Raw genomic sequence first — 72,089 nt, 5'->3', positions numbered from 1 at the left:
GAGATTCTCAATGATTACTTTACATCAGTGTTCACTGAGGAGAGGGACATGATGAATGTTGAGATTAGAGATAGAAGTTTGTTTACTCTGGATCATGTTGACATAAGGAGGGAGGAGGTGTTGGGTAGGCTAGAGGTTATTAAGGTGGACAAATTCCCAGGACCGGATGGGATCTATCCCAGGTAGCTGAGAGAGGTGAGAGAGGAAATAGCTGGGACCTTGACAGATATCTTTGTGGCATCCTTAAATACAGGTGAACTGCCGGAGGACTGGAGAATTGCTAATGTTGTCCCCCAGTTTAAGAAGGGTAGTAGGGATATTCTGGGTAACAACAGACCAGTGAGCCTGACGTCGGTGGTGGGAAAGTTGCTGGAGAAGGTACTGATGGATAAAATCTATTTATGTTTAGAAAAGAATGAGCTTATCATTGATAGGCAACATGGTTTTGTGTGGGGGAGATCATGCCTTACCAACTTAATAGTGTTCTTTGAGGAAGTGACCAAGTTAATAGATGAAGGAAGGGCTGTAGATGTCATATCCATGGACTTTAGTAAGGCGTTTGATAAGGTTCCCCATGGTAGACTAATGGAGAAAGTGAAGTCGCATGGTGTGCAGGGTGTTCCAGCTGGGTGGATAAAGAACTGGTTGAGCAACAGGAGACAGAGAGTAGTAGTTGAAGGGAGTTTCTCAAAATGGAGAAAGGTGACCAGTGGTGTTCCACAGGGAGCAGTGCTGGTGCCACTGTTGTTTGTAATATATATAAATGATCTGGAAGGGGGCACTGTTGATATGATCAGCAAGTTTGCAGATGACACAAAGATTAGTGGAGTAGCAGAAAGCATAAGGGACTGTCAGAGAATACAGGAGGATATAAATAGACTGGAGAGTTGGGTGGAGAAGTGGCTGATGGAGTTCAATCCAGGCAAATGTGAGGTGATGCATTTTGGAAGGTCTAATTCTCGAGCGAACTATACTGTAAGTGAAAGAGCCTTGGGAAAAGTTGATGAGTAGAGAAATCTGTGAGTTCAGGAAATTGTACCCTAAAGGTGGCTGCAGAGGTGGAAAAAAGTGGTCAAGGAGGCATATGGGAGATCCAAGATGGCGGCGACTCAGCAAGTCTGAGTTTACAGTGCTCTTCCCAAAACCTGGGTAAAGTGAGTTACTCACCCCCACCACACTTACCAAACCACCCAAAAACATTTTCTAACCTTAATTAGCTGCTTACTATTATATTTAAGCAGTTTAATATTAAGTGGATAATGAGTAAACCAAAGGGATCCCGCAGCTCTCAGAAAACAAAGACCCCTCCCCCACCCTCCTCTCCTCCTCCGGCTGCAGCTGATGTAAAAACAGGCCTTGAAGAGATGATTGCCAGGCTGGAAACGACACTCGTCAATTTCATCGCAGAATCCAGACAGAGATGGAACTCATTCGAAGAAAAGTTACAAAAGTACAGCCAGGCTCTCGAGGAATTACAGGGCCGAGTGAAGGGGGCGGAGCTAAAGGCCATGACCTCCGAGGCTGCAGCACAAACAGCTGCAGAACAGGTGCGAGCTCTGGAGCAGAGAGTCCGGGCCTTTGAAATCTACATGGATGACCTGGATAATAGAAATCGGAGAAAGAATATCCGTCTTCTGGGCCTCCCTGAACAAGAAGAGAAGGGACAGTTAGCAGTATTTCTGGAGCGATGGCTGCCCCAGCTTTTAAACCTGGGGGCTGAAACTGACCGGGTAAGGGTGGAGTGGGCCTACCGGGTCGCAGTACGCGGATCTGGCCCAAACCAGCGCCCACGCCCGGTCCTGTTCCAGCTGCAGAGTTATAGGGAGAGGCAGATACTCCTGGATGCCTCCAGAAATCTTGGAAAGGATCCTAAAGCTATGATTTATGAAGGATCCAAGATTATGTTATTTCAGGACTTCTCCCCGGCTTTGGCACGAAGGAGGAAGGCGTTTGATGAGGTGAAGAAATGTTTAAGGGACTTAAATATTCAATACACCTTACGCTACCCAGCGACGTTATGCTTTACCCACGAAGGATCCGAGTATAATTTTAGATCACCAGAAGAGGCTAAGGAACTTTTAGACTCGTTTAAATAAATCGTAAGAGACAATTTATGTTGGCTTGCCTCTTCCACACTCTGTGGGGAGAAGTGGATACTTTACTCTACTTTACTTTTGCTTCTGGGAGCAGGGTTGTCTTCCCTTGCTATTTTATGTTATTATACTTAACTGTAATTTGTTGGAGTTGTAATTTTATAGTTATGTGTGTTTGTACGTGGCATTGATGCTATCAGATATACTCAGGTATGGGTGGGGAGGGGTGGGGGTGGGGCGCTCACTGTTAACTCTAGCTCGGTATTATATCTAAATCCTATTAAGGAGCGCCCGGGTCAAGGGTGGGACACTGTTTGGGAGAGGATATGGTGGACCTTTAGAAAGGAAGTAAGGCCCCCTGAGAACAAGGGGGAGGATCTCCATTCAAACATGTTTTATGTTTTTTGTTCTTATTGTTTGGAAATAGTTTCCTTTTTATTATACTGTTATGAGTGTATTAGAGAACATTTTCTCTTGTTTGAAGGATGTAAGTGACTCAACTATACACTCTGGATAATTGTGGATTAGATTAGTAGTTAACTGAGTTTCATTGTTTTTCTTTCTTCTTTAGTATCATTCCTTTGAATTTTGATGATTATATATTTAAGATCTATTTTTATATTAATGTTTGTGCTTGAAAGTTCTGTTTATTTTTGTAAATCTGTCAAAATATTAAATTTCTAATAAAAATATCTTTTAAAAAAAAAGAAGGCATATGGTATGCTTGCCTTCATTGGACGGGGTATTGAGTACAAGAGTATAATAAATTTTACAAGCCTCATTTAGAATACTGTGTACAGTTCTGGGTGCAACATTACCAAAAGGATGTGGATGCTTCAGTGAGGATGCAGAGAAGGTTTACGAGGTTGTTGCCTGGTGTGGAAGGTGCTAGCTATGAAGACAGGCTGAGTAGGTTAGGATTGTTTTCATTAGAAAAAAGGAGATTGAGGGGGGACCTGATTGAGGTCAAAATCATGAAGAGTATAGGATAGTGTGGATAGAGATAAGCTTTTACCCAGGGTAAGGGATTCAATAACGAGAGGTCACGCGTTCGTTTAAGGGGGATACACACAGAAAGTACTTTACACGGAGGGTGGTAGATGCCTGGAATGCGTTGCCAGCAGAGGTAGTGGAGGCAGGCACAGTAGACTCATTTAAGGTGTGTCTGGACAGATGCATGAGGAGGTAGGGAGCAGAGGGATACAGGTGCTTAGGAATTGGGTGATAGGTTTAGACAGTGGATTTGGATCGGCTCAGGCTTGGAGTGCCGAAAGGCTGTTCCTGGGCTGTAAATTTTCTTTGTTCTTTGTTCTTCTTTGTAAGTGCCTTCTTCACAATCCTATCCACCTGCGACTCCACTTTCAAGGAACAATGAGCCTCCACTTCAAGATTTCTTTGTTCAGCAACACTCCCTAGGACCTTACCATTAAGTGTATAAGTCCTGCTAAGAATTGCCTTTCCAAAATGCAGCACCTCACATTTATCTAATTTAAACTCCATCTGCCACTCAGCACATTGGCCCATTTGATCAAGATGCCGTTGTACTCTGAGGTAACTAACCTTCTTCCCTATCTACTCCACGATCAATTTTGGTGTCATCTGCAAACTTACTAACTATACCTCCTGTCACAAAGCTGGTCCTTTTTTCTAAAAGCTGTTTTTTTTCTCAAGGATCCTGTTTCCTTGATTTCTTTTCTGAGGGATAGTAAAGCACTCCGGGCTCTGAAATGGCTGGATTGGTACAAAGATAAAAGAGCTGAAAATGTGTTGCTGGTTAAAGCGCAGCAAGTCAGGCAGCATCCAAGGAACAGGAAATTCGACGTTTCGGGCAAAAGCCCTTCATCAAAAGCCTTTCCTGATCTCCAGCATCTGCAGACCTCTCTTTTTACACACAGATAAAAAAGTCTGGATCAGTGGTGCTGGAAGAGCACAGCAGTTCAGGCAGCATCCAAAGTGCAGCGAAATCGACGTTTCAGGCAAAAGCCCTTCATCAGGCATCTGCAGTCATTGTCTTTACCCCAAAAATAAAAGAGTGTTGAGAGGCCTTTTTGTTTATATGTAAACAGATAAGACTAAATAAGTCAAGGGGGTGAGGCCAGCTTTCTTGCTGAGCAGTTTAGTTCAGAACTTGAGTTAAGTGTTATAGAGTCATAGAGTCATAGAGATGTACAGCATGGAAACAGACCCTTCGGTCCAACCTGTCCATGCTGACCAAATATCCCAACCCAATCTAGTCCCACCTGCCAGCACTCAGCCCATATCCCTCCAAACCCTTCCTATTCATATACCTGTCCATATGCCTCAATGTTGCAATTGTTCAGCAATGGAGCTGTGTGGAAACAGGCTGCTAAACTCTCTCTCCTTCTGACTTTGATCTGTCAGCCCTTGTTTCATTTTTACTCTGTTTAAGGGGTTTGTTTATTGGGACTGTTGTGTATATACAGAACAGTATTAAGTCTAGTTGGGATGGACGGTTCTGTCAGGGTTCTTTATTCTGTTCTTTGTGTTTCATTCCGTAATTTTGTGAATACATTTTTGTCTGTTTTAAATCGTGGTAGTCAACCTAGCTAACTTACTTTACACTTAACAAAACAAATTGCAAAGTTACGGTTACCCCCTCAAAACATACAACAGAATTTAGGGTGTAGGTTTGCTCGCTGAGCTGTAGGTTTGATATCCAGACATTTCATTACCTGGCTAGGGAACATCGTCAGTGGCCACCTCAAGTGAAGCGAAATTGTTGTCTCTTGCTTTCTATTTATATCTTTCTCCTGGATGGGGTTCCCGGGGTTTGTGGTGATATCATTTCCTGTTCATTTTCTGAGGGGTTGATAGATGGCATCTAGGCCTATGTGTTTGTTTATGGCGTTGTGGTTGGAGTGCCAGGCCTCTAGGAATTCTCTGGCATGTCTTTGCTTAGCCTGTCCCAGTCAAAATGGTGGTTTTTTCCATTCGTGTGTAGGGCTACGAGGGAGAGAGAGTTGTGACTTTTTGTGGCTAGCTGGTGTTCGTGTATCCTGGTGGCTAACTTTCTTCCTGTTTGTCCTACATAGTGTTTGTGGCAGTCCTTGCATGGAATTTTGTAGATGAGGTTGGTTTTGTCCATGGGTTGGACTGGATGTTTTAAGTTTGTTAGTTTTTGTTTGAGAGTGTTGGTGGGTTTGTGTGCTACTAGGATTCCAAGGAGTCTTAGTAGTCTGGCTGTCATTTCTGAAACTTCTTTGATGTATGGTAAGGTGGTTAGGGTTTCTGGCTGTGTCAGGTCTGCTTGTCGTGGTTTGTTCTTGAGGAATCTGCGGACTGTATTTTTTGAGTATCCGTTCATCTTGAATACGTTGTATAGGTGGTTCTCCTCTGTTTACCGAAGTTCGCCTGTGCTGCAGTGTGTGGTGGCTCGTTGGAATAGTGTTCTGATACAGCTTCGTTTGTGTGTTGGGATGGTTGCTGGTGTAGTTGAGTATTTGGTCAGTGTTTGTCGGTTTTCTGTATACGCAGGTTTGTAGTTCTCCGTTGTCCTTTCTTTCGACTGTGACGTCCAGGAATGCGAGTTTGTTGTCGGATTCTTCCTCCTTGGTGAACTTTATGCCTGTGAGGGTGTTGTTGATGATGTTAAATGTCTCTTCTGTCTTGTTTTGTGTTGTAATGACAAAGATGTCATCTACGTAGCAGACCCAGATTTTTGGTTTGATGGTTGGTAGGGCTGTTTGTTCTAGTCTTTGCATTACCGCTTCTGCTATGAATCCTGATAGTGGAGATCCCATGGGTGTGCCGTTGGTTTGTTTGTAGACTATGTTGTTGAAGGTGAAGTGGGTGGTGAGGCACAGGTCCACTAGCTTCATGATGTTTTCGTTGGTAATGTGATTGATGGTGGTTGGGGTGTGTGTGATGGTCTCTTCTAAAAGTGTGGCAAGTGTTTCCTTTGCCAGGTCGATGTTGATGGAGGTGAACAGTGCTTTACGACGAATGAGATCATTGTTTCGTCTTCCTCTATTTTGGTGTTTTTGATGATTTTTAGGAATTCCTGGGTGGAGTGGATGGAGTGCTGTGACTCTTCTACTAGGTATTTCAGTCTTGTGTGGAGTTCTTTGACCAGTCTGTAAGTTGGTGTTCCGGGTAATGAGACTATGGGTCTGAGGAGGGCTCCTGGTTTATGGATTTTTGGTAGTAGAATCGTGGGGTGTTGGTCCCATCGGGTTTCATTTTATGGAATTCCATCTTGTTTAATTGTCTGGAATTGTGTAATTTTCTAAGGAAATATGTAATTTTGTTTCCTAGTTGTGGGGTTGGGTCTAGCCCCACCTGTTGGTAGGTGTTGGTGTCAGCGAGTAGTGCATTGGCTTTCTTGATGTAGTCCCTTCTGTTCAGGATGGAATTCTGTGAGCCGACCTTTGTCTGCAGGTAATATAACAATGCTTTTGTCTTTTTTGAGGTTTTCTAGGGCTTTCTTTTCTTGTGTGTTCAGTTTGTTTCCTTCCCTCTTTCGGCTCAGAGTAGGTGCAACTGTCTGTCTGATAGTTTGTTGTGTTTCTTCCGTGAGATTGTTGTCTTTCAATGTGGTTTCTAATGCCGCTAGGAAATCCTTCTGGTTAGCGTCTCGGTAATTGAAATTTATTTCTTTTACTAGTACCGCTTTTTCTGTGTCTGATAGGGTCCAGTCTGATAAGTTCTTTATCCATGCCCCTGTGTTATCGGTTTTGTCTTTTTTTGTGAGTTTATCAAGTTGTTTCTTCAGGTCCCAATTTTTCTTTATCTGTGTTTGTCGTTGTTTGGTGTTTACGGCTCGTTCTGCAACGTCTGTCCATTACTGATTCGTTACTTGTTTGAATAACGGGTTTTGGTGTGCAGTTTCCCGGTTGTATTTTCGGAGTCTGTGGTGGGCATCATTGATTAATTCTCAGAGCATTCTGCGGCCGTTTTGTTCTGTTAAACTTCTGGCTTGAGGTGTTTTTATCAGCGGTTTGTATTGGAGACATTTTGGCAGTACCTGTTTTCTCAAACATTCATGCAGGAAGTACATGAACGTTCGCGGGTGGGACTCTCTCAGATGGCATTCCTTTCCCATCTTCGGGCCAGTTGTAGCGTGTCGCGCCCATAGGTTTTTTGCAAGGTTTGTGAAGGTTTGTAGCTCAGGTTGAGGTTTAGGGTGTAAGTTTGCTCGCTGAGCTGTAGGTTTGATATCCTGGGTCTGCTACGTAGATGACACCTTTGTCATCACAAAACGAAACAAGATAGAAGAGACATTTAACATCATCAACAACACCCTCACAGGCATAAAGTTTACCAAGGAGAAAGAATCCGACAACAAACTCACATTCCTGAACGTCACAGTCGAAAGAAAGGACAACAGAGAACTACAAACCTGTGTATACAGAAAACCGACAAACACTGACCTAATACTTAACTACACCAGCAACCATCCCAACACACACAAACGAAGCTGTATCAGAACACTATTCCAACGAGCCACCACACACTGCAGCACAGGCGAACTTTGGAAAACAGAGGAGAACCACCTATACAACGTATTCAAGAAGAACGGATACTCAAAAAATACAGTCCACAGATTCCTCAAGAACAAACCACGACAAGCAGACCAAACACAGCCAGAAACCCTAACCACCTTACCATACATCAAAGAAGTTTCAGAAATGACAGCCAGTCTACTGAGACTCTTCGGAATCCTAGTAGCACACAAACCCACCAACACTCTCAAACAAAAACTAACAAACTTAAAAGACCCAGTCCAACCCATGGACAAAACCAACATCATCTACAAAATTCCATGCAAGGACTGCCACAAACATTATGTAGGACAAGCATGAAGAAAGTTAGCCACCAGGATACACGAACACCAGCTAGTCACAAAAAGACACGACCCTCTCTCCCTCGTAGCCCTACACACAGATGAAAAAAACCACCATTTCGACTGGGACAACACATCTATCCTGGAGTAAAAAATTAGGTCTGCAGATGCTGGAGATCACAGCTGCAAATGTGTTGCTGGTTAAAGCACAGCAGGCCAGGCAGCATCTATCCTGGGACAGGCTAAGCAAAGACATTCCAGAGAATTCCTAGGTGCCTGGCACTCTAACCACAACGTTATAAACAAACACATAGATCTAGATGCCATCTATCAACCCCTCAGAAAACGAACAGAAAATGACATCACCACAAACCCCAGGAACCCCATTCAGGACAAACATATAAATAGAAAGCAGGAGACAACAGCTTCGCTTCATTTGGAGGTGGTCACTGATGATGTTCCCTAGCCAGGTCATGAAACGTCTGGATATTAAACCTACAGCTCAGCGAGCAAACCTACACCCTAAACCTCACCCTGAGCTACGAACCTTCACAAACCTTGCATACAACAGAATGTTTTGGGTAGTCTGGCCTAGTCCATAACGCTCCTATGCTCACATCCAAACCATTTATATAAATGACAAAAATCAGTGGACCGATCCTTGTGGCACACCACTTGTGGTCTCCGGTCTGAAAGGCAACCCACCACCACCACCCTCTGTCTCCTCCCTCTGAGCTAGTTCTGTATCCAAATGGCTAGTTCTTCCTGTATTTTTACCATGTCAGCCCAAACCTGGCAGGATCAATGAGTTAAAGTGCAAGAACAGCCATGATCATACTGAACAGCCGAGCAGGCATCACAACCCTATTGTCTACCCATCCTCTTACACCTTGTGTCTTGGTCTCACAAAAGAATGATTAGGAAATATTTTATATAGTTTACAACTTAGCTGGTAACTGAGCAGTGAGAGTGCAGAGGAGGATATTTGAATGAAAAACCTCCAAGTTCCATCCCTTGAAGTACCACCCTGTCACCACCAATTTCCAAGAGCCCAGCTACGAAGCAAGGCTCATATCTGATGTTAACTGTCTGTTTATATCTCATGGGGGAGTGCTTAGAGGTGGGTGTGGGTGTGTTATGCTCTGTTTTACTGAGCCTTGCTGTGATCTAACTGGAATGGTTGTACAATTGCATTCCCTTTTAGGCACTAGGAGGTTTCCAGTGGGTTCGATCTGGGTGTAAGAGATCTCACAGTAAAAGAGGTTAAAGGTCAGGTGAGGAACAGGATGTAAGGCTGTCACCCTGACTCATTATCTGACTCAGTTAGCTGCTACAAGTGCAGGATCAGGGAATTCACTCCTTTCAGGTGGGGATAGGTTTTAACACCACAGTGAAAAGAAGGGGTTCCTGTTCATTGTGCAATTCTGTTTAAAATGTATCTATGTTTCTGTGCATTATTGAATCGAATGCCACTGTTACCATTTGTTTGGTTAAGTGGAGGCTATGAGTTGACCTTGATGTAAGAATGTCATGTTCTCACTGATAACTGGGGCACATCTGCATACTGGAAACAGACAATTTATTTAAACTCCTCATTGTGTGCGTGGCTTTGATCACACAGAGTGCTGGAAGTGGTTGGGAACAGCCAATGTCAGTCAATCAGCAGCAAGTGAAGGTCCGTCAGCATTGCCGAGTCTTTGCTTCAGGACATGGTAAGTACACTATGTTTTAATTGCCTGTCCCTAGTTGTCCTTTAAAACTGGGGAACTCCGAGTGGAATTGTCTGAGATCAGACTGGGCAGGAGACAATGAAAGATCTAGTTGAGTTTTTACGACATTAATAGCTTTTGTTAAGCATATTCACAAACTCGCAGATGTGTTAAATGACCATGGTGATGGGATTTGTAGTCAAGAAAGTAGATTACTCTCCCAATAATGGCTGGCTACTGAACACTGATGTGCAACATCAGCCTGAATAAAGGTATGCTGCATGCTGATAAAGGTAAGACCCTACTATCTGCTTACTCAAACCCAATCAGAGCGATTGGAAATCAGTTCAAAAGTGAACAAATTAGCTGATTGCAATATTGTCAAAATAAGGTTTGATTTTGGAAGGAGTAACAGGAATGCAGAGTACTGGGTGAATGGTAAGATTCTTGGTAGTGTAGATTAGCAGAGAGATCTTGGTGTCCATGTGCATAAGTCCCTCAAAGGGCTTTCAAGAAAGCATACAGTGAGTTAGCTTTTATTAGTAGAGGAATTGAGTTTCGGAACCACAGGTCATGCTGCAGCTGTACAAAACTCTGGTGAGGCTGCACTTGGAGTATTGCAATCAGTTCTGGTCACTGCATTACAGGAAGGATGAGGAAGGTTTGGAAAGGATTCAGAGGAGATTTACTAGGATGTTCCCTGGTATGGAGGGAAGGTCTTACGAGGAAAGGCTGAGGGACTTGAGGCTGTTTTCATTAGAGAGAAGAAGGTTGAGAAGTAACTTAATTGAGACATATAAGATAATCAGAGGGTTAGATAGGGTGGACAGGGAGAGCCTTTTTCCTCGGATGGTGACGGATAGCACGAGGAGCCATAGCTTCAAATGGAGGGCTGATAGATATAGGACAGATATCAGAGGTAGTTTCTTTACTCAGAGAGTAGTAGGGGTGTGGAACGCACTGCCTGCACCAGTTGTAGACTCGCCAACTTTAAGGGCATTTAAATGGTCATTGGATAGGTATATGGGCGAGAATGGAATAGCATAGATTATGGGCTTCAGATTGGTTTCACAGGGTGGCGAAACTTCGAGGTCTGAAGGGTCTGTACTGCGCCGTAATGTTCTATGTTCTATTGGTAGAAAACAGGGTGGTGGTGGAGGGTTGCTTTTCAGACCGGAGGCCTGTGACCAGTGGTATGCCATAAGGATCGGTGCTGGGTCCACTACTTTTCCTCATTTATCTAAATGATTCGGATATGAACATAGGAGGTTTCATTAGTAAGTTTGCAGATGACACCAAAATTGGGGGTGTAGTGGACAGCAAAGAAGGTTACCTCAGAGTTCAACGGGATCTTGACCAGATGGGCCAATGGGCTGAGGAATGGCAGATGGAGTTTAATTTAGATAAATGCGAGGTGCTGCATTTTGAGAAAGCAAATTAGGGCAGGACTTATACACTTAATGATAAGGTCCTGGGGAGTATTGTTGAACAAAGAGACCTTGGAGTGCAGGTTCATAGATCCTCGAAAGTGGAGTCACAGCTAGATAGGATAGTGAAGAAGGTGTTTGGTATGCTTTCCTTTATCGGTCAGAGTACTGAGTACAGGAGTTGGGAGGTCATGTTGCAGCTGTACAGGACACTGTTGGAATATTGTGTGCAATTCTGCTCTCCTTCCTATGTTGTAGAAAGGATGTTGCGAAACTTGGAAGGATTCAGAAAAGATTTACAAGGATGTTGGCAGGGTTGGAGGAGGGGCTGGTGTGAAGGAGTGGGGGAGAGTGTGAAAGGGTGGGGATGGGGAATGTGAGGGAGTGGGGTGAGGGGTTGGGGGCAATGTGAGGGGGTGGGTATAGCGTGAGGGGGTCGGGAGAGTGGGGGACTGGGGAAGAGTGTGGGGGAGTGTGGATAGTGTGATGGGTTGGGGATGGTGTGAGGGGATGGGGGAGAGTGTGGGACAGTGGGGATGGCGTGAGGAGGTGGGGTGGTGTGGGAGAGGTAGGGATGGTGTGAGGGAGTGGGGATGGTGTGGGAGGGGTTAGGGATGGTGTGAGGAGGTGGGGATGGTGTGGGAGGGGGAGGGATGGTGTGAGGGGGTGGGGATGGTGTGGGAGGGGTTAGGGATGGTGTGAGGAGGTGGGGATGGTGTGGGAGGGGGAGGGATGGTGTGAGGGGGTGGGGATGGTGTGGGAGGGGTTAGGGATGGTGTGAGGAGGTGGGGATGGTGTGGGAGGGGGTGGGGATGGTGTGAGGGGATGGGGGAGAGTGTGGGACAGTGGGGATGGCGTGAGGAGGTGGTATGGTATGGGAGGGGTGAGGATGGTGTGAGGAGGTGGGAATGGTGTGGGAGGGGTGGGGATGGTGTGGGAGAGGTGGGGAAGGTGTGCGAGGGGGTGGGGAAGGTGTGGGAGGGGTAGAGATGGTGTGGGAGGGGGTGGGGATGGTGTGAGGGGTGGGGATGGTGTGGGAGGGGTGGGGATGGTGTGAGGAGGTGGGGATGGTGTGGGAAGGGTAGAGATGGTGTGGGAGGGGGTGGGGATGGTGTGAGGGGATGGGGGAGAGTGTGGGACAGTGGGGATGGCGTGAGGAGGTGGTATGGTATGGGAGAGGTAGGGATGGTGTGAGGGAGTGGGGATGGTGTGGGAGGGGGAGGGATGGTGTGAGGAGGTGGGGATGGTGTGGGAGGGGTGGGGAAGGTATGAGAGGTGTGGGGATGGTGTGAGGAGGTGGGGATGGTGTGGGAAGGGTAGAGATGGTGTGGGAGGGGGTGGGGGAGAGTGTGGGACAGTGGGGATGGCGTGAGGAGGTGGTATGGTATGGGAGAGGTAGGGATGGTGTGAGGGAGTGGGGATGGTGTGGGAGGGGGAGGGATGGTGTGAGGAGGTGGGGATGGTGTGGGAGGGGTGGGGAAGGTATGAGAGGTGTGGGGATGGTGTGAGGAGGTGAGGATGGTGTGAGGAGGTGGGAATGGTGTGGGAGGGGTGGGGACGGTGTGCGAGGGGGTGGGGAAGGTGTGGGAGGGGTAGAGATGGTGTGGGAGGGGGTGGGGATGGTGTGAGGGGTGGGGATGGTCTGGGAGGGGTGGGGATGGTGTGAGGAGGTGGGGATGGTGTGGGAAGGGTAGAGATGGTGTGGGAGGGGGTGGGGGAGAGTGTGGGACAGTGGGATGGCGTGAGGAGGTGGTGTGGTGTGGGAGAGGTAGGGATGGTGTGAGGGAGTGGGGATGGTGTGGGAGGGGGAGGGATGGTGTGAGGAGGTGGGGATGATGTGGGAGGGGGTGGGAATGGTGTGGGAGGGGGTGGGGATGGTGTGAGGAGGTGGGGATGGTGTGGGAGGGGTGGGGAAGGTATGAGAGGTGTGGGGATGGTGTGAGGAGGTGAGGATGGTGTGAGGGGGTGGGGATGGTGTGGGAGGGGTGGGGACGGTGTGTGAGGGGGTGGGGAAGGTGTGGGAGGGGTGAGGATGGTGTGAGGAGGTGGGAATGGTGTGGGAGGGGTAGAGATGGTTTGGGAGGGGGTGGGGATGGTGTGAGGGGTGGGGATGGTGTGGGAGGGGTGGGGATGGTGTGAGGAGGTGGGGATGGTGTGGGAAGGGTAGAGATGGTGTGGGAGGGGGTGGGGATGGTGTGAGGGAGTAGGGATGGTGTGGGAAGGGTAGAGATGGTGTGGGAGGGGGAGGGATGGTGTGAGGGGTGGGGATGGTGTGGGAGGGGTGGGGAAGGTATGAGAGGTGTGGGGATGGTGTGAGGAGGTGAGGATGGTGTGAGGGGGTGAGGATGGTGTGAGAGGGTGGGGACGGTGTGTGAGGGGGTGGGGAAGGTGTGGGAGGGGGAGGGGATGGTGTGAGGGGTGGGGATGGTGTGGGAGGGGTGGGGAAGGTATGAGAGGTGTGGGGATGGTGTGAGGAGGTGAGGATGGTGTGAGAGGGTGGGGACGGTGTGTGAGGGGGTGGGGAAGGTGTGGGAGGGGTGAGGATGGTGTGAGGAGGTGGGAATGGTGTGGGAGGGGTGGGGATGGTGTGTGAGGGGTGGGGATGGTGTGAGGGGATGGGGATGGTGTGTGAGGGGTTAGGGATGGTGTGAGGAGGTGGGGATGGTGTGGGAAGGGTAGAGATGGTGTGGGAGGGGGTGGGGATGGTGTGGGAGGGGGTGGTGATGGTGTGAGGGGTGGGGATGGTGTGGGAGGATGGGGAAGGTATGGGAGGTGTGGGGATGGTGTGAGGAGGTGGGGATGGTGTGGGAGGGGTGGGGACGGTGTGTGAGGGAGTGGGGAAGGTGTGGGAGGGGTGGGGATGGTGTGGGAGAGGTGGGGACGGTGTGCGAGGGGGTGGGGAAGGTGTGGGAGGGGTGAGGATGGTGTGAGGGGGTGGGGATGGTGTGAGGGGGTGGGGATGGTGTGTGAGGGGGTGGGGAAGGTGTGGGAGGGGTGAGGATGGTGTGAGGATTTGGGAACGGTGTGGGAGGGGTGGGGATGGTGTGTGAGGGGTGGGGATGTTGTGAGGGGGTGGGGACGGTCTGTGAGGAGGTGGGCGATGGTGTGAGGAGGTGGGGGTGGTGTGGGAGGGGTAGGGATGGTGTGTGAGGGGGTGGGGATGATGTGAGGGGGTGGGGACGGTCTGTGAGGGGGTGGGCGATGGTGTGAGGAGATGGGGATGGTGTGTGATGGGGTGGGGATGGTGTGAGGGGGTGGGCTTGGTGTGAGGAGGTGGGGATGGTGTGGGAGGGGGTGGGGATGGTGTGAGGAGGTGGGGATGGTGTGAGGAGGTGGGGATTGTGTGGGAGGGGTGGGGATGGTGTGAGGGGGTGGGGAAGGTGTGGGAGGGGTGGGGATGTTGTGAGGAGGTGGGGATGGTGTGAGGGGGTGGGGATGGGGTGTGAGGGGGTGGGGATGGGGTGTGAGGGGGTGGGGATGGGGTGTGAGGGGGTGGGGATGGTGTGAGGGGTTGGGGATGGTGTGGGAGGGGTGGGTATGGTGTGAGGGAGTGGGGATGGTGTGGGAGGTGTGGGGATGTTGTGAGGGGGTGGGGACGGTCTGTGAGGGGGTGGGCGATGGTGTGAGGAGGGGGGAACGGTGTGTGAGGGTGTGGACGGTGTGTGAGGAGGTGTGGATGGTGTGAGGAGGGGTGGCGAAGGTGTGGGAGGGGTGGCGAAGGTGTGAGGAGGTGGGGACGGTGTGGGAGGTGTGGGGATGGTGTGAGGAGGTGGGGATGGTGTGAGGGGGTTGGGATGGGGTGGGAGGGGTGGGGATGATGTGAGGGGATGGGGATGGTGTGGGAGGGGTGGGGACGGTGTGAGGAGGGGTGGGGACAGTGTATGAGGGTGCAGACGGTGTGTGAGGAGGTGGGCTTCGTGTGAGGAGGTGGGGATGGCGTGGGAGGGGTGGCAAAGTTGTGAGGAGGTGGGGATGGTGTGGGAGGGGTGGGGATGGTGTGTGAGGGGGTGGGGATGGTGTGTGAGGGGGTGGGGATGTGTGGGAGGGGTGGGGACAGTGTGTGAGGGTGCAGACGGTGTGTGAGGAGGTGGGGATGGTGTGAGGTGGTGGGGATGGTGTGGGAGGGGTGGCAAAGGTGTGAGGAGGTGGGGATAGTGTGGGAGGGGTGGGGATGGTGTGTGAGGGGGTGGGGATGGTGTGTGAGGGGGTGGGGATGGTGTGGGAGGGGTGGGGAAGGTGTGAGGAGGTGGGGATTTTGTGAGGGGGTGGGGAAGGTGTGGGAGGGGTGGGGATGGTGTGAGGAGGTGGGGATAGTGTGAGGGGGTGGGGATGGTGTGAGGGGGTGGGGATGGCATGAGGAGGTGGGGGCAGTGCGAGGGGATGGAGGCACTGTTGGTTGGGGCAGTGTGCAATGATGGGGATGGTGAGAGGAGGTGAGGATGGTGTGGAGGCAATGTGAAGAAGTGAGGAGTGAGGGAGAGTGTGAGGGAGTGAGGGAGAGTGTAAGCGGGTAGAGACAGTATGAGGGAATGGGGACGGTGAGAGGAAGTGAGAATGGTGAGGGGGTGGGGGTGTGTGAGGGGTAGGAGCAGTGTGAGGGGATAGGGGAAGCGAGTGATGGTGTGGAGGACAGTGTGATGCGGTGGAGGAATGTGAGAGTGTGTGGGGAGTGTGAGGGTGGGGCATTGTGAGGGAATGGGGGACAGTGTGAGGGGATGGGGGAGTGTGAGGGGGTGGGGGATGGGAGTGATAGTGTGGAAGACAATGTGAGAGTGTGTGGGGAGTGTGAGGGGATGGGGACATTGTGAGGGGGTGGTGTGGCATGAGGGGGTGAGGGATGGGAGTGATGGTGTGGAGGACAATGTGAGAGTGTGTGGGGCATGTGAGACGGTGGGGGCATTGTGAGGGGGTATTGGGAGTCCGAGAGTGTGGGGAGGTTGAGATGGTGGGGGAGTGTGACTTCGTGGGGTGAGTGAGAGGGGTTGGGGCAGTGTGAGGGGATGGGTGAGTGTGAGGGGGCGGAGGTGTGTGAGGGGGCAGAAGAGTGTGAGAGCGTGGGAGTCAGTGTGAGAGGGTGGGGGCAATGTGAGGGAGTGCGGGAGTGTGAGGGTGTGGGGGTAACGTGAGTGAGTGGGGGAGAGTGTGTGGGGGTGGGGAGAGTGTGAGGGGGTGTGGCAATGTGAGGGAGTGGGGGTGTGTGAGGGAGTGGGGGCAATGTGAGGGGGTGGGCACAGTGTGAGGAGGTGGGGACAATGTGAGGGAGTGGGGGAGTGTGAGGGAGTGAGAGAAGAGTGTGGGGGGGGGGTTGGGGCAATGTGAGGGAGTGAAGGAGTGTGAGGGAGTGGGGGTTGTGAGGGTTGGAGAGTGTGAAGGGTGGGGGCAGGGTGAGGGGGTGGGGGAGTGTGAGAGGGTGGAGGCAGTATGAGGGGGTGGGGGCAGTGTGAGGGAGTTGGGACAGTGTGAGGGGGTGTGGGAGAGTGTGAAGGGATCGCGGAGAGTGTGAGGTGGTTGGGGGCAGTGGGAGGGGGTTGGGGGAGAGTGTGACGGGGTGGGGAGAGTGTGAGAGAGTGGGGGAGAGTGTGAGCGGCGTGGGGAAAGTGTGAGGGGTGAGGGGGTGGGGGCAGTGTGAGGGGGGTGGGAGCAGTGATGGGGGTGCGAACAGTGTGTGGGTGTGGGGAAGAGTGTGAAGGGGGTGGGGGCAGTGTGAGGGGGAGAGTGTAAGGGGGGTGGGGGCAGTGTGAGGGGGGTGGGGGAGAGTGTGAGGGGGTGGGGAGAGTGTGAGAGGGTGGGGTAGAGTGTGAGCGGCGTGCGGACAATGTGAGGGGTGAGGGAGAGTGTGAGGGAGTGGGGGAGAGTGTGAGGAGGTGGGGGCAGTATGAGAGGGTGGGGGAGAGTGAGAGGGTGGGGGAGTGTGTGAGGGGAGTGTGAGAGGGTGGGGGGAAAGTGTGCACGGGTGAGGGAGAGCTTGAGGGGTTGGGGGAGTGTGAGAGGGTGGGGGAGAGTGTGAGAGGGTGGAGAGAATGTGAGAGGGGGGAGAGAGTGTGAGGGGCTGGGGGAGTGTGAGGGGGTGGTGGGGTGTGAGGGGGTGGGTGCAGTGTGAGGGGGTGGGGAGAGTGTAAGGGTGCTCAGGGGAGTGTGAGAGGGTGGGGGCAGCTTTGATGGGGTGGGGGACAGTGTGAGGGGTGGGGCAATGTGAGGGGGTAGAGGAGTGTGAGGGGTGGGGGAGAGTGTGAGGGGGTGGGGAGAGTGTAAGGGTGCTCAGGGGAGTGTGAGAGGGTGGGGGCAGCGTTGATGGGGTGGGGGACAGTGTGAGGGGGTAGAGGAGTGTGAGGGATGGGGGAGAGTGTGAGAGGGTGGGGAGAGTGTGAGGGGGTGGGGGAGTAATGGAGGGGTGGGGAAGTGTGATGGGTGGGGGGGAGTGTTGGGGTGTGGGGGGTGGGGGAGTGTGATGGGTGGTGGGAGTGTGGGGGGTGGGGGAGTGTGATGGGTGGTGGGAGTGTGAGAGGGTGGGGGAGAGTGTGAGGTGGGTGGGTCAGTGTGAGGGGGTGGGGGCAGTGTGAGGGGGTGGGGGAGTGTGAGGGAGTGGGGGGAGTCTGAAGAGGTGGGGGGAGTTTTTGGGTGGTGGGGAATGTGCGGGAGTGAAGGACTTTTACAAGGTAAGGTTTTAGTTACAGGCATTTGGAGGTGTTTGGGTAAATTATCGGTACCTAGTGTACTTTTGCAAAGGAAAGATTTTCTTGACTCGTGGAATGGAATAAAAATGGTGTGAAAAATGGCCTGAGGGTGTTTTGAAGCTGGGGTGCTGACTAACCAAGCAGCAGGATTAATTTGATCTCCCAATCCCTGTGTTCCCAGCCCCATGACTGTCAAAGATAATGCTTGGTTTCCCTGTTGTGACTTGGCCTGAGCCACACACTTACTTTAACATTTAATTTGGAGCCTTGTTGTCAATGCTTATTGATTCTTTGTTGAGACTGTGCTAATATCAGCCATGATCAAGTTAAATGGTGATGAGGGGCTGAATGGCCTCCTCCTCCTTCTCGTTCTTATGGTCGTAAAGCTGCACAATGTGGATGATGGAAATGTGGAATAAAATATGAATTTGCAGTGACCCTGTTTTCTTTGCCCTTTACAACTTTAGACTCATCTCTTTATTTATTTGTTTCATGCTACAAACTCTTTTATCATTTAATCTCTTGTGCTTTATAACCTATCCCAAACTTTACCCTTTTGTTCTTTTCTCTCTCCCTCTGTCCAAAATCTGCTATGTCTTTGATTTGATTTGATTTAATTGATGTAAGCCTTACTGAAGTGTAGAGGTACAGGAGTGCAGTGAAACGTTTCTAATGTCACTACACATGGTGTAACCTTAGGTACAAGGCTTTCAGCGGCAGTGGGAGCAGTGACTGCACAGACCAGGCGGCTGCTGGGAAGGTAAATGGTTTTCTCTTAAAGACTTACCTCGTGAATAGGTGGAACGAAGGCTCAACGTGAATACGGGGATTGCTGGGCAACTGAACTGATATATTCAGGCTGTGGCTAAACCCACAACACTACGCGTGTAGTGTCTCCCTCCCATCCTCTTCCTCTAGCCAAAAGAAATACTATGTGTGGACGGTTGGTAAGGTAAGTTTTTTACTTATTTATTCAATCTCTCTCGGCAATTTAGAGCAGAGGGGATGGGGGTTAGGGCAGTTACATATTCCTCCTACAGGATGTAGGTGGGTAAGGGTCACCAATGGTGTCCCTGCTGACTTCACCTGGGGAGAAGTGCACCCAACTCCAGCTCCTCACAGACCGCATTAGGGACCTGGAGCTGGAGCTGGATGAACTCTGGATCATTCGGGAGGCTGAGAGGGTGATAGAGTGGAGTTACAGGGAGGCAGTCACACCTAAGTTACAGGCTAAAGGTAGCTGGGTGATGGTCAGGAGAGGGAAAGGGAATAGGTGGACAGTGCAAGGATCCTCTGTGACCATGTCCCTCAACAATAAGTATACTGTTTTGGAAACTGTTGGGGGAGGTGGTGGGGACCTACCAGGGGAAAGCCACAGCGGCTAGTTCTCTGGCACTGAGCCTGGCTCTGTGGCTCAGAAGGCACAGGGGAAGAATAGGAGAGTGATAGTGATAGGAGATCAAAACGCGAGAGGAACAGACAGAAGATTCTGTGGTCGCAAATAAGACTCCCGGATGGTGTGTTGCCTCCCGGGTGCCAGGGTCAGGGATGTCTCAGATTGTGTCTACAGGATTCTTAAGGAGGAAGGAGAGCAGCCAGAAGTCATGGTCCACATCAGTACCAATGACATAGCTAGGAAAAGAGATGTGGACTGAAACGTGAATATAGGGAATTAGGTTGGAAGCTAAAAGGCAGGACGAGCAGAGTAGTAATCTCAGGATTGCTACCGATGCCATGGGCTAGTGAGGCTAGGGACAGAGATCACGTGCAGATGAACACATGGCTGCAGGGCTGGTGTAGGAGGCAGGGCTGGTGTAGGAGGCAGGGCTGGTGTAGGAGGCAGGGCTGGTGTAGGAGGCAGGGCTGGTGGAGGAGGCAGGGCTGGTGTAGGAGGCAGGGCTGGTGTAGGAGGCAGGGCTGGTGTAGGAGGCAGGGCTGGTGGAGGAGGCAGGGCTGGTGGAGGAGGCAGGGCTGGTGTAGGAGGCAGGGCTGGTGTAGGAGGCAGGGCTTCAGGTATGTGGACTATTGGGATACCTTCTGGGGAAGGTAGGACCTGTACATGAAGGACAGGTTGCATCTGAACTGCAGGGACACCAATATCCTGGGTGGGAGGTTTGCTAAAACCCTTCGGGTGGGTTTAAACTAGATTGGCGGGGTGGGTTGGGGAGCTGAGCTTTGGATCAGATGATGGAGAAGGTAGTGATCAGCCAGATACAGTGTGTAGAGTCTGTGAGGAGGGACAGGCACTTGATAGGGCAAAGATGCAGTAAGTGTGTCTATTTTCATGCAAGAAGTATCAGGAATAAGGGAGATGAACTTAAGAGCATTGATCAGTACTTGGAACTATGCTGTTGTGGCCATTACGGAGACTTGGGTATCACAGGGGCAGGAATGGTTGGTGGATGTTCCAGGGTTTAGATGTTTCAAAGGAATGGGATGGGGGGCGGGGGGGAGGGTAAAAGAGGTAGGGGAGGAGTGGCATTGCTAATCAGGGATAGTATCACAGCTGCAGAAAGGGAGATCATCGAGGAGGGTTTGTGTTCAGAAACAATCAGAAACAGGAAAGGAGCAGTCACTCTATTGGGAGTTTCCTACAGGTCCCCCAGTAGCAACAGAGACATGGAGGAGCAGAATGGGAGGCAGATTTTGGAAAGATGCAGAAGTAACAGGATTGTTGTCATGGGTGACTTGAACTTCCCTAATATTGATTGGAACCTACTCAGTTCAAATAATTTGGATGGAGCAGATTTTGTCAGGTGTGTCCAGGAAGGGTTCCCAGAACGTACAACAGTATGGCACAAGACAGGCCCTTCGGCCCTCGATGTTATGCCGACCTGTGGAACCAATCTGAAGCCCATCTAACCTACATTATACCATTATCATCCAAATGTTTATCCAATACTATTTAATTGCTCAAACCATTGACAAGTCTACCACTGTTGCAGGCAGGGTGTTCCATGCCCTTACCACTCTCTGAGTAAAGAAGCTACCTCTGACATCTGTCCTATAACTATCACCCCTCAATTTAAAGCTATGTCCCCTCGTGCAAGCCATCACCAACCGAGTAAAAAAACTCTCACTGTCCACCCCGTCTAATCCTCTGATCATCTTTCTCTCTAACAAAAACAGCCTCAAGGCCCTCAGCCTTTCCTCATAAGACCTTCCCTCCATACCAGGCAACATCCTGGTATATCTCCTCTACACCCTTTCCAATACTTCCACATCCTTCCTATAATGCAGTGGCTGGAACTATACACAATACTCCAGGTGCGGCTGCACAATAGCTTTGTACAGCTGCAGTATGACCTCATGGTTCCAAAACTCAATCCCTCTACTAATAAAAGCTAACACACTGTATGCCTTCTTACAACCCTATCAACCTGTTTGGCAACTTTCAGGGATCTATGCACATGGACACCGAGATCTCTCTGCTCATCTATACTACCAAGAATCTTACCATTAGCCCATACTCTGTATTCCTGTTGCTCCTTCCATAGTGAATCATCTCACACTTTTCCTCATTAAACTCCACTTGCCACCTCTCAGCCCAGCTCTGCAGCTTATCTGTGTCCCTCTGTAACCTGTAACATCCTTCAGCACTGCCCATAATTCCACCGACCTTAGTGTCAATTGCAAGTTTACTAACCCACCCTTCTACATCCTCGTCCAGAACATTTATAAGGGCAGGTCATACCTCACAAACCTTACAGAATACTTTGAGGATGTGACAAAATACATTGATGAAGGTAGAGCAGTGGATGTGGTGTACATGGATTTTAGCAAGGCATTTGATAAGGGTCCCCATGGTAAGCTCATTCAGAAAGTAAGGGGGCATGGGATACAGGAAAGTCTGTCTGTCTGGGTACAGAGGTTGATAGTTGATGGAAAGTATTCAGCCTGGATCTCAATGACCAATGGTGTTGAGATAAAAGCTCAACAGTCTTTCTCAACTCTTTCCTCTCTTTTTCTGATTCAAGAACATTGACTTGAAATATTAAATTCTGTTTCTCTCTCCACAGATGTTGACAGACCTGTAAACCTCTCCAGAATTTTCTGTGTATTGAAGTGATTTTACTATGTTTGTGAAAACTTGTGTGTTCTACATTTCAGTTTTTTATAGTTGGCTGTTCGTTCTGAGGAGAATTGCACCGGAGACAAAACTCCCAGATACATATTCCAAAGCCCAACTATTCTCTTAGAACATCCAACCTATTTTTATTTTTGCTTGACATACAATAATGACCACTGGTTCTCCCCATGACTTAGCTGCAAGGCTGAAATAATTCACCCACACAGCCAGTCCCTGAATAGTTTTATAAACTCTGATTTTAAAAAAATCTGACTGTATACTTAACCAAATTTCAAAGGGAGCAGCCATTTATCCTGAATGAGCAAACAAAACTAATAGATGGACAAGAGGATTTTGATTTGTCAGGGTATTACCATGAAGAATGCACTAGAAATCAGCCCCGCCACCTATTCTCATCTGTCTCTGGCTAGCAAAGACAAAATGGTGAGCTGTGGCATAGGACGTAATCGTTCCTGCAGTATGGAAATAGGCCATTTGGACCTACGAGTTCTCACCAACCCTCCAAAGAGTAACCCACCCAGACCCATTCCCCTAACCTCCACATCCCCAGATACTATGAGCAATTTAGCATGGCCAATTTGCCTAACTGCACATTGTTGGAAGAAACCAGAGCACCCACTGCACTGACACAGGGAGAATGCGTTAACCCCACACAGTCAGTCACCTGAAGCTGGAATTGAACCTGGGTCTCTGATGCTGTGAGGCAGCAGGTGCTAACCACTGAGCCATGGTGCTGCCCTGATATAAAGTCAACTTCATCTTTGTTTTTATTGCTTTAACAGTGAAAATGTCACAGGGACAGGCTTGGTGTCAGGATGGATGCTCCTCCCAGTTTACGGCTACAATTGAACCACTGAAGAGTGATGCAGAAGGTAACCTGGTAACTAGTGATCTTAAATAAAAATGTTCTGGCTTTTCCAACATACTTCATTTTATTTCCAACAGCTGTTTCAGCTCCAGCTGCTGGGGTATCGGGAATTGTCACCAGCTCTTGCAGCCACATACATAGAGGATGCAATCATGTGGGGACTGAGGGGCCTGGTTAGAGTCGAATAGAGGGGCCTTTCTTCCTTAATCAGAGATGACTATGCAGAGAACTAAAATCAACATTAGAATGGTACTGGATAAGCCCATCAGGAAGGGCTTTTGCCCGAAACATTGATTTTCCTGCTCTTCAGATGCTGCCTAATCTGCTGTGCTTTTCTAGTACCACACTAATCTTGACTCTAGTCTCCAGCATCTGCAGTACCCACCTCTGCCTAGAGAACTAAAGAGGAGTAAAGGGGCTTGAGAGGAGGTGAGGAAAACATCCATCCCAAGAGTATCATAGAGTCATACAGTATGGGCAGATGCCCCTTTAGCCCAGCTCATCCATGCTGACCAGGACTGAACTAGTCCCATTTGCCTTCATTTGGCCAATATCCTCTGCATCTTCACTATTCATGTGCTTACCCAAACGTCCTTTACATGTTATAATTGTACTCACCTTTACCACTTTCTGTGGCAACTCATTTCATACACGCACCACCCTCTGTGTAGAAAATGTTGCCCCTCAGGTCCCTTTTGCATCTTTCCCCTCCCACCTTAAGTCTATGCTCTCTAATTTTGGACTCCCCTATCTTGGAGAAAAGAACTTAGCTATTCACCTTATTTGTGCCCGTCATGGTTTTATAAACCTCTATAAAGTCACCTCTCAGCCTCTGATGTTCCAGGGAAAGAAGTCCCAGATTATTCAACCTCTCATAGATAAAGTCATTGAGTCATAGAAACAGACCTTTGGTCCAACTCATCCATGCCAACCAGATATCCTAACCTAATCTAATCCCATTTGTCAGCACTTGGCCCAAATCCCTCTAAACCCTTCCTGTTCATATACCCATCCAAATGCCTTTTAAATGTTGCAATTGTACCAGCCACCATCATTTCCTCTGGCAGCGTATTCCATACACGTACTACCTTCTGTGTGAAAAAGTTGCCCCTTCGGTCCCTTTTAAATCTTTCCCCAATCACCCTAAACCTATGCCCTCTAGTTCTGGACTCCCTGAGCCCAGGGAAAAGACCTTGTCAATTCACTCTATCCATGCCTCTCATGGTTTTATAAACCTCTATAAGGTCACCCCTCAGCCTCCGATGCTCCAGGGAAAACAGCCCCAACCCATTCAGCCTCTCCCTATAACTCAAATCCTCCAACCCTGGCAACATCCTTGCAAATCTTTTCTAAACCCTTTCAAGTTTGGCAACATCCTTCCAAGACGACGGAGACCAGAATTGCACACAATATTCCAACAGTGGCCGAACCAATGTCCTGTACAGCTGCAACATGACCTCCCAAATCCTATACTCAATGCTCTGACCAATAAAGGAAAGCTTACCAAACGCCTTCTTCACTATCCTATCTACCTGGAAGTCCACGTTCAAGGAACTACGAATTTGCACCCCAAGGTTTTGTTTTCAGCAACACTCCCTAGGACCTTACCAATAAGTGTATAAGTCCTGCCCTGATTTGCCTTTCCAAAATCAGGCACCTCACATTTATCTAAATTAAACTCCATCTGCCACTCTTAGGTCCATTGGCACATCTGATCAAGATCCCGTTGTACCCTGAGGTAACCTTATTCTCTGTCCACTATACCTCCAATTTCAGTGTCATTTGCAAACTTACTAACTATACCTCTTATGCTCACATCCAAATCATTTGTATAAATGACAAAAAACAGTGGACCCAGCACCGATCCTTGTGGCACTCCACTGGTCCCAGGCCTCCAGTTTGAAAAACTACCCTCCACCACCACCCTCTGTCTTCTACCTTCAAGTCAGTTCTGTATCCAAATGGTTAATTATATAGAGTCATAGAGATGTACAGCATGGAAACAGGCCCTTCAGTCCAACCCAATCTTGCTAACTAGTCTACCATGAGAAACCTTGTTGAACGCCTTACTGAAGTCCATATAGATCACGTTCACTGCTCTACTCTCATCAATCTTCTTTTTTACTTCTTCAAAATACTCGATAAAGTTTGTGAGACATGATTTCCCACGCATAAAGCTGTGCTGACTATCCTTAAACAGTCCTTGCCTTTTCAGATACATGTAAATCCAATCCCTCAGGAATTCCTCCAACAACTTGCTCACCACCGACGTCAGGGTCACTGGTCTATAGTTCCCTGGCTTGTCCTTACCACCTTTGTTAAATAGTGGCACCACATAAGCCAACCTCCAGTCTTCTCACCTGTGACTATCGATGATACAAATATCTCAGCAAGAGGCCCAGTAATGACTTCCCTAGTTTCCCACAGAGTTCTAGGGTACACCTGATTAGGTCATGGGGATTTATCCAACTTTATGTGTCTCAAGAAATCCAACACTTCCTCCTCTGTAATATGGGAATTTTTCAAGACATCACCATCTATTTCCGCACATTCTATGTCTTCCATGTCCTTCTCCACAGTAAATACTGATGCAAAATACTTGTTTGGTATCTCCCCCCATCTCCTGCAGCTCCACACAAAGGCCATTTTGTTGATCTTTGAGGGGCCATATTCTCTCCCTAGTTAGTCTTTTGTCGTTAATGTATTTATAAAATCCCTTTGGATTCTTCTTAACCCTATTTGCCAAAGCTATCTCATGTCCCCTATTGCCCTTCTGACTTCCCTTTTAAGTATACTCCTACTGCCTTTATACTCTTCTAAGGATTCACTTCATCCCTACTGTCTATATCTGAATATATACTTCCTTTTTCTAGACTAAAACCTCAATTTTTCTAGTCATCCAGAATTCCCTACACCTATCAGCCTTTCCTTTCACCCTAACAGGAATAAACCATCTTTGAACTCTCGATATTTCATATTTGAAGGCTTCCCATTCCAACCTGATCTCACACAGGAACACTAAATTTCTATCCATCTGTCCCACAAATTACCATTCTCTGGCATGAAGAAAGAGTGCAAATACATTAATCTCTTACTATTAGAGACCGGTTAGATCCCGTATCTCTTAAAATTATAACTTCTTGTCCTTCTTCCCCCTGTTCTTTCTGAGTAACCTTTACCACAGAGGTGAATTCTTTATTGAGATCAGGTACAAACTCCATCCCCAGTCCCTGTCTAGGCTGTGCACTCTCCTACAGCTCCTCGGCTCTTCTTGCGGTCTCCTTTACTACCTTCACTAATGCCACTGGCTTAGCTTCTTTTGCCACATCTTTTCCCACAGTGCCTTTCTTTAACGACCAGCACTGTGACTTTACCTGGCCCACTTTACCACAGTGGAAACACCTGAGACCTTTCATCTCCTTTCCACCCTCTTGGGCTTCTTTTGTAACCTGTGATAAACAATTACCAGTGTTCTCTACTCTTGGTTTTGTGGTGTAGGATCTCCCCTTCTCCCAGTTCCTATCCTCACTGGATGAAATTCTTGCCAGAAGCTAAACTTTGTCTTATGCACCAAAGTATATTCATCTGCCATCTCTGCTGCTCTTCTCACTTCCTGAACTTTCTGTTCCTCCATGTGATCATCTCTGGAAGTGAGTTTTTCAACTCCTCCAACAGAACAATCTCTCTTAGAGTCTTATAGGTCTTATCAATTTTTAAGGCCTGCACCCATCTATCAAAATGACTATGTTTATTTCTCTTGAACTCAACATAAGCCTGACCTGGTTCCTTCCTTAAGTTTCTGAACCGCTGTCTATATGTTTCTGGTAACAATTTTAAGCACTCAAAATAGCCTGTCTGACCTCTTGACCCCTCATCTGACAGCGCGGCAAATACCCCACAAGCTCTGCCTTCCAGTTTAGTCTGAACAAGCATTACCCATAAGTCCTCTGAACACTCCATCGACCTAGCCAATATTTCTAATGGAATAAAGAAGGCTTCAACATCTTTCTCATCAAAATGTGGCAGTGTTTTAACATATTTATGTACAGTATATCACTGCCTTCTCTTTTAATCTCCATCCTGTTAACTTCACTTTGTTGACTAAGTCACAACTTCTCAAGTTCAAATTCTCTCTCTTTTTCTCTCTCTGTTTCTTCTCTCTCTCTTTCTCTTTCTTCTCTCTCTCTCTGAGAGAGATATCAGCTGAACACATAGCTGCAGGAATGGTGCAGGAGGGAGGGTTTCAGTTTTATGGATAATTGAGGCTCATTCTGGGGAAGGTGGGACTTGTATAAACAGGATGGTCTTCACTTCAATCAGAGGGGTACTAATATCCTGGTGGGAAATTTGCTAGTGCTATTCGGGTGGGTTTAAACTAGCTCAGCAGGGGTTAGGAACCGGAGGTGTAGTTCCAGTGCACAGGAGGATGTGAGTAGACAGGACAGGGTCAGGATTTCATGGTTACAGGAACGTGCTGGCAGACAGCAAGCTGGTTTGTAATGTATCTACTTCAACACCAGGAGTATCCGGAATAAGGTAGGTGAGCTTGCAGCATGAATAGGTACCTGGGACTTCGATATTGTGGCCATTTCAGAGACATGGATAGACCAAGGTCATGAATGGATGTTGCAGGTTCCAGGGTTTAGATCTTTCATTAAGATCAGGGAAGGTGGTAAAAAAGGTGGAGGTGTGGCCTTGTTAGTCAAGGATGGTATAAAGGTGGCTGAAAGAACCTTTGACGAGGACCTGCCTACTGAGGTGGTGTGGACTGAGGTTAGAAACAGGAGAGGAGAGGTCATGTTGCTGGGAGTTTTTATAGACCTCCACAAAGTTCCAGGGATGTGGAGGAGAGGATTGGCAAATTGATTCTGGGCAGGAGTGAAAGGAACAGGATGGTCATTATGGGGGACTTTAACTTCCCCAACATTAACTGGAAGTGCTATAACTTAGTATGTCGGATGGATCAGTTTTTGTCCAATGTGTGCAGGAGGGTTTCCTGATACAGTATATCAAAGGGCCAACAAGAGGGGAGGCCACACTGAATCTGGTGCTTGGAAATGAACCAGGCCAGATGTTTGATTTAATGATAGGTGAGCACTTTGGAGAGAGATACCATAATTCGGTTACATTTAGTTTAGCGATGGAAAGGGATAGGTACAAGCCACAAGGCAAGAGTTATAGATAGGAGAAGGGCAATTATAATGTGAATAGGCAGGCATTAGGAGGCATAGAGTGGGGGAGCAAAATGCAGGGGATGGGGACAATCGAAATATAGAGCTGGTTTAAGGAACAGATATTGAGTGTCTTTGATAGGTATGTCCCTGTCAGGCAGGGAGGAAGTGATAAGGTAAAGGAGCCGTGGTTTATTAAAGAAATTGTATCTCTTGTTAAGCGGAAGAGGGAGGCTTATATGACATCGAGGCGAAATGGTTCGGATGAGGCGATGGAGAGTTACAGAGTAGCTGGGAAGGATCTAAAGAGAGAGTTAAGAAGACCAAAGAGAGGACATGAGCAGTCTTTAGCAAGTAGAATAATACTGTTTTCTATACATATGTGAGGAATAAAGGATGACTAGGAATAGGGCCTGTCAAAGATAGAAGTGGGAAGTTGTGTGTGGACCCTGTGGCAATCGGAAAGGTGCTAAACAAATACTTCTCATCTGTTTTCACTCAGGACAAGGAGAATATTGTAGAGGAGCAGACTGAGATACAGGCTATTAGACGAGAAAGGATTGAGGTTAGTAAGGAGAAGGTGTTATCAATTCTAGAAGGTGTGAAAGTAGATAGGTCCCCTGGGCCGGATGGGATATTTCCAAGAATTCTCTGGGAAGCTAGGGAGGAGATGGCTGAGCGTTTGGCCTTGATCTTTGAGTCATCATTGTCTACAGGTTTAATACCAGATGACTGGAGGTTTGCAAATGTTGTGCCCTTGTTCAAGAAGGGAGGTAGAGATGACCCAGGTAATTATAGACCAGTGAGCCTCGTGTCTGTTGTATGAAAGGTTTTGGAAAGGATTATAAGAGATAGGATTTATAATCATCTAGCAAACAACAATTTAATTGGAAATAGTCAATATGGATTTGTCAAGGGCAGGTCGTGTCTCACAAACCTCATTGAGCTTTTTGAGAAGGTGACTGATCATGTAGATGAGGGTAGGGCAGTTGATGTGGTGTACATGGACTTCAGTAAAGCCTTTGATAAGGTTCCATATGGTAGGCTGTTTGAGAAAATGCAGATGTATAGGATTGAAGGTAATTTAGCAGTTTGGATTAGGAACTGGCTTTCTGAAAGAAGGCAGCGAGTGGTGGTTGATGGAAAATATTCAGCCTGGAGTCCGGTTACTAGTGGTGTGCCACAAGGATCTGTTTTGGGACCACTGCTGTTTGTCATTTTTATAAATGACTTGGACATAGGCATAGGTGGGTGGGTTAGTAAGTTTGCAGATGACACTAAAGTCGATGGAGTAGTGGACAGTGTGGGAGAATGTTACAGGTTGCAGGGAGACTCGGATAAACTGAAGAATTGGGCTGAAAATGGCAAATAGAGTTCAATGCAGATAAATGTGGGGGGATTCGCTTTGGGAAGAATAACAGGAAGGCAGAATACTGGGTCAATGGAAAGATTCTTGGTAGTGTGGATGTGTAGAGGGATCTTGGAGTCCATGTACATAGATCCCTGAAAGTTGCCACCCAGGTTGATAGTGCTGTTAAGAAGGCATACGTTAGGTTTGGTTTCATTTGGAGAGGGATTGAGTTCTGGAGCCGTGATGTCATACTGCTACTGTACAAAATGCTAGTGCGGCTGCACTTGGAATATTGTGTACAGTTCTGGTTGCCATATTTCGGGAAGGATGTGGAAGCATTGGAAAAGGTGCAGAGGAGATTTACCAGGATGTTGCCTGATCTGGAGCAAAGATCTTATGAGGAAAAGCTGAGGGACTTGGGTCTGTTCTCATTGGAAAGAAGAAGGCTAAGAGGGGATTTAATAGAGACATACAAGATGATCAGAGGATTAGATAGGGTAGACAGTGAGAGTCTTTTTCCTAGGATGATAACATCTGCTTGTACGACGGGGCATAGCTGCAAATTGAGGGATGATAGATTTAAGACAGATGTCAGAGGCAGGTTCTTTACTCTAGAGAGTTGTAAGGGCATGGAATGCCCTGCCTGTCAATGTAGTTAACTCAGGCATGTTAGGGAGATTTAAACAATCCTTGCATAAGGAAATGGATGATCATGGGATAGTGTAGGGAGATGGGCTTAGATTAGTTCACAGATCGGCGCAACATCGAGGGCCGAGGGGCCTGTTCTGTGCTGCATTGTTCATGTTCTGTGTTCTGCTCAGCTAAGAACCTTCTCTCTCTTTCCTCTCTCTTTCTTAGCTCTGTTTCTCTTTCTGACTCTCTTTCTTTCTTCTCTCGCTCTCTTTGTTTATTTTCTAATTCCATTTTCCTCAACTGTAATTTAAATTTTTCTCACTCTAATGCACTGGTCCGTTTCTCTGACACACTTCAGTGTTTGAGAAATTCCCTTACAATTTCAGCTTTATGTTTGTTCTAGATTAAACCCAATTCTAACCTCTTTGCTAATTTTACAAGTAAGGTCTTTTTTCTTTCCTTCTAAACTTTCTTGGCAAATTTGGGAATCATCTTCAAATCCTAGAACCTCTCTAGCAATTTTAAGAGCAATTTCTCTCACTTTTAATTTAACCAACCACACGTAACCAAAATTAAACAAATTGTCACACCTATGTTTTATTTAAAGACCGAGGACTTTAATCAGCTAATCCTGTTAATTAGCAAGTGTTTAAATCTGCTGGGGTCTCTTCAGGTTTGTCCAAATCTCAGACTGGATCTGTCTAAGCCTGTCCAAATCCCGGACCCGAGCCCCCAATCTGTTGTGACATGAGGTAAAGCCTTCTGCTAATTAAAGCAAAACCACAGAACAGCTCACTTTGCCTCATAATCTGTTAAAGTATGAGTGACAGAGAACTCCCATATTCCACTATTTAAAGAAAAAGTCACAATTTTATTCTATAACTCCAAAAGAGAACATTAAACAATTATCTACAACTGTAAGCCTCCTTTCTCTTAAAGTTTGTTTTCTACCTCCCACTCTATAACAATATATTGATCTGTTAAAGACCCTATTAAGTTTACAGCAAATCACTTTTCAAAATCAGTTGTCATCTTTGAGTGTTGAAGTTCCTCTACTTGTAGATTCCCCTGGGTCATCTTTGGTCTTCTGCTGCAAAGGTGTTTCATATGATAAAAATACCTTTCAGAGAGAAGGTCTGCAGGTAGTCTGCCGACGACAGTAGGTACTCTTTGTCTCCTGCTAACTGTTCAAAATCCCTGCTTTCTATACTCCAAATCATCTGATCATCTCATTGGTTTGATGTTGTCAAAACAATAAAATTCAAATTCGATTGGGTTTTAATATCTTGGGGCATAATTTAAACTGGTTGAATTTGAATTGTTGTGAAGACTACTCAGTATTAAGTTACAGCTCAAATGTTATCTCTTTGAATTGTCCAGTACAATTTGTGCCTGCAGCCAGTCACATGACAGGTGCCTACATTCACTCTCTCTTAAAGGTACAGTACACACCTTCAACTTCATAATATACCTAACACCGTCAAAATTGGCCTTCCTCCAATTTAAAACTTTAACTTTTAGATCCAGTCTATCCTTTTTTATCACTGTTTTAAAACTAATAGAATTATGGTTACTGACTCCAAAGTGTTCCTCCACCTTTGAACTCAAATCCTTATGTCTCAGTAACATCCTTGTAAATATTCTTTGCACCCTTTTCAGTTTAATTACACCCTTCCTTTAGCAGGGCAACCAGAGTTCTATGCAGTACTCCAAATGTAACCTTACCTATGTCTTGTAATTTCTAATTCAATGCTCTGACTATGAAGATCAGTATAACAAATGGCTTCTTCACCACGTTGTCTACCAGTGACACCACTATGTACCTGCTCATCTAGATCTCTCTGTTCAACAACACTCCCCAGGACCCAACCAATAACTGTATAAATCCTGCCCTGGTGTGTCTTACCAAAATGCAACACCTCGCATTTATTTAAATTAAGCTTGATCTGCCATTTCTCAGCCCACTGGCCCAGTTGATCAAGGTCTTGTTGTAATCTTAGATAACTGTCTTCTCTGTAGTCAATCCATGTTATATTTTATAAATTCCTACTTTGGAAATAGAACCAGTCTGAATCAAGATTGGAATACATCCAGTTTTTAGCCTCACACCTTTAATGCATTGTCTGACTGAGATGTCACTTTTTTTCACAAAATCTTAAGTTATCTTGAGAATGTCACTTAAAAGATGTTCTGGGATTTATATATTAATGAATCAAAACCTGCAACCCATTCTAGAAGTGAAAGACTTAACAGCAACCTAGGTTTGTTCAATACATCATTTCAGTTGCATGACACTGTAATCTTTTGCTATAAATTCTGTGTCTTATGAATCTGTTCTACACCCACCTGATGAAGGAGCAGTCCTCCGAAAGCTAGAGCTTCCAAATAAACCTGTTGGACTATTACCTGGTGTTGTGTGATTTTTAACTTCTTTAATATGGACTTTTTTGAAGACATCACTATTTATTTCTCCACAGTAAATACTGACATGAAATATTCATTTAGGATCGCATGTCTTGTGGTTCCACAAATAGAGAGCCTCATTGATCTTTAAAGGTCCCTATTTTGTCACTAGTAACTGTTTTGTCCTTAATATACATGCAGAAACTCTTTGGGTTCTCCTTAACCCTATTTGCCAAATAAGTCATATCCCTTTTTGCCCTCCTGATTTTCCTCTTAAGTGTACTGCTGCATGCTTTATACTCTTCGAGGGATTCACTTGATCCTAGCTGTCTACACTTGATCCTAGCTGCCTACACTTGATCCTAGCTGCCTACACTTGATCCTAGCTGTCTACACTTGATCCTAGCTGCCTACACTTGATCCTAGCTGTCTACACTTGATCCTAGCTGTCTACACTTGAGCCTAGCTGTCTACACTTGATCCTAGCTGTCTACACTTGATCCTAGCTGCCTACACTTGATCCTAGCTGTCTACACTTGAGCCTAGCTGTCTACACTTGATCCTAGCTGCCTACACTTGATCCTAGCTGTCTACACTTGATCCTAGCTGTCTACACTTGATCCTAGCTGCCTACACTTGATCCTAGCTGTCTACACTTGAGCCTAGCTGTCTACACTTGATCCTAGCTGCCTGCACTTGATCCTAGCTGTCTGCACTTGATCCTAGCTGTCTACACTTGATCCTAGCTGCCTACACTTGATCCTAGCTGTCTACACTTGATCCTAGCTGTCTACACTTGATCCTAGCTGCCTACACTTGATCCTAGCTGTCTACACTTGATCCTAGCTGTCTACACTTGATCCTAGCTGTCTACACTTGAGCCTAGCTGTCTACACTTGATCCTAGCTGCCTACACTTGATCCTAGCTGTCTACACTTGATCCTAGCTGCCTACACTTGATCCTAGCTGCCTACGCTTGATCCTAGCTGTCTACGCTTGATCCTAGCTGTCTACACTTGATCCTAGCTGCCTACACTTGATCCTAGCTGTCTACACTTGATCCTAGCTGCCTACACTTGATCCTAGCTGTCTACACTTGATCCTAGCTGCCTACACTTGATCCTAGCTGTCTACACTTGATCCTAGCTGCCTACACTTGATCCTAGCTGTCTACACTTGATCCTAGCTGCCTACACTTGATCCTAGCTGTCTACACTTGATCCTAGCTGCCTACACTTGATCCTAGCTGTCTACACTTGAGCCTAGCTGTCTACACTTGATCCTAGCTGTCTGCACTTGATCCTAGCTGCCTACACTTGATCCTAGCTGTCTACACTTGATCCTAGCTGCCTACACTTGATCCTAGCTGTCTACACTTGAGCCTAGCTGTCTACACTTGATCCTAGCTGTCTGCACTTGATCCTAGCTGCCTGCACTTGATCCTAGCTGTCTGCCCTTGATCCTAGCTGCCTACACTTGATCCTAGCTGTCTACACTTGATCCTAGCTGCCTACACTTGATCCTAGCTGTCTACACTTGATCCTAGCTGCCTACACTTGATCGTAGCTGTCTACACTTGATCCTAGCTGCCTACACTTGATCCTAGCTGTCTACACTTGATCCTAGCTGTCTACACTTGAGCCTAGCTGTCTACACTTGATCCTAGCTGTCTACACTTGATCGTAGCTGTCTACACTTGATCCTAGCTGCCTACACTTGATCCTAGCTGTCTACACTTGATCCTAGCTGCCTACACTTGATCCTAGCTGTCTACACTTGATCCTAGCTGCCTACACTTGATCCTAGCTGTCTACACTTGAGCCTAGCTGTCTACACTTGATCCTAGCTGTCTGCACTTGATCCTAGCTGCCTACACTTGATCCTAGCTGTCTACACTTGATCCTAGCTGCCTACACTTGATCCTAGCTGTCTACACTTGAGCCTAGCTGTCTACACTTGATCCTAGCTGTCTGCACTTGATCCTAGCTGCCTGCACTTGATCCTAGCTGTCTGCCCTTGATCCTAGCTGCCTACACTTGATCCTAGCTGTCTACACTTGATCCTAGCTGCCTACACTTGATCCTAGCTGTCTACACTTGATCCTAGCTGCCTACACTTGATCGTAGCTGTCTACACTTGATCCTAGCTGCCTACACTTGATCCTAGCTGTCTACACTTGATCCTAGCTGTCTACACTTGAGCCTAGCTGTCTACACTTGATCCTAGCTGTCTACACTTGATCGTAGCTGTCTACACTTGATCCTAGCTGCCTACACTTGATCCTAGCTGTCTACACTTGATCCTAGCTGCCTACACTTGATCCTAGCTGTCTACACTTGATCCTAGCTGCCTACACTTGATCCTAGCTGTCTACACTTGATCCTAGCTGCCTACACTTGATCCTAGCTGCCTACACTTGATCCTAGCTGTCTACACTTGACAATGCCTCCTCCTTCTTCTTGACCAAAACCTCAATATCTCTTGACATCCAGTGCTCCCTAATCCTGCCGGCCTTACCCTTCACCCTAACAGGGACATGATGGCCCTGAACTCTCGTTATCATGCAATTGAAAATCTCCCACTTTCCACATGCCCTTTTACCTGTGAACAGCCTCATCCAGTCAACGTTTGCAAGTTCCTGTCTAAGACTATCAAGATTAGCCTAGCCCCAGTTTAGAACTTTAACTTGTGGACCAGCTCTATCCTTTTCCATCACTATTTTAAAACTAAAAGAATTATGGTCACTGATCCAAAGTGCTCCCCCATCGACATTTCAGTCTCTAGCCCTGTCTTATTTCCCAAGAGGAGCTCAGGTTTTCCCCCATCTCTAGTAAGGCCATCTACATATTGATTAAGAAAGTTTTCCTGAACACACTTAATAAATTCTTCCCAATCTGAGCCCTTAATACTATGGCAGTACCAGTCCAGGCTACGTTTACTTTAGCGATGGAAAGGGACAGGTAAGGCAAGAGCTATTGCTGGGGGAACGGCAATTATGATGTGATTAGACAAGATTTAGGATGCATATGATGGAGAAGGAAACTGCGGGGGATGGGCACAATTGAAATATGGAGCTTATTCAAGGACCAGCTACTGCATGTCCTTGATAAGTATATACCTGTCAGGCAGTGAGGAAGTGGTCAAGCGAGGAAACCATGGTTTACTAAAGAAGTTGAATCTCTTGCCAAAGGGATCAGAAGGCTTATATAGGGATGAGATGTGAAGAATTAGTTAGGGAGTTGGGAGGAGGTCGCGGAGCCTTTGGCTTGATCATTATGTCATCATTGTCTATCGGAATAGTGCCAGAAGATGGGAGGAGAGACACCCCTGGTAATTATAGACCAGTGAGCCTTACTTCGGTTGTGGGCAAAGTTTTGGAAGAGATTATAAGAGATCGGATTTATAACCATCTAGAAAGGAATAATTTGATTTGGGATAGTCAACACGGTTTTGTGAAGGGTCGGTAGTACCTCACAAACCTTACTGAGTTCTTTGAGAAGGTGAGCAAACAGGTGGATGAGGGTAAAGTGGTGGTGTAGATGGATTTCAGTAAGGTGTTTGATAAAGTTCCCCATGGTAGGCTATTGCAGAAAATATGGAGGCATGGGATCGAGGATGATTTAGCGGTTTGGATCAGAAATTGGCTAGCTGTAAGAAGACAGAGGGTGATGCTTGATGGGAAATGTTCATCCTGGAGTTCACTTACCAGTGATGTACCACAAGGATCTGCTTTGAGGCCACTGCTGTTTGTCATTTTTATAAATGACCTGGATGAGGGCATAGAAGGATGGGTTCATAAATTTGCAGATGACACTAAGTTCGGTGGAGGTAAAAACAATGACTGCAGATGCTGGAAACCAGATTCTGGATCAGTGGTGCTGGAAGAGCACAGCAGTTCAGGCAGCATCCAACGAGCAGCGAAATCGACGTTTCGGGCAAAAGCCTTTCACCCTGCCTTTATTCCTGATGAATGGCTTTAAAAGAATGTTGCAACTTACAAGGGGATATAGATAAGTTGCAGAGCTAGGCTGAGAGGTGGCAAATGAAGTTTAATGAGGTGTGAGATGATTCACTTTGGAAGGAGTAACAGGAACACAGAGTACTGGGCTAATGATAAGATTCTTTGTTGTGTGGATGAGCAGAGAGATCTCAGTGTCCATGTGCATAGATCCCTGAAAGTTGCCACCCAGGTTGATAGGGTTGTTAAGAAGACATACAGTGTGTTAGCTTTTATTAGTAGAGGAATTGAGTTTCAGAGCCATGAGGTCATGTTGCAGCTGTACAAAACTCTGATGTGGCTGTACTTGGAGTGTTGCGTACAGTCATATTATACAAAGGATGTGAAAGCATTGGAAAGGATGCAAAGGAAATTTACCAGGTATTGCCTGGTATGGAGGGAAGGACTTATGAGGAAAGGCTGAGGGACTTAAGGCTGATTTTGTTAGAAGGTTAAGAGGTGACTGAAAAAGGCATACAAGATGATCAGAGGATTATGATTTGGAGATGTAGGTGTTGGACTGGGGTGTACAAAGTTAAAAATCACACATCACCAGGTAAAATCAAACAGGTTTAATTGGAAGCACTAGCTGTTGGAGCGCTGTTCAAACCACCTGGTGAAGGAGCAGTGCTCCAAAAGCTAGTGCTTCCAATTAAACCTGTTGGACTATAACCTGGTGTTGTGTGATTTTTAAACCAGAGGATAGGTAGGGTGGACAATGAGAGCCTTTTTCCTTGGATGGTGATGGCTAGCACGAGGGGACATAGCTTTAAATTGAAGGGTGAGAGATATAGGGTAGATGTTGCAGATAGGTTCTTTACTCAGAGAGTATTAAAGACATGGAATACACTGCCTGTAACAGCAGAGGACTTGCCAGCTTTAAGGGTATGTAAATGATCATTGGATAGATATGTGGATGATAATGGAATAGTGTAGGTTAGGTGGGCTTTAGATTGGTTTCACAGGTCAGCACAACATCGTGGGCTGAAGGGCCTGTACTGCGCTGTAATGTTGTATGTTCTATGTTTGGAAAACTAAATTATACCCCTATTATTCTCACAGCTATCTGTAATTTTCTGACATATTTGCTCCTCAATTTCCTGCTGACTATTGTGGGGCCTATAGTACAATCCCATCAAAGTGATCACCCCCTTTCTTATTTCTCAGTTCCATCCAGGTAGCTTCACTGGATGATCCCTCAGGAATATCCTCTCTGCCAAGATGTCTTCTTTCATCAACAACACCACTCCCTCTCCTGTCTTCCCTCTCCCTCCAGCCTTCCTTTCGCATCTATATCCAGGAATATTCAGCTGCCAGTCCTGTCCCTCCCTCAGCCATGTTACTGTAATAGCGATGATATCCCAGCCCCACCTTCCCATCAAGCCCTGAGTTCATCTGCCTTACCTATCAGGCCTCTTGCACTGAAATAAGTGCAGTTTAATTAACCAGTCTTCCCTTGTTCTCTGCCTTGTTGATTTAACTTGCTTTCTTTAGCTTCTGCATTAGTCTCAACCTTCTCTCGTTTCTCCCATCCCTGCCAGACTAGTTTAAACCCTCCCCAATGGCTTGAGTAAATCTCCCTGCTGGGATATTAATCCTGCTTTACTTCAGGTGCAATCCATCCCTCTTCTACAGGTCAGCTCTATTCCAGAAGAGATCCCAAAGATCCAAAAATCTGAATCCCTGCCCCCGCACCAGTTCCCCAGCCACATATTCGCCTGATTAAGGGCTCTTGCCTGAAACGTCGATTCTCTTGCTCCTCAGATGCTGCCTAACTTGCTGTGCTTTTCCAGCACCACACTCTCGACTCTGATCACCGGCATCTGCAGTCCTCACGTTCTCCATCCATTCACCTGCCTTATCCTATTCTAACTAGCACATGGCACCAGGAGGAATCCAGAGATTCCTACCCTCAGGATCCTGCTTTTCAACCTCCTGCGTTAACTCCCCATATTCATTCATCCCTTTTTCTACCTATCATGTTGGTACCAATGTGTTCAATAATCTTTGGCTGCAACTCCTTTGAGAATTTGCTGCAACGTGACCTTGGCACCACATCACCCCACCCTGGAGTCTCGCACACAGCCACAGAAATGCCTCTCTGCTTGGACAGTCCCCTGTCACAATCGCTCACTTGGACTCTACCATACCTTGCTTTACAGCTGAGCCAGTCGGGGTACCAGAGAGCTGGCTGCTGCTGTTATTTCCCCTTAGAGGCTATCTGCACCCCACCCAAGTAGGGAAATTTGTTTGGGAAGGGCATAACCACACTACCTACCTACCTCCCCAGTACTCTCCCATCAACTTGACGTACCTATGGTGTGACCACCTCCCTGAAGCTGCTATTTATCACACTCTCTGTCTCCTGTGTGCTATTCAGCTCTTCCAACTCCCACCCAGCCAATCCACGTGGTCTGAAAGGAGTTGCTGCCAGACACACTTCCTGCAGACAGTCAACTGCTCCCTGAGAGGAGGAGCATACCCCTTCATCAGGCAGGCTCTTAGATCCAACTGGCTGCACCTCAGTCACAAAGCAGTCCCTGTAGGACACAGCTAGGTCTTGCCTAAAGTCCCACACATAGCTCAGCTCCCAGCATTTGTATATCTTTCCCGGTCAGACAAGGGTCTGGAAATGTGGTCAAAGTGGAAACCCTCCGATACACCATCTCCGGGGATACAGACGATGTGCTGGGAAATCGGATTAAGTTGGGTGGCTCAGATAGCTACTCAAATCAAAATGATATTAGAAAGTCAATGGGACAGATGGTTACCAAACCCAGATCATACGCATCCCAAAATACTCAGGATGTACCGCTGGGGCAAACTCATCCAGAAACGACCAACTCATTACTGCACAGAAGAAGGCTATTCAAACCATCATAGCAATTCTGGCCCCCATACTCTCCTTTCCTCATCCTCTCCCCCTATTGCTGCACATTCCTCCATTTCAGTCATTCAGAATATTGCAGGAAACTATAGAGATGTTGACTGCATGGAAGGAGGCCACTGTGCTGATTGTGATGAGGCACAGCTACAGACATACCCTGTGGTGAGACAGGGGAAGACTGCAGATTGGGTTCTCCTTTTCCCGTTGTTGCTAGTGAAAGGGGGAAGCAGGGGTAACCCACAATAAGTGGGAAGCAAGCCAACTCTTCACTCACGCTAGCCATGTCTCATAATCTGTTGGACATGCAACAAAGACACGCTTAATAAATCAGGTAGCCAAAGGTTTGAACAACGTGGTAGGTTTCACTTAAGGAACATTTTAAAGGAGGAACGAGAATCGAGGTGGAGAGATTTAAATTAGGAATTTCAGAGCTCAAAGTTTTGATAGCTGAGAGAACCATTAAATGCAGCAATGCAATCAGGCCAGAATTAGAGGTATGCAGTGAGTTTGCAGGATTGTATGATTGGAGGAGATTGCAACATTTGTAAGGAAGGAGATAGGCCACAAGGTTCATATTTTAAATTGAAGAGAGGAATTATAAATAAAAAGGTTAATTGATTTTATCTTGCACATATTCAGTTAGTTGCATTTGACAGTGCCTGTGGCTGAAGAATGTCTCAGTTCCCAGCATAACCCTTCCTCATTTGAAACTTCCTATACACAAATGCCAAAGAGAAAAGGTTTGGGTTACAATAAAAATTTCCAGCAATTCCTGGAGACAAGACATGCTGGAGATCACAGCGGGTCAGGCAGCTCGTTTTCGGCTGTAGATCTCTTGGGAAAGTGCACCCTACTAATAGGAAGCCCACATTGACTCTGGTATTGTTAAAATCTGCTAATATTGATTTAGTTCTTTTCACAGATGATGAGTCCATTCCAGAGGAGCTGTGGTAAGTACAAATGTTGAAGTAGTAGCTGTTGAGTAGCTCTTGATTGAAAGTTCCTGTTACCATTGCTCCACCCTCTCTCCTATTTCAACTAAAGAAACAAAAGGACTGTGAGAAGCAACTCAGAACGTTCTTGTCATCTGGGCTTTGATGCACAGAATTCTTTTTCGTTGTCTATATTTTTCCCTCATAAACACATAGAGTCATAGAGCTGTACAGCACAAAATCAGGCGCTTTGGTCCAACACATCTAGATATCCGAACCTAATCTAGTCCCATTTGCCAGCACTTGGCCCATATCCCTTCCTATTCATGTACCCATCCAGATGCCTTTTAAATGCTGTAATTGTACCAGCCTCCACCACTTCCTCTGGCAGCTCATTCCATACACGCACCACCCTCTGTGTGAAAAAGTTATCCCTTAGCTCCCTTTTAAATCTTTCCCCTCTCACCCTAAACCTATGCCCTCTAGTTCTGGACTCCACCACCCCAGAGAAAGGACTTTATCTATTTACACTATCCATGCCCCTCATAATTTTATAATCCTCTATAAGGTCACCTCTCAGCTTCCTACACTCCAGGGAAAACAGCCCCAGCCCATGCAATCTGTCCAATTTGTCTTTACTATTTGAAAATGAATGTGTGTGTATTTATGGTCTTAAAGAGGTATAGCTGAAACTGTGTAGTAGTAAAATAATTTTTTTTGTTTACTCCTCTGATGTGGGCATTGCTGGCTGGGCCCAGCATTTATTGCCCGTCCCTAGTTGCCCCTTGAGAAGGTGGGGGTGAGCTGCCTTCTTGAACCGCTGTAGTTCATGTGCAGTGGGTTGACCCACAATGCCCTGAGGGAGGGAATTCCAGAATTTTGACCCAGCAACAGTGAAGGAACGGTGATATATTTCCAAGTCAGGGTGGGGAGTGGATTAGAGGGGAACTTGCAGGGGGTGGTGTTCCCATGTGTCTGCTGCCCTCGTCCTTCAAGATGCAAGTGGTTGTTGGTTTGGAAGGTGCTGTCTTGAGGATCTTTGGTGATTTTTTGCAGGGCATTTTGTGATAGTACACACTGCTTCTACTGAGCATCAGTGATGGAAGGAGTGGATGTGATGCCAGTCAAGTGGGCTATTTTGTCCTGGATGGTGTCAAGCTTCTTGAGTGTTGTTGGGGTTGCACCCATCCATGCAAGTGGGGAGTATTCCATCACACTCCTGACTTGTGCCTTGTAGACAGTGGACAGGCTTGTGGGAGTCAGGAGGTGAGTTACTCACTGCAGTATTCCTCGCTTCTGACCTGCTCTTGTAGCCACTTGTGGTGGGTTTAGTTGAGTTTCTGGTCAATGGTAACCCCCAGGATGTTGTTAGTGGGGAATTTGATGATGATAACACCATTGGATGGCGGTTAGATTGTCTCTTATCAAAGATGGCCATAGGCTGGCATTTGTGAGACCCACATGTTACTTACCACTTGTCAGCACAGGCCTGGATATTGTCCAGATCCTGATGCACCTTAATATGGACTGTTTCAATATTTCAGGAGTCACGATGGTGCTGAACATTATGCAATCATTGGTGTACATCCCCACTTCTGACCTTATGATGGAGGGAAGGTCATTGATGAATCAGCTGAAGATGGTTGGGCCTAGGACACTACCCTGAGGAACTCCTGTTAATTTCTATGATTAATTAGTGATTTTCTTTTGCCATTTGTTGAAGAATAAGTTGGTCTACAACAAAGAGAATTATTTTCCTGTTACTGACTGGTGTGAATTACTTTTGTCCTGAATAGCAGCCAGTCAGGGAAATTGATAGTGGTTTAATTGGGCTGTTACAAATTTGCGATGGCTTGTGATATAGTGGAGCTTAATTAATGATGCACTTTTGCCGAAGGAGTCTTGGCATCTGTTTTTATCCTTCTAGCTAATTTACTCTCCTTCATTATCAATCACTTAGTCATCTTTGCTAGTTTTTAATAAGAAATACCATCATGAAATATTACTGACAGTTGTAAAAGCCTAAATCTACAATAGACTGTAGTTTCATCTGAAAGATAGCGTTAACAACAAGAAAGAGGTCCCTCCATTGAATTGGAAACATGTTTATGTACAAGTCTCTGAAGTGAACCCATGGGTTTTCTGTCTCACAGACATGAGTTACCATTGAATTGGCATGGTTAGAAGGTGTCCATATCAATAAGATTACAGCTAACTACTGATCATTGATCAATAATGATCTAAATTCTCCTTTCCCTTTGATTGTGATCTCTTGTGGCACAGTGATAATTGTATGGACTTCTGAAGCATGTCTCATCTACTCCAGAGACATGTAATAGCATCTCTGAGCAAGTTGCTAAAAAAAAACTAACAGATCTCTCATGGACTTGTGGCTTAGAGGTAGTGTCTCTATTTCTGAGCCAGGGAGCCTTATTTCCTGTCCCCTCTGCTCCAGAGATATGTAACAATATAGCTGGACAGGTTGGTTAGAAAATATATGGTTATGTTTTCCATTTATGATCAGTTTTCCTCTTTCATTACGTTGTCCAATTGTCACTTCTCCCCTCACACTGTCAATTATTGCCATTTCCCCTCAGACGTTTTGCCTCTTTAATCACCATTCATTCATCCATTCAAGCCCCAGTCCGACCTAGCTGTTGAGAGCTGGATTATTGTTGCAGAGATCAGTTTGTGCTGCCTCGGTAATTCAGTAAACAGGAAGGTAGGTTATTACCTGAATGGTGCTGAAAATGTGTTGCTGGTTAAAGCTCAGCAGGTCAGGCAGCATCCAAGGAACAGGAAATTCGACGTTTCGGGCATAAGCCCTTCATCAGGAATGATTCCTCATTCCTGATGAAGGGCTTGTGCCCGAAACGTCGAATTTCCTGTTCCTTGGATGCTGCCTGACCTGCTGCGCTTTAACCAGCAAAACATTTTCAGCTCTGATCTCCAGCATCTGCAGACCTCACTTTTTCCTCGAAGATATTACCTGAATGGTGACAGTTTAGGAAAAGGTAAGGTGCAACAAGATCTGGGTGACATGGTAGAGCACTCGCTGAAGGTTGGCATGCAGGTGTAGCAGGCAGTGAGGAAAGCTAATGGCACGCTCTCCTTCATAGTCTTGCTGCAGGGCCTTGAGTATATACACCTTGAATATTGTGTGCAGTTTTGGTCTCCTAGTCTGAGGAAGGACATTATTACTATCAACAGAGTCCAGCAAAGGTTTATCAGACTGATTCCCGGGATGGCAGGACTGACACATGAGGAAAGACCGGATTGACTGGGCCTTTATTCACTGGAATTTAGAAGAATCAGAGGAGACCTCAGAGAAACATATAAAATCCTGATGGAGCTGGACAGGCTGGATGCGGGAAGAATGTTCCCAATGTTGGGGAAGTCCAGAACTAGGGTCGTCAGTCTGAGAATAAGTGGTAATCCCATCCAGGACTGACATGAGGAAGAATTTCTTCACTCAGAGAGTTGTGAACCTGTGGAATTCTCTCCTACAGAAAGGTGTTGGGGCCAGTTCTTTAGATATATTTAAGCTGGATGTGGCCCTTTCGGCGAAAGAGGTCAAGGAGTGTGGAGAGAAAGCAGGAATTGATATTGAGATTGCATGATCATATTGAATGGTGGTGCAGGCTTGAAGGGATGAATTGCCTACTCCTGCACCCATCTTCTCTGTTTCTATGTTTAATTACAGTGACTTGGGGAATAATCTGAAGTAATCCATCTGATCTTAACAGGATACAGCTGAAAACAGAACTGGAAAAGCACGATGAGGATTGCCAGCTGTTTGTCAAACAGTTCCCAGACTGGAGGGATCAGACACAAGAACACATCAAAGAACTGAAAGAAATTGCAGAAGTCATTGATGAGTACCACAGAGGGGCTACCATAGCAAGCATCACCGGGACCTCAGCAGCAATTGTCGGCGGGGTTCTGTCCGTTACAGGACTCATTGCAAGTCCTTTTACTTCAGGTACATCGCTGGGTCTCAGTGCAGTGGGAGCTGGGGTGAGTGCAACCGGTGCTGCTACCAATTTTACAGCTGATGTCACCGAGTCAGTTGGACAATCCATCAAACAGAAAAGAGTTGACGAAATTGTCAATCAATACAATGAATGCTGTAAGCTAGTATCAAAGTATTTACACAAGATTTGCAGTGCAATTAAATCCTGGAGCCATAACCTACAAGCAGAAATCACGAAACATAAGTCTAGTGAACAAATGTCAGACTTTCTAACTGAAAGCTGCGGCGCAGTAAAGTGCAGCGAGAAAGGTGGAGATGTTTCAGTTCTTGAGGAACCGATAACCGTTCCACTGTCTAACACAGCCAGGCAGGTAACATCAGTGAGCCAGAAAACTGAAAGCATTCAAGAGCTGCTTTCTGGATCACTTCCCCTACTATCCACTGTTGTCAGAGCTATATCAGGACTTCTTTCTGCAATCATAATGCTAACAAATATCTACTCTATCACAAGGAGTTCCGTAGATCTTACAAAAGGAAGCAAGACTGAGGCTGCGAAGAACATACACAGTATGGCTACGAAGATGGAAGATGAATTAATGGCCTATGAAGACATTTATCAGTTTCTGAAATTCATTTTAAAGATTGAGTAAATGAAAGAATCCCACCTGATTGTTGAAGGAGGATGGGTGTTTATAGTGTTACGATACGGCGGTGAACCCTTCTGCTAATTAAATCAAACACACAGAAAAGCTTACCTCACCTTATAATCTGTTAAAGTATGAGTGACAAAGAAGGTCCCCAAATTCCACTACTTAAAGAAAAAAATAACAATTTTATACCCCAACTTCAAAAATGCATATTAAACAACAACTATTTACAACTCCAAGCCTCCTTTGTCTGAAAGATTTATTACCGCCCTCCCACTCTATGACAATATATTGATCCTGTGAAGCTCCTATTAAATTTACAGTAAATCAGTTTTCAAAACCAGACAGCTGTCTTGATCCTCCTCTGTTTGTAGATCTCCCTGGGTCATCTTCAATCTTCTGCTTCACAGATGTTCCATATGGAAGAAGATACGTTTTAGAGAGTTTTTGGGCAGGCTGTCTGACAATGGCAGACGATGCTCTTTCTCTGGTTAACTGTCCCAAATGCCTGCTTTTTATATCCCAAAACATTGGATTGCCTCATTGGTTTGATGTTGTCAAAACAGTAAAATTCAAATTCGATTGGGTTTTAGTGTCTTGGGGCATCATTTAAACTGATTGGTTATATTCAAACTGCTGTGGAAACAAGTCAGGTATCTAAGTTACAGCCCAAATGTTACATCTTCAAATTGTCCAGTACACTCTGTGCCTGACAGGTGCTTGCCAGCGTTCACTCTCTCTCTTAAAGGTACAGTGCACGCCTTCAATTTCATAACACCTCCCCCCTTAAGAGAAAAAGAACCATCACAATGAAAAGATATTCTCATTTTTTTCAATTTCTTACCCCTATTACCATGAAATACATAGGACATGAATCTAAAGTTCATATTAATGTCTGCACATGCATAAACATTGGTATCTATTCAATCTTATCCATACTTTATCCATTAAATCTGCGATAACACATCTGTGATTGCATTCTTATGACCAGCAACATGTACAATTTGTAAATTAAAAGTCTGGAACATAAGACTCCAATGAAATAGTCTCATATTCTTTAAAGCTTTCCAAGAATGTAAGAGGATTGTGATCCATCTCCAACACATTGTTTGTAACATAAACATTAAAATGTTGTAAGGCTAGTACCAATTATTCCTTTTCGATCATAGCGTATTTTCTCTGGTGGGTTTAGAGTTTCTTTGAAAAGTAACCAACTGGCAGTTCAATTCCATCATCACCTTCCTGTAGCAGTACAGTACTACTATGTCGCTAGCATCAATTGCAACTTTGAAAAATTTCAAAGTATTTGGTGAAGCTAAAACTGGTGCAGTGGTTAATACTGCTTTTAAATTGTCAAATGCCACCTGGCATTGTTCTATCCACCGAAATGTTGTGTTCTTCTTCAGCCACTCTGTTCATGGTACCACTACTTTGCTGACGTTTGCAACAAACTTCCAGTAGAATCCACTTAGTCCCAAAAATCAAAGCACCTCTTTCTTCCAGGTTGGTAATGGAAATTCCTAAATGGCCTCTGTCTTTGCGTTCCTCAGGGTCAACCTTCTATGATTAGACAATAGACAATAGGTGCAGGAGTAGGCCATTCAGCCCTTCGAGCCTGCACTGCCATTCAATATGATCATGGCTGAGCATTCCTAATCAGTATCCTCTTCCTGCCTTATCTCCATAACCCTTGATTCCACTATCTTTGAGAGCTCTACCCAACTCTTTCTTAAATGAATCCAGAGACTGGGCCTCCACTGCCCTCTAGGGCAGAGCATTCCACACAGCCACCACTCTCTGGGTGAAGAAGTTTCTCCTCATCTCTGTCCTAAATGGTCTACCCCGTATTTTTAAGCTGTGTCCTCTGGTTCGGCACTCACCCATCAGCGGAAACATGTTTCCTGCTGCCAGAGTGTCCAATCCTTTCATAATCTTATATGTCTCAATCATATCCCCTCTCAGTCTTCTAAACTCAAGGGTATACAAGCCCAGTCGCTTCAGTCTTTCAGTATAAGGTAATCCCTCCATGCCAGGAATTGACCTCGTGAACCTACGCTACACTCCCTCAATAGCCAGAATGTCTTTCCTCAAATTTGGAGACCAGAACTGCACACAGTACTCCAGGTGTGGTCTCACCAGGGCCCTGTACAGCTGCAGAAGAACCTCTTTGCTTCTATACTCAATCCCTCTTGTTATGAAGGCCAGCATGCTATTAGCCTTCTTCACTACCTGCTGTACCTGCATGCTTGCCTTCGTTGACTGGTGTACAAGAACACCCAGATCTCTCTGTACTGCCCCTTTACCTAAATTAATTCCATTGAGGTAGTAATCTGTCTTCCTGTTCTTGCCACCAAAGTGGATAACCATACATTTATCCACATTAAACTGCATCTGCCATGCATCTGCCCACTCTCCTAACTTGTCCAGGTCACCCTGTAATCTCCTAACATCCTCATCACATTTCACCCTGCCACCCAGCTTTGTATCATTAGCAAATTTGCTAATGTTATTACGAATACCATCTTCTATATCATTAATATATATTGTAAAAAGCTGCGGTCCCAGCACGGATCCTTGCGGTACCTCACTGGTCACTGCCTGCCATTCCGAAATGGAGCTGTTGATCACTACTCTTTGCTTCCTATCAGCCAACCAATTTTCAATCCAATCTAGTACTTTGCCCCCAAAGTTTACTCACTAACCTCCTATGTGGAACTTTATCAAAAGCTTTCTGAAAGTCCAGGTACACAACATCTACTGGATCTCCCTCATCCATCTTCAGAGTTACATCCTCAAAAAAATTCAAGAAGATTAGTCAAGCATGATTTCCCCTTCATAAATCCATGCTAACTCTGTCCTATCCTGTTACTACTATCCAGATGTGCCATAATCTCATCCTTTATAATAGACTCCAGCATCTTTCCCACCACTGAGGTCAGACTAACTGGTCTATAATTTCCTGCTTTCTCTCTCCCACCTTTCTTAAAAAGTGGTATAACATTAGCCACTCTCCAATCCTCAGGTACCGATCCCGAATCTATTGAATTCTGGAAAATAATCACCAACGCATCCACGATTTCCCGAGCCACCTCCTTCAGTACCCTGGGATGTAGACCATCAGGCCTCGGGGACTTATCAACCTTCAGACCTAACAGTCTCTCCAACACCAAATCCTGGCAAATACAGATTCCCTTAAGTTCAGGTCCTTCAGTCACTGTTACCTCAGGGAGATTGCTTGTGTCTTCCCCAGTGAACACAGATCTGAAGTACCCATTTAATTCTTCTGCCATTTCTTTGTTCCCTGTAATATATTCTCCTGTTTCTGTCTTCAGGGGCCCAATTTTAGTCCTAACCATTTTTTTGCCTTGCACATACTTGAAAAAGCTTTTACTATCCTCCTTTATATTATTGGCCAGTTTACCTTCGTATCTCATTTTTCGTCTGCATATTTCCTTCTTAGTAATCCTTTGTTGTTCTTTAAAAGCTTCCCAGTCCTCTGTTTTCCCACTTATCTTTGCTATGTTATACTTTTTCTCTTTTAACTTTATATGTTTCTTAACTTCCCTCGTCAGCCACGGCCGCCCATGCCTCCTCCTGGGATCTTTCTTCCTTTTAGGAATGAACTGATCCTGCAACTTCTGCATTATACACAGAAATATCTGCCATTGTTCCTCCATGGTCATCCCTGCTAAGGTATTGCACAAAAGTCTGGTTGAAGATTTGTAGCTCGGGTGTCCGTTGTGGTTCTGTTCACCGAGCTGGAAGTTTTTGCTGCAAACGTTTCGTTCCCTGGCTAGGGAACATCATCAGTGCTATTGGAGCCTCCTGTGAAGCGCTGCTTTGATGTTTCTTCCGGTATTTATAGTGGTTTGTTCTTGCCGCTTCCGGGTGTCAGTTTCAGCTGTAGTGGTTTGTATATGGGGTCCAGGTCCATGTGTCTGTTAATGGAGTTTGTGGATGAATGCCATGCCTCTAGGAATTCCCTGGCTGTTCTCTGTCTGGCTTGTCCTATGATGGTAGTGTTTTCCCAGTCAAATTCATGTTCCTGGTTGTCTGAGTGTATGGCTACTAGGGATAGCTGGTCGTGTCGTTTTGTGGCTAGCTGATGTTCATGGATGCGGATTGTTAGCTGTCTTCCTGTTTGTCCTATATAGTGTTTTGTGCAGTCCTTGCATGGTATTTTGTAAACTACGTTAGTTTGGCTCGTGCTGGCTATTGGGTCCTTTGTTCTAGTGAGTTGTTGTCTGAGTGTGGAAGTTGGCTTGTGTGCTGTTATGAGTCCTAAGGGTCGCAGTAGTCTGGCTGTCAGTTCTGAGACGCTCCTGACATATGGTAGTGTGGCTAGTCCTTTTGGTTGTGGCATGTCCTCGTTCCGTGGTCTATCTCTTAGGCATCTGGTGATAAAGTTGCGCGGGTATCCGTTTTTGGCGAATACCTTGTATAGGTGTTCCTCTTCCTCTCCTCGCAGTTCTGGTGTACTGCAGTGTGTTGTGGCTCTTTTGAATAGTGTCCTGATGCAGCTTCGTTTGTGTGTGTTGGGGTGGTTACTTTCATAGTTTAGGACTTGGTCTGTGTGTGTTGGTTTCCTGTGTACCCTTGTGGTGAATTCTCCGTTGGGTGTTCTCTCTACTAACACGTCTAGGAATGGGAGTTGGCTATCCTTTTCCTCTTCTCTCGCACTCACAGGAATACGATTCACGAGAGAAGAGGAAAAGGATAGCCAACTCCCATTCCTAGACGTGTTAGTAGAGAGAACACCCAACGGAGAATTCACCACAAGGGTACACAGGAAACCAACACACACAGACCAAGTCCTAAACTATGAAAGTAACCATCCCAACACACACAAACGAAGCTGCATCAGGACACTATTCAAAAGAGCCACAACACACTGCAGTACACCAGAACTGCGAGGAGAGGAAGAGGAACAACTATACAAGGTATTCGCCAAAAACGGATACCCGCGCAACTTTATCACCAGATGCCTAAGAGATAGACCACGGAACGAGGACATGCCACAACCAAAAGGACTAGCCACACTACCATATGTCAGGAGCGTCTCAGAACTGACAGCCAGACTACTGCGACCCTTAGGACTCATAACAGCACACAAGCCAACTTCCACACTCAGACAACAACTCACTAGAACAAAGGACCCAATAGCCAGCACGAGCCAAACTAACGTAGTTTACAAAATACCATGCAAGGACTGCACAAAACACTATATAGGACAAACAGGAAGACAGCTAACAATCCGCATCCATGAACATCAGCTAGCCACAAAACGACACGACCAGCTATCCCTAGTAGCCATACACTCAGACAACCAGGAACATGAATTTGACTGGGAAAACACTACCATCATAGGACAAGCCAGACAGAGAACAGCCAGGGAATTCCTAGAGGCATGGCATTCATCCACAAACTCCATTAACAGACACATGGACCTGGACCCCATATACAAACCACTACAGCTGAAACTGACACCTGGAAGCGGCAAGAACATCCATCAACAGACACATCGACCTGGACCCCACATACAAACTACTACAGCTGAAACTGACACCCGGAAGCGGCAAGAACAAACCACTATAAATACCGGAAGAAACATCAAAGCAGCGCTTCACAGGAGGCTCCAATAGCACTGATGATGTTCCCTAGCCAGGGAACGAAACGTTTGCAGCAAAAACTTCCAGCTCGGCGAGCAGAACCACAACAAGGTATTGCACCATTGCACTTTGCCCAGCTCCTCCCTCATAGTTCCATAGTTCCCTTTATTCAACAGAAGTACTATCACTTCTGACTGTACCCTCTCCCTCTCAAATTGCAGATTGAAACTTATTGTATTATGGTCACTACTTCCCAATGGCTCCTTCACTTCGAGGTCTCTGACCAATTCTGGTTCATTACACAATACTAGATCCAGAATTGCCTTCTCCCTGGTCAGCTCCAGCACCAGCTGCTCTAAGAATCCATCTCTGAGGCATTCCACAATGTCTCTTTCCTGAGGTCCAATACCATCCTGATTCTCCCAGTCTACCTGCATGTTAAAATCCCCATAACAACTGTAGTAACATCTTTACCACAGGCCAATTTCAGCTCCTGATTCAACTTACATCCGACATCCAGACTACTGTTTGGGGGCCTGTAGATAACTCCCAAGAGGGTCTTTCTTCCCTTAGTATTTCGCAGCTCTATCCACATTAACTCTACATCCCCTGACTCTAGGTCCCCCTGCGCAAGGGACTGAATATCCTCCCTTACCAACATGGCCACTCCACCCCCTCTGCCCGTCAGTCTGTCCTTACGATAGCACGTATAGCCTTTCCCAGGCCCTGTCCATTTGAAGCCACGTCTCAGTTATCCCCACAATATCATATCTGCCAATTTCCAAAAGAGCCTCAAGCTCATCCATCTTATTTCTAATGCTTTGTGCGTTTATATACAGTATTTTTAATTTGTTACTGCTCTCACCCTTCCCATCAACCCCATTCCACTCAAGCTTACAGCATGATCCCTTTCCGAATTTTCTGCCTCATTGATACAGTTGTCTTTCTTGACTTCTCTTATTCTAACTTTCCCTTCAACTTCCTTTTTATACATCCAGTTTGTCCCCTCCCCCCCGCTACTTAGTTTAAATGTAGCGGTGTTGCAGTAGAAAACCTGCATTGATGTTGTGTCTCAAGAACGTCACCTCTACATTTACGAATTCAATATAAGTTTATTACCAGTTTTGCTTCTCTTAATCATTCAAACAGCTCTGCCAACTGTACCATGTGATCTTCCCAGGACTCACTAACAATCACTACATTGTCCAAAGAGACTGCACAGTTTGTAAACCCAGCCACGACTCTATTCATAAGTCTTTGGAATGTGGCTGAGGCGGTCTTCATTCCAAAGGTCATCACTTTGAATTGATGTATCCCATTTGGGGTTACAAACAAAATTTCTTTCACTTTCTCTGACAAAGGTACTTGCCAATAACCATGTATCAAGTCCAACTTTATGATGTAACTGGCTTGTCCCACTTCCTCTTTACGGTTGTCCAATTTTGGTACTGTATTTGGTATGAGTCCAATTTTGTTACGGTGTTGACCTTCCAATTGTCCATACAAAATCGTTGAGGCCCGTCAGGTTTGGGAACTAACATGATTGGCGAACTCCACTTATTCTGACTCAGTTCGATGATGTCTTCGTTGAGCATCACATCCACTTCCTTCTGGACCTGCGTGGCTTTGAAAGGATTAAGCCTTTGGGTGTCGTTTTATCAAGCAGCTTTACCTATGTCTACTTCATGTACAATAGCATTAGCCCTCCCCACCCTATTCCTACATATATCCTCATACTACTGTAACAAACCTTTCAACTGTGTTCTTTCCTCCTGAAATGGAAAGTTCACTAACCTATCCCATTCCTCAAGGACTTCCTCATTGTTTAATGTATTTTGACGCACATCAAATTCTATGACATTTGGATTTGATTCCTCACTCTGCGGGGCAGTAACTAACACCTGCTTCTCCTGCTCCTTCTCTCTGTTATAATAAAGTTTCAACATATTCACAGGACATTTCCGATACAGTTTTTTTCTATCCAGCATCTTAACCAGATAGTTCACCTGAGTCAACTTTTTCTTAATTTGATAGGGACCACTAAACCTGGCTTTGGAGGATCTCCTATCACTGGTAACAATACTAATACATCATCCCCACGGGAAAATGTCTGAATTTCCAAGTTTTTATCTGCCACCTGCTTCATTCTATGCTGTGTCCTTTTTAGGTGCTGTTTCACTAACTCACCTACTCGATTTAATCTCTCCCTCACCTCTGATACATAATCTGAGTGTGAGATCTCCGACTTTGGTCCTGTCGATTTTACTTTAATTAATTTTAAAGGGTCTCTCACTTCATGCCTGAATATTAACTCAAAGGGAGTGAACTGAGTAGATTCATTTGGGGCATCTCTAATGGCAAACAATATAAGTGGGATACCTTCATCCCTTCATTCGGGTAATCCTGACAGTATGCATGGTCTTCAAGGTCTGATGTCACCTTTCTAAAGCTCCCTGGGAGTCAGGATGATCCACACTGGATTTAAAATACTGTATATCTAAGCTATCCATAACCTCCTTAAACAGCCCAGCAGTAAAATATGACCCTTGGTCTGTCTGAATCTCTCTGGGTAGCCCATAGCATGTGAAGAAAGCTACTAACTCCTCTCCCACCCTTTTTGCCTTGATACTCCGTGATGGAATTGCCTCCGGAAATCTGGGAGACACATCCATTAAGGTGAACAAGTACTGGTTCCCAGTTTTAGTTCCTGGGAGGGGACCTACAGAATCAATCATAATCCATGTGACAGGTTCTTCAAATACGGGGACTGGTAATAAAAGTGTTGGTTTTATTACCGCCTGTGGCTTACCACCATTTGGCATGTATGACACATACAGCAAAAGTTAACCACATCAATAGAAATGTTTCTGTACCTTAGCCTGAGTCTTTCGTACCCCTAGGTGAGCTCCTACAGGTAGTTCATGTGCTAACCGTAACACCTCCTGTCTGTATGTTACCGGGAACACAATCTGGTGCACTTCAGTCCCTTTCTCCTCTGCATTAACCTGCCGTGATCTCCATTTCCATCGTAGGATTCTATCGTTCAGATAATAACCCTCTGGAATATTCTCTGCTTCTTTCTCTGAGTACACATTAACATATATATCATTTATTGTCTCGTCTTTCTGTTGCAAGTCCATTAGTCTTTCAGCCTCAACACTTCTGTCTGACCCTCTGCCTGTGCAGGTTTTTCCTGCACCATTACATCAAACAGAGTGTCCACTAACTGAACCTCAACTCCTTCATCGTTCTCTTTAGTTTTCACTTCGTGCTGTGATTTGTGATAGTGGGATCTTGTTACTACACAGTCTGGGAAAATACCAGGGTATTTTTCTTTTAACTCCTCAGTTTCTTTGCCTTCCTTGTTCTTTTCCTCAACAAGGATGTCACTCCCACCTTGGACCCTTCCAAATTATTCCCAAGAACAAACTGTATTCCTGGAACTGATACTCTGTCAAATCACTCCCACGTTTACTTCCCCACTCTTGAGCTGGCACTCCAACCCGATCCTACATAGGGGAACACTAAATTTCTATCCATCTATCCCACTCTCTTGGAATACAGGTCATAAAGAGTGCAAATACGTTCATCCCTTACTATTAGAGACTGGTTAGATCCTCTATTTCTCAAAATTATAACTCTTTTCTCTTCTCCCCCTGTTCTTTCTGAGTAACCTTTACCCACAGAGGTGAATTCTTTATAGAGATCTGGTACTAACTCCATCCCCAGCCCCTGCCTGGGCTGTGCACTCTCCTGCAGCTCTTCGGCTCTTCTTGTGATCTCCTTTACTACTTTCACTAATGTCACTGGCTTAGCTTCTTTTGCCACATCATTTCCCACAATGCCTTTCTTTAATGACCAGCACTGTGTCTTTATATGTTCCACTTTACCACAGTGGAAACACCTGAGGCCTTTCACCTCCTTTCCACCCTCTTGGGCTTCTTTTGTAACCTGTGGTAAACCACTACCAGTGTTCTCTACTCTTGGTTTTGTGGTGTAAGATTTTCCCTTCTCCCAATTTCTATCCTCACTGGATGAAATTCTTGCCAGAAGCTAAATTTCACCTTTTGCACCAAAGTATATTTGTCTGCCATCTCTGCTGCTCTTCTCACTTCCTGAACTTTCTGTTAATCATTATAATCTCTAGAAGTGAGTTTTTCAACTCCTCCAGCAGAATAATCTCCCTTAGAGCCTCATAGGTCTTATCTAGTTTTAAAGCCTGCACCCATCTATCAAAATGACTATGTTTAATTCTTTCAAACTCAACGTAAGTCTGACCTGATTCCTTCCTTATGTTCCTGAATCACTGCCTATATATTTCTGATACCAATTCATAAGCACTTAAAATAGCCTGGTTGACCTCTGCATAATCTCTCGAATTCTCTTCTGACAGTGCAGCAAATAGCTCACTAGCTCTGCCTTCCAGTTTAGTCTGAACTAGCATTACCCAGAAATCCTTGGACCACTCCATCTGCCTGGCCAATTTTTCAAATGAAATACAGAAGGCTTCGACATCTCTCTCATCAAAATATGGCAGAGTTTTAACATATTTATATATATATCACTATCTTCTCTCTTTATCTCCATCCTGTTTATTTGACTTTGCTGAACTAAGTCGCAACTTCTCAAATTCAAATTCTCTCTCCATTTCTCTTTCTTTTCTCTCTTTTTCTCTCTCCCTTTCTTATCTCTCTCTTTGCTCAGCTAAGAACATTCTCTCTCTTTTTCCTCTCTCTCTCTTTCTTCTCTCTCTTTCTCTCTCCTTTTGTTTATCTTCTCACTCCATTTTCCTCAATAGTAATTACATTTTTCTAACTCTACTGCACTTGTCTGTTTTTCTGATGCATCTAAGTATTTGAATAACTCCCTTACAATTTCAGCTTTACTTTTGTTCTTGGTTAAACCCAACTCTCACCTCTTTTCTAATTATAAAAGTATAGTCTTTTCTTTCTAAACTTTCTTAGCAAATTTGGGAATCATCTTCAAATCCCATAACCTCTTTAGCAATTTTAAGACCCATTTCTCTCACTTTTAATTTAATCAAACACAAATAGTCGAAATTAAACAAATTGTTTCCTCTGTGTTTTATTTAAAGATTCAGGACACTTACCAGCGAGTGTTTAAATCTGCTGGGATCTTGTGTACCCCAAACCTATTCAAATCTGTCCAAATCTCAGACTGGATCTGTCTAAATCTGTTCAAATTCTGGACCTGAGTCCCCAAACTGTTACGACATGAGGCAAAGCTGTTTGATAATTAAAACAAAACCACAGAAAAGCTCACCTCACTTCATATTCTGTTAAAGTATGAGTGACAAACAACTCCCCCAACTTCCACTATTTAAAGAAAAAAAAAATTTTATTTTTTAATTCCAAAAGTGAATATTAAACAACAACTATTTACAATTCCAAGCCTCCTTTGTCTTAGAGATTTGTTAACTATCCCCTACTCTATAACAATATACTGACCCAAAAGAGCCCCTATTAAATTTACGCAAATCAATTTTCCAAACCAGACAGCTGTTTCAACCCTCCTCTGTTTATAAATCTCCCTGGGTCATCTTCGGTCTTCTACTGCACAGATGTTTCATATGGAAGAAAGTACTTTTTAGAGAGTTTTCAGGCAGGCTGTCTGACAATGTCAGAAGATGCTCTTTCTCTGGCTAACTGTCCAAAATGCCTGCTTTTTATGACCCAAAAAATCGGATTGTTTCATTGGTTCAATGTTGTCAAAACAGTAAAATTCAAATTCGATTGGGTTTTCATATCTTGGGGCATAATTTAAATGGATTGGCTAAATTCAAGCTGCTGTGAATACAAGTAGGTATCTAAGTTACAGCCCAAATGTTACACCTTTAAATTGTCCAGTATACTCTGTGCCTGACAGTTGCTTGCCAGCATTCACTTTCTCTTAAAGGTACAATACACGCCTTCAACTTCATAACAGTAGGGTGTCTTCCATGTAAGGGAGCCTGGGTTGTCTCCCACTCTATATCTGTAAATCGTTTAGATCACTCATTCTTGAGAGTTTTTCATCACCTCACTGACCATACCACTGAAGAGATAGCAAGAGAAGGATTACCTTCTCCCCTTATCCCAAACAGAACTTCAAAGTCAATGTTCAAAGTGAGTATGGGTGGCTTCATCGACTTTGACTTTCTGATCAATTATTGGAATGGGGAAAATTTAAAATACTGCAGGCCTGGAATAAAAACAGAAAGTGCTGACAAAACTCAACAAGTTTGGCAGCATTTGTGGTGAGGGAAGCAGATTCAATGTTGAGTCCAAAGATTCTACAGTTCTGAAGAAGAAGTGCTATTCCACAAGGCTCAGTGTTGGGATCATAACATTTCACTTTATACATTAATAATCCAGGTGACAGAACTGAAGGCATTCTGGCTAATTTTGCAGATGATGCAAAGATAGGTAGAGGGACAGGTAGCATTGGGGACTTGGAGGTTGCAGAAGCATTTGGACAGTTCAGAAGAGTGGGCTAAGAAGTGATAGATGGAGTACAATGTGGGAAAGTGTGAGGTCATGCACTTTGATAAGAAGAATAGATGCATGGACTGTTTTCTAAATGGAGAGAAAATTCCGGAAGTCTGAAGTATAAAGAGACTAGAGAGTTCTAGTCCGGGATTCTCACAAGGTAAATTTGCAGGTTGAGTCAGTCATTAGTAAGGCAAATACAATGTTGTCATTCATCTCAAAATGACTAGAATATAAAAGCAGGGATCTAGAGAATTCCACAGACTCATCACTCTCTGGGTGAAGACATTTCTCCTCATCTCAGTTCTAAATGGTCTACACCTCCTCCTTAAATTGTGACCCTTAGTTCTGGACTCCCTTATCATCAGGAGCATCCTTCCTGCATTTACCCTGTCTCATCCTCTTAGAATTTTATAGGTTTCTTTAAGACTCCCCCTTATTCTTCTAAATTCCGGTGAATGTAATCCTAACCAATCCAATCTCTCTTCACACGTCAGTGCTGCCATCCCGGAATCAGTCTGGTAAATTTTTGTTGCATTCTCTCTATTGTCAGACCATCCTTCCTGGGATAAGGAGACCAAAACTGCACATACTACTCCAGCTCATAAACATTTACATTTTTTTAAAGAAATATGCAGAAACCCCACACAACCTGATATTTAGACCCAAAATGATAGAAAGCATGGATGAGTTTCCTAAGTTAACTACACTCACTATTTATGCAGTAATCATAGAGCCTTGGGCTCATAGAGACGTACAGCACAGAAACAGACCCTTTGGTCATGCTGATCAGATATCCCAACCTAATCTAGTCCCATTTGCCAGCACTTGCCCCATAGACCTCTAAACCCTTCCTATTCATATACCCATCCAGATGCCTTTTAAATGTTCTAATTGTACCAGCCTGCACGTGAAAAAGTTGCCTCTAAGGTCCCCTTTATATCTTTCCATCTAATTCTGGACTCCTCCACACTATTTATCCTATCCATGCCCTTCATGATTTTATAAACCTCGATAAGGCCACCCTTCAGCCTCTGACGCTCCAGGGAAAACAGCCCCAGCCTGTTCAGCCTCTTCCTGTAGCTCAAATCCTCCAACCCTGGACAACATCCTTGTTAATCTTTTCTGAACCCTTTCAAGTTTCACAACATCCTTCCGATAGGAAGGAGACCAGACCTGCACACAATATTCCAACAGTGGCCTAACCAATGTCCTGTACAGCTGCAGCATGACCTCCCAACTCCTGTACTCAATACTCTGACCAATAAAGGAAAGCATACTAAATACTTAAACTAAATTAAGTGAGTGATACAAATTAAAACTCAAAATGCCTTTTAAACTCCTCCTAACACACAGAGAGACACACATAACCTCCGGGTGCTCCGGTTTCCTCCCACAGTCACAAAGATGTGCGGGTCAGGTGAATTGGCTAAGCTAAATTGCCCGTAGTGTTAGGTAAGGGGTAAATGTAGGGGTATGGGTGGGTTGCGCTTCGGCGGGTCGGTGTGGACTTGTTGGGCCGAAGGGCCTGTTTCCACACTGTAAGTCTAATCTAATCTAATCTAATCTAATAACAGGGAAACTAAACTGGGTGGAGGGAGAGTGGGCGAAATATTTTCCTGGTCCTTGTTCCCCAACCCTGTTGGGTTGCTTTTTACCGTTTAATAGTTTCTACTTGATCTTTCTTTTCGTGAGTCCTTCCACTGAAAGGCACAGTTTGGCTATTGCACTTAAAAAAAGGCTTATCCAATTCAAAGTCACAACTAGAGTACCTGCTTTAGGAAGAATAAGTGGTTCTGTGTTCTGTGACATCCTGGACGCTGGCATCAGAGAGGCAGTAGAATATCTGAAAGTTATGTCTGTAATCTCAGAAAGGTCTGCTTGATCCTTTAAGTAATGATTCCCTATCATCATTGCTTTCCCACTCACTTTCCTTCCCTCCAGTATTACCCACGAGCTTAGCTCTTGCTAATCTCCTCGAAAGAAACATCGCCCTCATCAGTATCTAGAATGGAAAGCTAATCAATAAGCAAAATTATTAATTTTCCAAGCAGATCCTGGTTCTCTTGATCTGTCTAGTTGCTCGAGTAAAAAGTGAGGTCTGCAGATGCTGGAGATCAGAGCTGAAAATGTGTTGCTGGTTAAAGCACAGCAGGTCAGGCAGCATCCAAGGAACAGGAAATTCGACGTTTCGGGCATAAGCCCTTCATCAGAAATGGATTCTTCTGTAGATGAAGAACAGCAGGGGTCCTTTGCAGGTCTGTGAGAGTGTTGTCCTGAGCTGGGGTAGGGCTGATTGCAGGGAATGTAGGTAGCGACGCATGGCTGCAAGGGTGGAGCGGAGGATCCGGAGGGAGGTCTGTTGCTGGAGACTTTGGATTTGTTGTAGGTACAGGTTGTCCTGGTCGGGTCCAAATTTTGTTGGTCGGAACGTAGTCCGGAGTCCGTGTGGGATCAGTCGGTTCCGTAGGCAGGTGCTGAGGAAGGAGATGTGGCTGTGATAGCGAGTCTGTTTGAGAACGTGGCTGAAGAGCTTCTGTAAAGAGGAGATGACCTGGGGGGTGCAGTGAGAGAGAGACTCACTGAAATCCTTGTAGAGGGAGGAAGAGAGCTTCTTCAAGGAAGGCATCCTTGCAAGAGGATTCGCAGTAGGATAAAATCTTCGAGTAAAAAGTGAGGTCTACAGATGCTGGAGATCAGAGCTGAAAATGTGTTGCTGGTTAAAGCAGGTCAGGCAGCATCCAAGGAACAGGAAATTCGACGTTTTGGGCGTAAGCCCTTCATCCTGATGAACCAGCAACACATTTTCAGCTCTGTCTAGTAGCTGCCTATTCTGACCTACCTGCAGACTCCTATCTTGTAGTGGGACTATCTTCCCAACTCCACCAGGGAAGGAGTCTCCTGTCTTGTGAGGGCACTAGGGACTGCAGCTTTCTGTAGTTCCTGCACGTGAGCTCATCTGAATGCCATGAAGTGACCATGAATGGCAGCATCCCCCAGGATGGACAGTCAGTGTTTCCAAGCTCCCCTTGCCAGGCCTCCAGCTAACTTTGGAATATATACTATCAGCTACAGAGTAGGAAGCAGACTTATTAAACCTTATGACCCAATAAACTCTTTCTCTGTGCCTATAAATTGGAGATTTAACAGCAAGAGTAAAAATCAATTCGAATTGAGTGAAAACAATTTTAAAAAGGCACCAAACTGTCTGAACTCAAACCCCTGGCATTCCATTCAAGTAAACGATGTGCTGAGTTCATGCTGAGAAGCTAAACTTATTTGTAGTAAAATGAAAGAGTTAGCTGAAACACAGTTATACAAGAACCCATTCAAAACAGCTTTCTACATGATATAACTACACCTGTCTCAGATTTGATGGTGAGACACACCTCGATAGAATTCTCAATCTAGCCACTAAGTACAAACAAATTTAGATTTTTTTTGTAAGAAATTAGGATTCCCTCAATTCACCAAACACTACCACTGCTTTCAACTCGCACATATTTGAACCGTATCCAACTCCCCACCCTCACACACACACTATACCCCACACAAACCCCCACCCTCACACACACACTATACCCCACACAAACCCCCACCCTCACACACACACTATACCCCACACAAACCCCCACCCTCAAACATACTATACCCCACGCAAACCCCCGCCCTCACACACTATACCCCACTCAAACCCTCACCCGCACACACACACTATACCCCAGTCAAACCCCCACCCTCACACACACACTATACCCCACACAAACCCCCACCCTCACACATGCATACGCACTATACCCCACTCAAACACCCACCCTCACACACACACTATACCCCACACAAACCCCCACCCTCACACACACTATACCCCAGTCAAATCCCCACCCTCACACACACAGTATACCCCACTGAAACACCCACCCTCACACACACACTATACCCCACACAAACCCCCACCCTCACACACACACTATACCCCACACAAACCCCCACCCTCAAACATACTATACCCCACGCAAACCCCCGCCCTCACACACTATACCCCACTCAAACCCCCACCCGCACACACACACTATACCCCAGTCAAACCCCCACCCTCACACATACACACACACACTATACCCCAGTCAAACCCCCACCCTCACACACACACTATACCCCAGTCAAACCCCCACCCTCACACACACACTATACCCCAGTCAAACCCCCACCCTCACACATGCACACACACTATACCCCACTCAAACACCCACCCTCACACACACACTATACCCCACACAAACCCCCACCCTCACACACACACTATACCCCAGTCAAATCCCCACCCTCACACACACTATACCCCACTCAAACCCCACCCTCACACACACACTGTACCCCACTCAAACTCCCACCCTCACACATACACTATACCCCACTCAAACTCCCACCCTCACACACACACTATACCCCACTGAAACACCCACCCTCACACACACACTATACCCCAGTCAAATCCCCATCCTCACACACACACTACACCCCACTCAAACCCCCACCCTCACACACACACTACACCCCACTGAAACACCCACCCTCACACACACACTATACCCCACACAAACCCCACCCTCACACACACTATACCCCACTCAAACCCCCACCCTCACACACACACTATACCCCACACAAACCCCCACCCTCACACACACACTATACCCCACATAAAGCCCCACCCTCACACACACTATACCCCACTCAAACCCCCACCCTCACACACACACTATACCCCACACAAAGCCCCACCCTCAAACACACACAATACCCCACACAAACCCCCACCCTCACACACACTATACCCCACTCAAACCCCCACCCTCACACACACTATACCCCACTCAAACCCCACCCTCACACACACACTATAACCCATTCAAACACCCACCCTCACACACACTATACCCCACTCAAATCCCCACCCTCACACACTCACTATACCCCACTCAAATCCCCACCCTCACAAAATCACTATACACCACTCAAACCCCACCCTCACACACACTATACCCCATTCAAACCCCACCCTCACACGCACACTATACCCCACTTAAACCCCACCCTCACACACACTACACCCCACTCAAACCCCCACCCTCACACACACACTGTATACCCCACTCAAACCCCCACTGTCACACACACACTATACCCCACTCAAACCCCCATGCTCACACACACACTATACCCCACTTAAACCCCCACCCTCACACACACTGTACCCCATTCAAACCCCACCCTCACACATGCACTGTACCCCATCCATCTCCCTACCCTCACACACACACTGTACCTCATCTATCTCCCCTCCCTCACACACAGTACCACATCCAAATGCCCCATTTTCACACACGTCCTGTACCCCACCCTCACACACACACTGTACCCCATCCAACTACCCCACCCTCACACACAAATTGTACTCCATCTAACTCCCCACCCTTACACACCCATTGTACACCTCTACTCCCCCACCCTCTCACACACACACTTTACCCCATCTAACTCTCCCACTCTCACACACACTGTACTCCATCCAACTCCCCCACCCTCTCACACACACTCTACCCCACCCTCATACACACTGTACCCCATCCAACTCCCCACCCTCACACACAAACTGTACCCCATTCAACTCCCCACCCTCACACACACACTGTACCCCATCCAACTCCCCCACCCTCACACACAAACTGTACTCCACTCAACTCCCCACCCTCACACACACACTGTACCCCATCCAACTCCCCCACCCTCACACACACACTGTACCCCATCCAACTCCCCACCCTCACACACACAGTACCCTATCCAACTCCCTCACCCTTACACACCCATGGTACCCCTCCAACTCCCCCACCCTCACACACACACTTTACCCCATCTAACCCCCCCACCCTCACACACACACTGTACCCCATCCAACTCCCCCACCCTCACACACACACTGTACCCCATCCAACTCCCTCAATCTCCCACACACACTGTACCCCATCCAACTCCCCCACCCTCACACACAGTGTACCCATCCAACTCCCCCATTCTCACACATGTCCTGTACCCCATCCAACTCCCCACCCTCACACACACAGTAGAACATAGAACAATACAGCACAGAACAGGCCCTTCGGCCCACGAAGTTGTGCCGAACATTTGTCCTAGCTTAAGCACCTATCCATGTACCTATCCAATTGCCGCTTAAAGGTCACCAATGATTCTGACTCTGCCACTCCCACAGGCAGCACATTCCATGCCCCCACCACTCTCTGGGTAAAGAACCTACCCCTGACATCCTCCCTATACCTTCCACCCTTCGCCTTAAATTTATGTCCCCTTGTAACACTCTGTTGTGCCCGGGGAAAAAGTCTCTGACTGTCTACTCTATCTATTCCCCTGATCATCTTACAAACACCGCCCCATCCAATCTACTTGATCTAAAGAGCTTCCAATCAATATTTAGGAAGTTGAAATCGCCCATGACTACTACCCTGTGGCTTCTGCACCTTTCCAAAATCTGTTTCCCAATCTGTTTCTCCACATCTCTGCTGCTATTGGGGGGCCTATAGTAAACACCCAACAAGGTGACTGCTCCTTTCCTATTTCTGACTTCAGCCCATACTGCCTCCAAAGGCAGATCCCCCTCGAACTGCCTTTCTGCAGCCATTATGCCATTTCTAATTAGCAACGCCACACCCCCTCCTTTTTTACCACCCTCCCTAATCTTACTGAAACATCTGTAACCAGGAACCTCCAACAACCATTCCTGTCCCTCTTCTATCCACGTTTCCGTGATGGCCACAACATCGTAGTCCCAAGTACCGATCCACACCTTAAGTTCACCCACCTTATTTCTGATACTCCTTGCGTTGAAGTATACGCTCTTGAGCCCATCTCTGTGTCCGCAAGTATTCCCTGTCAGTGCTACCTTCTCCATAGTCTCCCTACATTCTTGGACATCCTGAAAAACAGCTAACCTACTTGCTGGACAAGTCCGGATCCCATCCCCCTGCCAAATTAGTTTAACTCCCCACGAAGAGTGCTAGCAAACCTACCCTCCCAGGATATTGGTACCCTTCTGGTTCAGGTGCAACCCGTCCTGCTTGTACAGGTCCCACCTTCCCCAGAATGCAGTCCAATTGTCCAAATACCTGAAGCCCTCCCTCCTACACCATCCTTGCAGCCACGTGTTCAACTGCACTCTCTCCCTATTCCTTGCCTCACTGTCACATGGCACCGGCAACAACCCAGAGATGATGACTCTGTCCATCCTAGCTTTTAGCTTCCGGCCTAACTCCCTGAGCTCCTGAATGACCTTCCCACCCCTCTTCCTACCTAAGTCATTGGTGCCAATGTGTACCATGACTTCTGGCTGCTCTCCCTCCCCCCTTAAGGATTCTGAAGACACGGTCCGAGACGTCTCAGACCTTGGCACCCGGAATGCAACAAACCAACCAAGAGTCTCGCCCATGTCCACAGAATCGCCTGTCTGTCCCTCTAACTATAGAGTCTCCTATAACTAGCGCTCTCCTCCTCTCCCCCTTTCCCTTCTGAGCCTCAGAGCCGGACCTCATGCCAGAGACCCGGTCACTGCAGCTTACCCCTGCTAGGCCGTTCCCCCCAACAGTATCCAAAGCGGTATACTTATTGTTGAGGGGAACGACCACAGGGGATCCCTGCACTGCCTGCTTCCTCCCCTTCCCACCTCTAACTGTTACCCAGCTCTGTTCTCTGGTGTAACTATGTCCCTGTAGCTTCTATCTATCACCCTCTCAGCCTCTCGAATAATCCTCAGTTCATCCAGCTCCAGCTCCAGTTCCCTAACGCGGTCTGTGAGGAGCTGGAGCTGGCTGCACTTCGGCAGGAGTATCGGTGGTCACCCCCTACCTCAAACATCCTGCAGGAGGAACATCCCACTGCCTGCTCTGCCATAACTCTACACTCAGTCTCCAAAACAAGAACACTAAGTAGCTTACCTGTTATGCCGACTGAGTCCTTTTGTTTAGGTTAGAGGAGGAGGGACTCTCACACACACTCTGTACACCAACCCACTCCCCACCCCCTCACATACACTGTCCCTCATCCAACTCCCCCATCCTCACACACACACTCTGTACTCCATCCAACTCCCCACCCCCTCACACACACACTGTACCCCATCCAACTACTCCACCCTCACACACACACTGTACCCCTTTCAACTCCCCCACCCCCTCACACACACTGTACCCCATCCAACATCCCACCCTCACACACACACTGTACCCCATCCAACACCCCAACCTCACACACACACTGTTTCCATCCCAAGCTTCATGCTGTCTATCTATTTATCATCATTTGTTCTGCCTCACAGCTGCCTTTATTTGTCCTTGCCATGATGTGGAGGTGCTGGTGTTGGACTGGGGTGTACAAAGTTAAAAATCACACCACCAGGTTATAGTCCAATAGATTTATTTGGAAGCACCAGCTTTCAGAGCACTGCCCCTTCATCAGGTGATTGTGGAGTATAAGATTATAAGACACAGAATTTATAGCAAAAGATTACCGTGTCATGAAACTGGAATGATAAATTGAACAAACCTGAATTGCTGTTAAGTCTTTCATCTTTTAGAATGGGCTACAGGTTTTGGTTCATTAATATGTAAATCCAGAACTTCTTTTAAGTCGCCTTCTTGAGACAGGGGACCCAGTTTCTGTCGCGCCAGTACAGATTTCTTACAGAATCTCCGCACCGACAGACCAGTCGAACCCAGAACATCCCTCGTCACAATGGACGTTTCTGCACTCTACACCAGCATTCCCCACAATGACGGCATCACGGCAACAGCCTCAGTACTCAACACCAACAACTGCCAATCTCCAAACACCATCCTACAACTCATCCGTTTTATCCTCGATCACAATGTCTACCAGTTCTTCACTCAGACACAGGGAACAGCCATGGGGACCAAATATGCACCCCGATATGCCAACATTTTCATGCACAGATTTGAACAAGACTTCTTCTCCACACAGGACTCCAACCAGACTATTACACCAGGTACATTGATGACATTTTCTTCCTCTGGACCTATGGCGAGGAGTCACTGATAAAACTACACAGTGATAACAACAAGTTTCATCCCACCATCAAACTCTCCATGGACTACTCTCTACTATCTGTCTCATTCTTGGATACATGCGTCTCCATCAAGGATGGACACCTCAGCACCTCACTCTACCACAAATCCACGGATAATGTTACGATGCTACACTTCTCCAGCTTCCACCCGAAGCATTTTTAACAGCCATCCTCTACCGACAAGCCCTACACATACACAGGATCTGTTCAGATGAGGAGGAATGTGTTGGACACCTAAACATGATCAGGGATGTCCTCATAAGAACAGGGTATGATACTTAATTTGTCGCTTGCTAGTTCCAATGTATGACAGCTAGAAACCATTATGGCCTCCTCCGGAGACAGACATGAGCTGCAACTGACAGGGTACTCTTCATTGTCCAGTACTTCCCAGGAGCCGAAATTCTACGCCATGTTCTTCGCAATGATTAACACTGCTCCCTCACAGCGCCAGGGACCTGGGTCCAATTCCAGCCTCAAGCGACTGTCTGTGTGGAGTTTGCACGTTCTCCACGTGTCTGCGTGAATTTCCTCCGGGTGCTCTGGTTTCCTCCCACAGTCCAAAGATGTGCGGGTCAGGTAAATTGCCATGCCAAATTGCCCGTAGTGTTCAGGGATGTGTAGGTTAGGTGCATAAGTCAGGGGTAAATGTAGGGGAACGGGTGTGGGTGGGATATTCTTCGGAGGGTTAGTGTGGACTTGTTGGGCTGAAGAGCCTGGTTCTACACAGTAGGGATTCTAATTTAGTAGCGATTCTAATTGTTAACGACTTGGCCAATGTTGTCTGTCTCATACGCTGTAGGCAAGGATGCCCTGAGGCTTGGTACATTGGCGAGACCAAGCAGACGCTACAACAATGAATGAATGGACAGTGCACAACCATCACCAGCAGGGGTGTTCACTCCCTGTTAGGGAACACTGCAGTGATCCGGGGCATTCGGTCTCGGGCCTTCGGGTAACCATCCTCTCAGGCGGACTTCGGGACAGGCAATAATGCAGAGTGGCCGAGCAGAGGCTGATAGCCAAGTTCGGTACCCACAGGCATGGCCTCAACCAGGACTTTGGGTCCATGTCACACTACAGGTGACCCCATTGCGCTACACACACACACACACACACACTCTGTCATACACACATACACACACACACACACACACACACACACACACACACACACACACACACACACACACTCTGTCATATACACATACAACCCACACACACACACACACCCATGCCACACCCTCTCACAGGCTTATACCCCATCACATTCACACACACACTTTACCAAGCATGCACACACACATAAACACACACATGCACTCACACTCACATGCACAATTCTTTCTCTCTCTCATGCATACATACAGACATATAAGTCTATTGGATGAATTTGTATTTGCAGAATTATATTTGCAGATACATTCTATTTTGTTCAAAAATGCACAGTCTGCCAGCAGTGAATGAGGGCAGTCAATCCGTGTAATATTTTGTAAATTCCACTTCAGCAATAGAACCAGTCTGACTCAAGATTGGAATACATACAGTCTCTAACCCACACCTTGAAGGTATTGTCGGAGCTGAGATGTCACCTTTTTATTATAAAGCCTTAAGTATCTCAAGAATGTGACTTAAAAGAAATCCTGGGATTTACATATAAATGACTGAAACCAGCAACCCATTCTAAAAGATAAAAGACTTAACAACAATCCCGGTTTGTTTAATTTATCATTTCAGTCACACCATACTGCAATCTTTTGCTATAAATTCTGTCCTATGATCTCATTCTCCACAACCACCTGATGAAGGAGCAGTGCTTCGAAAGCTAGTGCTTCCAAATAAACCTGGACTATAACCTGGTGTTGTGTGATTTTTAACTTTGTTCTCATCCTGCCATGCTGTGTGTCACATGTGGCTATCATGCCAGGTTGTGAATGATCAATGGGAAACAATGTGGAAGGCCTTCTTAGACTCTCACAAATAGGTTCCTGGGCATGGCTGTGGGCTGTGTAACCAATGAATGGATAGTAGCCGTCTGGGCCAGCTGACTCTCCAACAACAACTTACTAGAATCAACACATGACAGGCTCAATGGCACAACTTTGAGGGGATTAGAGGAGCAGAGGAACCTTCCCTGAATACTTCCCTGAAGGTGGCCAGGCAAGGTGAAGCAGTTGCTCCGAAGCTAATGGGATCCTTGGGGTGAAAAATGGAGGCATAGAGTATAAAAGCAACGACGAGATGCTCTACAAATCACTTCTACAGATCGTTAGTCAGACCACATTTGGAGTATTGTGTTCAGTTCTGGGCACTTTATTTAAGGAAGAATGCTAAAACCCTGGAGAGAGTTCAAAGGAGATTTACGAGAATGATACCAGGAATGATCGATTTTAGACACAAGAAAAGATGAGAGCTTGGGTTTATCCCTGTGGGGACTGGACCAGGTGAGTATAAAAAGGATGTTACCTCTTGTGGGAGAATCTAAAATTAGGCGTTGTAGTTTAAAAAGAAGGGGCCATCCATTTAAATACAACAATGACAAAACATTTTCTCTTCAAAGGGTTGAGAGTCTTTGAAATTCCCTCCCTGCAGAATATGTACGTATTTTTAAGGCAGAGGGAGATAGATTCTTGATGACCAATGAGGATAAAAGATTATTGGGTTTACTAGGGGGGTGGGGGTGGGGTGGTGTGGAATATGCGAGAATGTAGATTGAGGTTAAAATCAGATCAGCCATGTTCTTATTGAATGTTAGACTGAAGCAGGATTGAAGGGCCAAGTGGCTTACTCTTGTTTCTTTTTTTAGATTAGATTACTTACAGTGTGGAAACAGGCCCTTCGGCCCAATAAGTCCACACCAACCCGTCAAAGCGCAACCCACCCATACCCCTACATTTACCCCTTACCCAACACTACGGGCAATTTAGCATGGCCAATTCACCTGACCCGCACATCTTTGGACTGTGGGAGGAAACCGACGCAGACACGGGGAGAATGTGCAAACTCCACACAGTCAGTCGCCTGAGGCGGGAATTGAACCCGGGTCTCTGGCGCTGTGAGGCAGCAGTGCTAACCACTGTGTCACCATGCCACCCTAATTGTTTGTATGTTCACGAGTTCTCAGTGTGTTTGGCTTTTTCCTATCTCGCAAGGGAAGCTGAGGCACTCGCCAGCAGATTAAATCTGAAGCAGAAAGGAACTTGAGAGCCTTAGTTCAGGATTTTCTTAAGGTTAACATGCAGGTTCAGTTGGCAGTTAGGAAGGGAAGTACAATGTTAGCATTCTTTTCAAGAGGGCTACAATAAAGGAGCAGGGATGTACTGCTGGGGCTGTATGAGGCCCTGCTCAGACCACGTTTGGAGTATTCATAGACTCATAGGATCCCAACAGTGCGGAAACAGGCCATTGGTCCAACAATTCCACACCAACCCTCCAAAGAGTAACCACCCAGACCAATTCCCCTCCACTATCACCCGACATTAACCCCTGACTAATGCACCAACCTACACATCTCTGAACACTGTGGGTAATTTATCATCACCAATTCACCTAATCTGCGCATCGTTTGGATTGTGGGAGGAAAGTGGAGGGCTCCGAGGAAATCCACGCAGACATGGGAAATGTGCAAACTCTTATGAGCAGTTTCTGTATCTAAGGAAGAATGTTCTGGCATTGAAGGAGCTTCAGAAGAGGTTTACAACAATGATCCTGGGGATGAAGGGCTTGTCATATGAGGAGCAGTTGAGGACACTGGGTCTGTACTCGAGAGGGTTGAGAAGGATTGGGGGTGGGGGGGGGTCTGATTGAAACTCACAGAACACTGAGAGGCCTGGACAGATTGGACATACAGCAGATGTTTCACTAGTGGGAGAGACTAGGACCTGAGGGCACAACCTCAGAGTGATGGGACAACCCTTTAAAACAGAGATGAGGAGGAATTTCTTCAGCCAGAGGGTGGGGAATCTGTGGAACTCGTTGCCACAGAGGGCTATGGTTGCCAAGTCATTGAGTGTATTTAAGACAGAGATAGATCAGATCTTGATTAGTAAGAGATCAAAGGTTATGGTAGATGGCAGGAGGACGGGTTTGAGAAACATCAGCCATGATTGAATGGCAGAGCAGATTTGATGGGCAGAATGGCCTGATTCTGCTCCTAGATCTGTTGTATTTTGACTGTCAACATGTTCTCTCATGCAATTGGTCCCTATTTCATGAGGATTGGCTGCAGGCTGTGTGAAATAACTGTCTCAAATTCCTTGCCAGTCACAGTAGACTCCCTGGCTTGTCTGCAGATACACTGGGCATTCTGACATCTTTCCCCTCTCATCTTGACCCTATACCGTCTAGTTTTGGACTCTCCTACCCTGAAAAATGACCTAATCCACGCCCCTCATAATTTTGTAAACCTCTATAAGGTCACTCCTCAGCCTCCGACGCTCCAGGGAAAACAGCCCCAGCCTGTTCAGCCTCTCCCTATAGCTCAAACCCTCCAATTCTGGCAATATCCTTGTAAATCTTTTCTGAACCCTTTCAAGTTTCACAGCATATTTCCTATAGCTGAGAGACCAGAATTGCACGCAATATTCCAACAGTGGCCTAACCAATGCCCTGTACAGCTGCAACATGACCTCCCAACTCCTGTACTCAAAGCACTGACCAATAGTTACAGTTAAGCCAATTATTTTATTTTTATTTTGTCTGTATTTTAACTATAGTCTATGAATAGAGTGTGTTTTGCTTCAAGCCTGATAGTCTGACCAATCACATTGCACTTGGAACACATACCTGGCACTTGCCTATAAAGTAAGAAAACATTATGGTCTAAGCTGGTGGAGGATCGGTATTGGATCCACTGCTTTTTGTCATTTATATACATCATTTGGATGTGAAAATAGGAGGTGTAGATAGTAAGTTTGCAGGAGTACAGGTTCATAGCTCCTTGAAAGTGGAGTTGCAGGTAGATAAGATAGTGAAGGCAGCGTTTGGTATGCTTTCCTTTATTGGTCAGAGTATTGAGTACAGGAGTCGGGAGGTCATGTTGCAGCTGTACAGGACATTGGTTAGGCCATTGTTGGAATATTGTGTGCAATTCTGGTCTCCTTATGGGAAAGATGTTGTAAAACTTGAAAGAGTTCTGAAAAGATTTACAAGGATGTTGCCAGGGTTGGAGGATCTGAGCTACAGGCAGAGGCTGAACAGGCTGGGGCTGTTTTCCCTGGAGCATCGGAGGCTGAGGGTTGACCCTATAGAGGTTTATAAAATCATGAGGGAATGGATAGGATAAATAGACAAAGTCTTTTCCCTGGGGTGGTGGAACCCAGAATTAGAGGGCATAGTTTTGGGGTGAGAGGGGTAAGATATAAAAGAGGCCTAAAGGGCACCTTTTTCACACAGAGGGTGGTACGTGTATGGAATGAGCTGCCAGAGGAAATGATGGAGGCTGGTACATTTAAAAGACATTTGGATGGGTATATGAATTGGAGGGATATAGGCCAAGTGCTGGCAAATTGGACTAAATTAGGTTAGGATATCTGGTCAGCATGGACGAGTTGGACTGAAGGGTCTGTTTCTCTGCTGGACATCTCTATGGCTCTATGATTCCATCTCCTTGACAAGATTCATAAAGAAACAGTCATCAGTATTTCCTGATACCATCCCATCAAAGTCTTCATCCTTGTGCGCTCTGTAGCAGAACCCAGCTGTGACCTCACTCTCTGGGAAGCTGACAAACCTGCCTTCCTATAGGCCACTTGTACTCAGTGACTGACTGACTGACTGCATGAGATCCCCCTTTCAAACTACCCTCCAAAGAGGTGTGCGGTGCTAATTCCTGACTTGGTGTCTGTGCCTCTCAAAGCAATGGACTAGAGTCCAGTTGTAGCGACTGAAGGGGAACACTAGAGGGTGTGTTCAACCTTCAACAGCCTGTATTTCATCACAAAATACAAGTAAAGGGCAAGGTGGGAGTTGTGGAACTTTCATCAGTCTGTGAATGGTCCAGGCATGGGGAAGATATGTTTCCTCTTGTGAATCAGTCCAGCACTACAGGGTATTGTTTTAAAATTATGGGGTGCCTTTTCAGGAGAGAGTGAGAGAACGATACAGAGAGTTGTCTGACTTTGGAATTCTGTTACAGAAGATGGTGGAAGTAGGGTCATCAAATATCCGAGACAGAGG

General features: G+C 46.1%; 1 protein-coding gene across 1 annotated transcript; it reads left to right on the top strand.

Moving 5' to 3' along the window:
- Window positions 1-35,132: 35,132 nt before the first annotated feature.
- On the top strand, window positions 35,133-44,661 carry LOC132820800 (apolipoprotein L3-like). The gene is made up of 2 exons (XM_060833115.1): window positions 35,133-35,182; window positions 43,785-44,661. The coding sequence occupies exons 1-2, from the start codon at window positions 35,133-35,135 to the stop codon at window positions 44,659-44,661; spliced, it is 927 nt and encodes a 308-aa protein (XP_060689098.1).
- The last annotated feature ends 27,428 nt before the right edge of the window (window positions 44,662-72,089 follow it).

Source organism: Hemiscyllium ocellatum, chromosome 1, assembly GCF_020745735.1.
Source record: "Hemiscyllium ocellatum isolate sHemOce1 chromosome 1, sHemOce1.pat.X.cur, whole genome shotgun sequence".
In the NCBI taxonomy this organism is placed as follows: domain Eukaryota; kingdom Metazoa; phylum Chordata; class Chondrichthyes; order Orectolobiformes; family Hemiscylliidae; genus Hemiscyllium; species Hemiscyllium ocellatum.
Note: the sequence above shows the minus strand (reverse complement) of the source record. Positions and strands in the feature narration are given on the sequence as shown.

Excerpts from the sequence above, each read along its gene's own strand:
- LOC132820800 (XM_060833115.1), top strand. The coding sequence starts at position 35,133 with ATGGCAGTACCAGTCCAGGCTACGTTTACTTTAGCGATGGAAAGGGAC. Across the intron at positions 35,183-43,784 it reads TTAGCGATGGAAAGGGACAG|GATACAGCTGAAAACAGAAC; the intron begins GTAAGGCAAGAG and ends TGATCTTAACAG.